The 72,089-nt window shown below is 37.5% G+C and overlaps 1 protein-coding gene across 2 annotated transcripts; it reads right to left on the reverse strand.

The window, feature by feature from the left end:
* Window positions 1-895: 895 nt before the first annotated feature.
* Window positions 896-40,685, reverse strand: TANK (TRAF family member associated NFKB activator). 2 transcript variants are annotated; one of them, XM_050899610.1, is made up of 13 exons: window positions 40,636-40,685; window positions 38,392-38,516; window positions 35,918-36,009; window positions 30,361-30,494; window positions 26,367-26,513; window positions 23,063-23,171; window positions 22,106-22,218; window positions 13,215-13,394; window positions 11,850-11,926; window positions 9,532-9,650; window positions 7,313-7,896; window positions 2,763-2,931; window positions 1,510-1,535 (listed from the first exon to the last, which is right to left on the reverse strand). In XM_050899610.1, the coding sequence occupies exons 5-12, from the start codon at window positions 26,463-26,465 to the stop codon at window positions 2,764-2,766; spliced, it is 1,449 nt and encodes a 482-aa protein (XP_050755567.1). In that variant the 5' UTR covers window positions 26,466-26,513; window positions 30,361-30,494; window positions 35,918-36,009; window positions 38,392-38,516; window positions 40,636-40,685; the 3' UTR covers window positions 1,510-1,535; window position 2,763. The 2 variants fall into 2 exon arrangements, with proteins under 2 accessions (XP_050755566.1, XP_050755567.1); XM_050899609.1 differs by lacking the exons at window positions 35,918-36,009; window positions 38,392-38,516; window positions 40,636-40,685 and adding an exon at window positions 31,146-31,174 and having other exon boundaries at window positions 896-2,931.
* Window positions 40,686-72,089: the final 31,404 nt, after the last annotated feature.

Below are 72,089 nucleotides of genomic sequence, written 5' to 3' on the forward strand. Positions count from 1 at the left end.
TCCTCTAACAAGCCCTGACAGTCTAATTACTGGAGCTACGAGCAGCTGTCGAGTTAGCCGGAGAGACAGAGGAGCTACATGTGTTCTACCCGGCCGCCGGCACTGAGCCCTTGCACCGGGCTGAGGCAGGCGTAGCGCCACAGCATGGCCCTCAGAAACCTCCCAAAAGGAAAGGGGAGCGGTTTGCTTCCTTGCTTTCAAGTCAGAACTAGAGTTCCCGCGAATACTGGCTGTAAGCGTGGGTGTCAGCGCGAGGCGGCGGGACAAGTGAACCCGTACGGGAGCCCTGAAAGCAGCTTCAGCCTCGGGGCTACCCCGTGAGGGACTCGGTAGCACACCTTGGCATGAGTCTGCTGCTCTTTCTTTCCTCTCAAGTTCCACTTCCTTCCCCCAGATTTATTACTATTATTTTTAATGAAATCCTACTTCCCATTTGGATTCAATCTCCTCTGCTGAGTTGAGCTTGTGTGGAAGGGGAAGCAGAGGGGAGGAATACTGAGCCTCCTCTGGTGAGTGTAATAAAGCAGATGTCCCTGCTGGCAGCAGCAGCCTCCTCCAGGAAAGCTGTATGAGTGGGGCCCACTCAGGGACCGCACTCACCTCCCACTTCCAAGTCACTCACAACTGCTTAGCGTGAGATTTATTTATTTCTTTATTATTTCTTTATTTTTAAACCGGACTGGTGCCCCTCGCAGTGGTCTGATCGGTGAGCCTATCTGGACGTCCTCAGGCAGCAATAGTTTTAAGCACGCAGAATTAAACAGCTTCCTAAGACGCCACACTAGGCAGGAGCTCTCATAGTGGGAGATGGATGGGTTCTGCTGGTCGGCGAGGCTTTGGTCAACCGTGTCCCCTCCACTTTCTCTCCTCCCCCCTCCCGCCCTCCCCTGGCTGCAGGGGAGGCCGCAGCTCTGCAGGCGGAGCGGAGGTGCCAGGCTGCCTCCAGCAACAAAGAACCGCGGCCCAGCACGGGGACTCGGGCTCGGCGCAGGGCTCCCTTCTCTGCCAGCAGAAGAGCTCATGGGGCAAACGCGTCCATGCACGGAGTGGGGGAGGAACAGATGACTTTATTTTCTTTAAAGGTGATTTGCAGCTTGTTCAGCTCTTAATAACGTGAGCTCCTGAGCTCGAATTCCACGGTTGAGAGGACAAGTGGGTTTTGTGTTGGGCTGGCTGGAGATGCGCGAATCCCCTTCTCTCCTCCCAGTCCTGGAACTTCTGCCTCTCCCAGGAACCACCCCCAGCCGTGCTCTCTGGGGAGGTACTTCACACGCCGCACGGCGCGCCCAGGGATGAATGTATCCTCCTCAGCGCTGGGTACCGGCGGGGGTTTACAGCTGTTAATAGTAACAAACTCTTTCTCCAGGTCGGGTAGCAGGCATGCACTGTACACTGCTGTTTATTACAGTACACTCTGTTGACAGCCAGTCACAAACATGAGATGTTTAAAATAGAGAAAATAATTGCAGAAAAATCCATTTCTAAAAATTATGCAGGTGTTAATTCTTCCAGAAATTGGTCACCTGCGAACAAATCTTTAAAAAGAGAAACTGTTGTGCTTTGCTGCTATGAAGACATTAATGCTAATTATCAAATACCAGGACTAAAACCTATATTCAGTTCAAATGCAAAAAGCTCCAATTATTATTAATTATCATTAATTTAAATTACTTAGTAAAAGCCCCCCACTTTTTAATTTGATCCCAATAAATCAAAAAAATGTGCAAACTTTATCAGAATGCAATATTTCAACTAAACACAAATTTAAATTGCATTGAGAAAGCCACTAAGCATATTCAGGTTAAAAATGAAGTCACTGAGATTTGGGCGATTAGGTTTTCCCCTTTCCTTTCTGGGCTGTAACAGACTTGGGCAATCCTTCATAGCAGAACAGAAGGAAAGGTAAATAATCTTTGGTATTCTTAGTTTTAGAGAAAGTTTAACCTTTTCTCACTCTACCCTTCATACTAATATAACTTTTTCCATGAAAGTATTTTTACTAATTATTAATGCTAGAAAGGTACATGAACAAAATAATTTTTTTAATAACATGTAACAGATCCATAAAGTTGCTACCATTTCATTTTGGCAAAAGGGTCATTTATGTGCAGTGTTTGATTACTCTCTCTAGTAAACAATTAATGTGGGAAAGTCAACCATTCATTTATGTTACTAGTGAACAATCCTATCCTAATTTTGGCACACCTGGCATTCAGTTACTGTGATGATTTTACAAGAATCTGAATTAAGAGGTTCACTATTTTAAGTTAAATGTGGAAATTTTATAATATAAATGAAAAATGAAAGCCTACTTCTCTTCCTGTTTACTTCAAGGAGAACATAATCACATCCCTGGATATTGAGAAAAAAATCCTAGCATTACACCAATTTCCCCAGCCAGATTGAGGCTTTAATCCTGCAAGTCTACACTCATAAATATAATCATGACTTTGGGCCTATTCAGGCAATGATTGATTGCAAAAAAAAAAAAAAAAGAGAGAGAGAGAGGAAAAAAAAGGTGTTTAACATTACTCTTAAAGGTAATATTGAAGCATAACAAGCAATAATGTGAATTACAGTACTAAGTGACTTACAGTTTCATTTTACCTTGTCAAAGGACAATTAAAAATGTACTTATCTGACAAACAATTTCAGTCATGAGTTCTTGTTACAAGAAGTCTTAATTCTTAAATTCTTAGCATATCTATTGCATAAAAAAAATCAAATGTATGCAAAAACAGTGATCCATTGAATTCTCATACATTAAGACTGTACTTTAAAGTGGGAATTCAGATGCCGAAGAAAATCTTCCTTAGATGTTATAGATGGTGGGAAAACTTCTCGACAGAATTCACATATTCCACACTGATTCAGTTCAGAGTCTGTATAAGCTTGTGCCAGCAAATCATTGTCTTGAGGCTGCCAAACGAGCTAAAAGAAACAGAAAAAGATTATTGCTGTGGTTTACAACGTGGTTTACATTATCCTGTGGTTTATATTTATATTAAAAAATGCCTGCCTCTTTAAACTAGGTGTCCTTTAGACCTGCCTGGCCAGAGACATTAACTAGAGAGTTCTCATTTAAGAAAAGCAAGATAGGACTTTGATTTTTTAAAGTTCTATAAACATACTATCCTTGCAAAGACTTAAAATGCCTTGGTATCTATTAATGCTATATACTGCTATGAGCAAAAGTCTGTAATGCCAGTCTGATACATATCAAGGCTTTTCTTTAACTTTGTATTTCAGTACCTTACTGTAGAAGTCATAGCACATAATAGCCATTTAACAGAAATGAGAAAACACATTTTTACCTTAGAATAAAATGTTTCTTATACAGTTAATATGAATCATATTTTATTTCTATTCTTATTGACACATAACTAGTTTTCAGTTTACTTACAAAATGACTAGAGCAATGCTTAAGTTACTTATTTACTCTGACTGCCTTTTAGTGTAAATGCATCTCAAATAATCTGTTTTGGGATTCCTTCTGCCATGACAGCATCAAATTCAATGGGACCATCTGAATATCCATCCATGCATTCAGGCAATTCTGTAAACTATGCTAAATTTGGCTCAGCAGCTGTACTGCTCTTGGTCCCTGAGCTAGTTAGTTTAAAGCCAGCAAGTCTGTTTAGCTGGCATTGGAGTTCAAGGGACTTCAGCCTGATACATACTTTAAGTCAGAGCGTACGCTAATTATTTAGCATCATACCAACTAGGAATCAAAAAGTCTTCTATCAGTTTTCAAAGTAAAGTTAAAAATTAAGTTTCATTACTTTAGTATTAACAACACAAGATAAAACACATAGTTATGTTATATGGCCAGGACGATTAGGTTTTGAGTAAATTGAAAACTAAATGCATACTGCTGTGACTGCAAAGTAGACAGAACGGCAGCAAGCTGGTATGAGCTCTACGTGGGGATGGAACCTAGAAGAGGAGAGCGCCCTACAGTTTTTTTGGCTCAGTTTTCTTCTCTCTTGCTTCACTCACACATGGAAAGGCAAGCAAGAATACTTTAGAAAGTAGTTTCTTTGGAAGTTTTAAATTTCTTGCTATCGATACTTACCCAAGAGTTTTAATTTTCAGCTCTTATTCAAATTTCATCATGCCAAATAGTTAGAATCTATTGTTTATTCCTCCCATGGTAACTCACTGTACAACTAACCTGGCTTTCATAGTAGTTAACCCTTCTTTTTAAACCAGCTGAACTTCTTGGAGTCAATTTCTTGTCCATTCCCTATTTAAACAGTGTTTAGCTTATCAGATAGCAATAGCAGATTTACTGTTTTTCATTATGGTCAGCAATCCATATAATTAAATTGACTAATTAGTAATTAAGTGCAATCACACCACTTTTTTCAGCTCAAAGAGTCTACTTATTGTATGTTGCTGGTGTAAATTGCATATTAAATCTATCTAGACACTGACACACTTAAACATCCCTACAGAAATGTGTTTAGAATTACTTGTTTCTAATACCTTATGATGTAAAGCACCATTTGAAAAAAGATAAAATAGTATTGTAAAGACGCCACAAACGGCATAGTAAGATTTCTAATCTTGGAAGCACAAGGGGAGGTACTCCTCTAGCAACCCACTGAGGCAGGCACTTAACTTCCATTTCTTTCTTTGAGTGTTAAGCATGTGCTTAATATGCTTTTCAGAACAGGGATATATTTAAGCAGACGTTCCATTTCAAAAACATTCAGATTAAGATCAATAGACTATCAATTTGCTTTTAAAATCATGAACATTCTTAGAAATATTTTTGGTGGAAACAACCCCCTCAAACTGTGAATACCGATAAACACATGCATCTCCATGCAAGTCTCAGTTAAATGTAGTTTGTAAAATACTAGGTCCACTAATATCCATGTTTATTTTAATCTGCTGCTCTTTTCAGTCACATGTTTTTTTAAAAAGTTACATCCTAAGAAAACAGTACTGAGTTTTCACATTTAGTATCCACATAGAAGGAAAGAGCTAAATTTATTACAGCAACTGAGAGCAGTTCCAAGAACTTACTGTTGCCAAATCTATTGCATTTATGGGGTTTTCCATTTTATAAGTTAACATATGTAGTAAATACTTGAAAGTTTTATCTACACTAGGAAAAAAAAATCAGGTATATAATTCCTCCCTATTGGAGCTTTACCAGGGACAGGGATGATGGAAGCCATAAGCAGTGTAACTACCCCTTAGTAAGGTGGTAAAATACTAAGAACAAGTTTATGCATAAATTTTGCTAAGGTTAATACAGTCGAAAGGGCATGTATGTAAGTAACTTTTAAAAAACATTAGTATTTTAATCTACATATATATTATCTGTGAATCAAATCTTTAGCACAATTAACAGACAGAAAAAACTCTAAAGCTGAGTCCAATTCACTGGGAAAAATACTTAAAAACCTCTTTTGAAGGCAGCTGAGTAAAGGTGATGGATGTTTAAATATATTGATATACACAGATGTATATTTAATGGATTCTAAAGCAATATTGGCTTGTTTCATACAAGCTTCTGGATAAGATAAAACATTTTAATCAATGTCCTGTATGTTCTACAGTGCTATTGTAGATATGACTTACAAATACTGAAACAGTTCACCATTAGCTTTCTTTTCTCCCAGTGTTAGCATTATTACATTTTTCTCCACAAAGTAGATAATTTACATTTTAAATGATGGCTCCAAATTAATTTCCTTATTTTGCAGAAATACCAATAATTAAACCAAAGGCTTACTGCTATTCAACTGCAATTCTCTACTTTTTAAGCTGCATACTCCCCTACCAATTTATAATCACATACCAGCTGTTTCACTTGCTGTAATATACAATGCAGGGTGCCATCTATTGAAAAATGAATATACAGACTAACTAGTAAAAGAACAAGCTGGAGAGGGAATACAGAAAAAGAGGATAGCAACAAGCAATGGAGTGAATGCTTCACAGCTCCACAGGAATTCTACCACTGATAAAATAAATGGTTTAATTTGTTTAACTCAGTCACAACTTTAACTGAGGACCCAATGAAAAATAAAGCACAATAAAAACTGTGATTAGCAAGTTGGTATAGAATTGAGATCTCCCACATTACAAATAGATATTTAAAATACATTTTGAAAAATCAGGCTTATGGTTTAAAATACAATGATGAAGAACAGCAAACTTTCCATGCTTTAAACTTTTATCCAAAACTGGTTTGCAATAGAAAATTAAACTAGACTGGGTACATTTTAGGAGAAGAAAACATTAAAGTTATCATGTCCTACGAACGCTTTCCAAATGCTAGTTTTGCATGTCATGCAGCAGCCAAGTTGACAGGTAAAGCTCTTCTCCTGCATGTACCTTATCATTACCAAAGAACACAAACCCACATCAATGTAAATAGTAAAAATATGCCAAATCCACTGTCACAGAATTCCTAAATATTATTATTTGCTTATTTTTGAAAAGCTGTCCTCTCACAAGGTGTGAGAAAAGCCACAGAAACGTAAAAAAAATCAGTCTATAAAGGTCCATAATAATTTTTCCAGCAACTTCAGTTGAGACAGGATGTTACACAAAAGAAGCAAAGTATTCAGAGACGTGATTGTCAGAACCTGCTGAAATGTTTTTCTCCATTACAGCACCTGGGCCTTGCTTTCAGAAGCTCCCATGGATGTTAAGTAGCTATAACTGAAATTCAAGCCCAAAGTACCTACATAAACCTAAACCAAAGTATTTTAGTGAACTTCCCTTCATTTGAAAAAATAAATGTGCTTTCCTCCTTGACTGCTTAAACTATGAAGAAAAAATTTTAAGTTTTCTTAGAGGGGAGGAACAGGGTGCTGTTTATACCTCAGATTGAGATAAAAAGTAGATAATTTTTCCACATTGAAGTATTTATCTGTTCAGCTTTTTAATTAGTCCATTTGTCATATTCTCTGCTGTACATTAAAAACAATTAAAACAATTATGTGCCCTATTCAACTGAGATCAAGGGTAGAAAGAAAGCAATCTAGGGGGCAACTTACGATTAATGACAGCTTTGAAATAGATATAGAAGCAATTAATATCTAAATGAACTGCAATTTGTGCAAGCATATCCAGTGCTACATCTGCTTAAATTCCTGCCCTTTCACTGGAAAAGTGCTTTGTACACATACTTCAGTATCGGGAAGAAGAACTGACAAGAGCTATTGTCTTAAAAAAAGACTGATGAGATACCTCACAGAATATATTAATCCTGTCTCAAAGATCTTTGCAAAGTGGTTGTCTGAATCATTACCATTTTTTGAAATGTGTAGTATTTATAGAAGGATACCTGATGAGGACCTCTGACGGTTGTCCCAGCAGCTTCTAAAGAAGAAAAAATTACTTCAGGTACACCCTGGTTTGTGTGCTTAGGTACAAATGTGAAACCAGTGTTTGTTGTTTTTAAACATGTTTTGTCATGGATATTTTCTATGGGCATGTTTGCATGATTTGGGGGGTTTGTTTTGTCAACAGTAGTTAAGCTTTGTAAAGCTGAGGTCATGAGATCAACTCCATGAGCTTCAAATGAGTTAGGTTCCAATTTACTGAGGTTAACAGCACGGTCTCTGTGCTCCAGGTTAAAATGATGATCTTGAAGCATGTTTTCAGCTATACCAGTACAAGGAACTGCTGGTTTTTCCTGAGTGCTCTGCAAGAAAGCAGAGTCATTGTCTGTAGGTGGAAACTTGACATTAAATTTAGAAAGTGATTCTACAGAGTTGTTGTCCTCATCTTGGCCCACTCCTCTTGGTGTGATAGATGTGATGCATGATGCACCTCTATTTATATCCTTTATAACCCGAGGCTTAAAAAGCTCTTCTGCTTGTTCATCAGTTTTATCAGTACACTGTATCGGCATGGAAAACTGTATTTCTGTGAAGAAAAAATGAAGAAAACATTAAATAGTCCACTGAAGTGTAGTTATTAAAGGTGGTGTTGGTGTATTTTTCCTGAGAGGTTTTTGATCTTCCTTCTTGGCTTTTTAACCTTTATTTTTTCTCTTTGAAATCAATTTGAGGCGTAGTTCTCTTTCACAAACATTAGCTCTGACACAAAGACTATCAGAACAGAAATAAAAGGAAATAATCCTGTTCTAATAATTCTATTTCTCTTTGATTTATGGCTATAAACATTTTCATTTTATTGAAAATTATGTTGTCCCATACTCTTAACACATAGTTGCATATATTTACTGAAGTGTTCTGGCAGAAATAGAAGCTGGAACCAAAACCATTTCACACGGTGCCAAGAACATGCTAGGCATCATGAGCACGATTTTAGAAGGTATTCAGGTACCAAACTCCCATTGGTTTCCAAATTAGGTAAATATTTAAACTGAATAACTATTCAGAAGTGGGACCATATTTTCCCTTTGTTTTGAGAATTTCTGCTTCATTTTTGGCACTTTATTAACAAAAATGGTAATAATATACATGGTTACTCCTAATCAGGTGAGAGAATAACTTCAGTACGCATTTATTGTACAGCAGCCTTCTGACATCACTCATATTGTAGTAAAGTGGGCCACAGAACTAACAGAAATCAAACAGATTAAATCTATATCATGTATAGCTTTTCACACAGTTGAGTTAGGCACTTATTTAAGGAAAACAAGTCCATTCTGAAATAAGTTGCCAAGCACTCATCCCCCAAAATTCCCACCCCCAAATAATAAAGTTTAGTAGCGTACAATCAGAATATAACAATACAGTTCAGACATAGCAATCTGAAGCCACAAGCTACACATTAGCACTTCATGTAACAAAACTTCAGTAATGGTATAACCTAAATTAGAAGCAAGTGCTGAAATCAGTGTCTTTTGCTTCAACCGGCTAAGTTTGGCGGGTGTTTTTTGAAATCACTTAAGAGTCTGATCCTACTATTAAGAAAAGCTAGTAGGGAATACCCGTAGTAGCTTACATTATATTAAATGTAAACATTAAAAGAACCGGACATGCAGAATCTCTTCCAGTTGCAACAAAAATCAAGCCTTTCTTTTGTTTTCAGGAAGTGTTGGATTAAGCTCTTGTCCCATATAACAAAAGAGTATTCAAAAGTCTGCACAAGGAAGTCTAGAAAATAAGTCCTCTGACTCTCCTCAGTCCGGCAGTTCTCCTCTAACAGATCTGGGGCTAGAGACATTCATAACAGACATCTTTTGAACTGACAGCTAAATTAAAAGCAAGCAAGTGCTGTCATTCACACAGTATGATGGGATATCACATGTAGTAAGTGCCTGCCTCTCACTCCAAGGGACAAAACAATTACAAGAGCCATTGATGTGATGACTGTCTTTTATAGCATGTGATTTGGAGCATTCGTCATAGAATGCCAAAACTGGCGGTGCGTTTTCTTGGTGAAATACTGAGCATCATGTGAACAGACTTGAAAAAGGCAGATGGTAAACAGTGGAAGTACTTCTATGTATGTGTAATTTACAGTATTTTCAAATATAAAGCAAAGCTTTCAAACAGTTGAATCACAATAAGAGCTTAAGTATGATATTACCAGTTTCAGGTTCTGGCTTTATCTTAAATTTACTCAGTTGGTCTGTTTGTTCTCTGGCTAGCATACATATTCGATGACACTCTTCTTTCATGTCCTGGAAAATAGTCTCCAGATTCTCCCTGGAAGATCAAAATTGTAAATTAAAGAGACAATGAATTCAGCTTGTTGTGACCTTTAATCTAGTCACACCCACAAAGCAGAGAAAAACAATAGTGTAAGCTACTTTTCTTGGATACCTTGTTCCTCAGCATATGTATACATATTTTTGTTCTCCTCAGTAAAAGCAAGCAGAAAAGGGAAAAGAAAATGTTGTCAAAGAGCTGTTTAGTCATATCATACACACATACATTCAAGCTTAGGGCCTGACTCTGCAAGGACCACCCCCCCCAAATCCAACCTTTACATTTCTTTCAGTTCCCTCAGGTATTTTGTGGAACAGCGTATCTTTCACAAGGGTATTGTTTCCATCTCATTCTAGGGAAAATAAGATGCTGCTGCTGTGAACATTAATTGTTTTCCATTGTTTTCTGTGCATTTCAGACTTTGCAGGAGAAGGAACACACAAGCATTTGTTACGGTTCCTTCCTCCTCTGTCTACCTGATATTTTGGAGAGGGGCTCGTGAACTCATTCCTTCTCTGTTTTATACAATATCACATGACTTTTCCTTTGAAGGATTTTTTTAATTATATCTTTTCCAGAGTATCATATGGACATCTGATATCTAGTTATCTGCACTGAGAATGGTAAAAATAATTCTTCATGCTGGTGTGAGTTTTATTTGCCCAAAGGCACTACATTATCCAGTTATTGATGCATCCATAAAATTCCATTGTGCAATTTTGATAAATTTGCTAAGTAATATATATTTCTAAGCACAATATCATGGATTTTATAAAATGAACTTCAAGGATGAAAAAGTGAAGTTGGTGACAAATTGGATTTGTGTTCTCTTTTGCGTCTTTGGATCAAAAGAGCTCAAAAGGGATTTTTCTTTAATCCAGTGAATTGTTTTCCTTTTTATTGCTTATTCATATAGCAAACAGGAGTGTCACGAGCTGTGTTCCTACTTCTGCTGTGCTTCTCTTTTTGAAGACACAATGTCTATTTGTATCTCATTTGGAAAAAAAATCTACAGACAGAGTTGAAGTTGCTACTGTTAACACATTCTGACCATTTTTTAGGTGTTTTGATAAATAAGAAATTAAAAAAGACTCTTAACACAAGTTTCTAATCAGAGCTTTAAAATATACATATGATTAGATGAATCAATCTTAATTTGCTAGATATTTGTGATACTATAATCTTACTAGTGTAAGATTACCAGTAATCTTACCAGTCACATACCTCTTCCCAAGAAAACAGTAAAGTAAGGGAGCTATTTGAGAGCAGGGAGACAGAAGACAGGTAAAGGTTTTTAATTTTTTAGATATAAATCAGTAAAGACAAAAAAGTCTTTATCACATCACATCACAATCTTATTTTCTCTCTTTCTTATCATAAAGCAGTAGCGAGTCAGACTAAAGATCCACGAAGTTCACCTAGCCTATGTCTGAGAGTGGCCAAAAGCAGATGCCTAGGCAAGAGTATAAAAAGACAGCAAGAATTTATGATACTTTTCCCTAATACTCTCCTAGCCTCACCCTAGAGAATCTTCTACTTGACCTCAGCAAAACTGCCCATCCTGTGAAAAATGCAAACCTAAGACTTTCGTCAATATTTTTCCCAAAACACTGGCAGAAGAGGGAATATTTGCTTAGGAAATACACAGTTTTTGGTCCCTTGGTCATAGGGCTGGCTGGCTGGCTGGCTTCAGCTTACAGATAAACCTGGTTTCAAACTCTCTCATTTAGGATGGATCAGGCCAAGAATTACTTCTTCATGCTGACTATCAGACCTCCTCCTGGCAGCGCAGCAGGCTCCTCTGCTGTGCTGCCATCAGTTAATCCATTATGGTTGTACATTCCTGTTCTGAAGAGAGTTAATGCAAGGGAGTTAATGCGTATCCAAAACCCAGCATTAACATCCACTGCTGTTTCCCACAGAGTTTAACCTCCTGCTGAACCAAGTGGCTATTTTTCTTCCTCCCAACTTATCCCTACATACTTGCAAAGCCCCAGCTATGATTCCACATAGTTGCTGGCTTTATTACCTTCCTACACCGGCTGTTTGACCTCTGCTGCTCCCCGCTCCCCTCTCCCCTGCCGCCCCCATCCATTTTTTAAGGTACTGTGTAGAAAAGAGGGAAATAGCTGGTCTTATTTAATGGCAGAAAAGACAATTAAAAGCAAATTTAAAAAATGCTGCAAAAGTATTTACCTTTCAGGCATAGGTGAAATACCAGAGATCCCTAGAGATAATTCAGGCTTATCTGGAACAACTTTCTTACTTTTCACCTTCAAGTAAAATATGAAAATATTGATCACAGGTTAGCATATTAATTTTGCTCTTCACCCTGATATGAATAAAATGTCACGGGATCCTTCACCTAGTCCTTCTGGAAGCTCTCAAAACATTCACAAAATGACAAAAGCAGTTGTTTACTCTTTGTGTGAAATTCCTATTTTTAGTTTAACTTAGCAACTCAGTGTGGCATTCCTCTGCTCATACTCCCTTGAAAGGAAACTGGTTCTAAGAATATTGCTTGACTGTAATTCTGTTTCAACCATGTATAAGGTAAGATTATATATTGTGTATAAGCTTGTTAGTGAGGTATCCAGCTATTTTAGCTCTTAAAAATCAATTTATTCACTGAAATTTTCAATGAACACATCACAAGCTAGTACGTCAAGAGTTCTAGCAGGCTTTTAAATAAGTTATTAACTTTGACTACCACCTTGTGGTTCACTCTAGTATTACATAGTTTTAAATCTGCCAGGCATTAAGGAAAGTTTTTATAATAACCAGTCATTAAGCTGCAGTTCCACTAGATCTACATTACCAGACGGCCTGGGTAGTTCATATGTGCTCCAAATCAGACACAGAACTTGATCATATGTCTGCCAAATGAGCTGATTTCAATGATACATTGTTTATAATCACAGACCCATAGCAGGCAGGTTTGTCTTACCTTGCACTAAAGCGCAACTGCAGCTCCTGTAGACACATTTGAGCTGCCTTATACCTAGCAACATGGGTTACAAATACTTGCTACAGTAAGTTAAGCAATGCTTGGGAAGTCTAATAGCAACAAGTTATGTGTTGCTGTGCTCCTACCCTTACCTACGTTCACTTTAAATTAGCTAGCTAAAATATGTTTACATGGGTAGATTCACATTGATGACTGCACTCCAGCTATCCCACAAGGACAGAATAGCACTCTGGATGCTATTCTGTAACAAAAATAGGGAGGCATAAAAGTGAAAAAATCAACTCAATCTTGGTGAAAACTTACAACTGAAAATTATATAACAGAAATGCTAATCTGGAGTTTTCACAAATACTAAAATACTAAAATTTTAATGACATAACATAAAATAATTAAAACACAAACCAACCAATATGTATTTAATAGTTCAGTGTTCCCTATGTGCTTTATATACTTTAACGATTTCCTAGTAATTATATAATGCTGAAATTTAAAATCAGTTTCTTAGAATAATTAGTATAAACATATTTGAAAGAAGTAATAATTTACAAATGTTTGGTTTTTTCATTTTATCTCTACTTGGTTTCTTATCTTACCTCCCTTTTATATGTTGGCATCTGCATACCCTTTTGTGCTTCATTTAATTCTTTCAATTTGCTTTTCAGAGTTCTTATTTTATCTTCTTGTTTGGAAACAATAGATAGAAGCTTCCTTTCCTTTTGATTGTTTTTGTCCTCAAGTTGCTTCAATTTCATGCTCTCACTTTCTAACTGTTCCTAAAAAATAATTTTAGAAACACCAGTACAATTAGTAGAATTGAGGCTTGTGGAATATAACTATTCAGCAGTCTGGAATAAGCTAAAAGTTAAGCTTTTGCAACATAAGTAAGGGTCGGTCTTATTTATTACATTATTAATTTTAAACTCATAGTAAAGACCTTCTACCACTACACATAGATGTAACTCATCATAGATGATTACTCAAAACAACTGTATGTTCTGAATTTTTGAAAGTCATATTAGTGTTTATAAAAAATAAAGACACTCTCTTGGCTCACTTACTATATTATTTACATTAACATTTTATGTACAATATATTGTATGTACAACATATAAAATAATATTTCATTAATTTCAATCAATCTTAAACAATTTTGAAGAAGGTGATATTCTGCAGCTACTTTAATTTTTGAGCAGACCCAAGAACAAATCATAGAATATCTCAAGTTGGAAGGGACCCATAAGGATCATTGAGTCCAACTCCCTGCTCCTCGCACGACTACCTAAAACTAAACCATATGACTAAGAGTGTTGTCCAGATGCTCTTTGAACTCTGAGAGGCTTGGTGCTGTGACGACTTCCCTGGGGAGCCTGTTCCAGTGACCAGCTACCCTCTCAGTGAAGAACCTTTTCCTAATGTCCAATATGAACTTCCCCTCATGCAGCTTCATTCCATTTCCTCGTGTCCTATCGCTGGTCACCAGAGAGAGGAGATCAGCACCTCCCCCTCTGCTGCCTGCCTTGAGGAAGTTGTAGACTGCGATGAGGTCACCCCTCAGCCTTCTCTTCCCCAAGCTGAATAAACCAAGTGACCTCAGCAGCTCCTCATAAGTCTTGGCCTCAAGGCCTTTCATCATCTTGGTCGCCCTCCTCTGGACACACTCTAATAGTCTGATGTCCTTCTTATACTGAGGTGCCCAGAACTGCACACAGTACTCAAGGTGCGGCTGCACCAGTGCAGTGCGGAGTGGGACAATCACCTCCCTCGACCGGCTAGCTATGCTGTGCTTGATGCACCCCAGGACACAGTTGGCCCTTTTGACTGCTAGGGCACACTGTTGACTCCTATCGACTTGCCATCAACCCAAACACCCAGATCTCTTTCCGCAGGGCTGTTCTCCAGCCTTTTGTCCCTGAATTTGTATGTATAACCAGGATTACATTACAAATATTGCAATGCTATAAAGATTTGTGAAATAAAAAGCAGTGGCTGGCCCCACTTTAACTAGCTATCTGGTAATTAATGGAATTTTTATGTATGTGGGCTTTTTAGTGGAATGAAGAAGAATATAACAAACAATTTTTTTAATATGCACAAAGATAGTCCTTGGGATAATTTTCAAGAAACAACCTATGATTAAAAACTGTGGCTATGAAAACCTTACAGTTGTCAGTTTATGAAATCTATAGAAACACTGATCTTGAACTGTATGTATCAAGTGTCACAAAAAGTGGCCTGAAGCCCCATGTCTGTCTCTATAAGAGAAGGAAGCCCAAAGGGTTAACTCTGCAAGAAGTAGTGTAAGTAAGCGAAATGCAGTGAAATAGTCCTGTAGACAGGTAGGGCAAGGTGAAAAGGAAAGAAGCAAATAAGTGCTTTTGCAAGAACATTTGTTTTATTTACAAATGAGACCTAAATAGGGTGAGTTTGTGCATTTGGAGATTAGGTAGGTAGGGGCTAGTCTACTAGACAATGACAGCCATGTAGGGATGGGTCCAGAGCCGGTCTACAGAGACACCAGGTGGTTAAGCATGGATGTGTGTATATGCAGCTGACACAACAGTTTAGCCTCAAAAAGTTATACTAGCTGGATAAAAAAACCGCAGAAAAACAGCTTTGAAGGCATTGGTTTTTTCCTTTAGTTTAAATTGTGACTTTGAATAGTAAACCTACAGTAAGAGCTTCAATGCAACTCTGGACTTGGGTGGTATCTCAGGGATCCAGATTAAGCCTCTTCTGCTCAGTCGGTTCAAAACATTGTCTAAAAATGGGATGTTTCTATCCCAGCAAAACTCCTTAATCCTAACCCTTCTTCCATGCTTTATACTTCTGGCAGGTGGTGTGGGGAATATATGTATAGTCCTAGGACAGATCATGAAACACTTTCTATACTCTTCTAGTGTGGACTCTGTATACATCATGGTAGATAAGAATCCAGGGAAGCAGATTAAAAAAAACAAAACCAAACAGCAAAATAGAAAAAAGGAGAAAGATTTTTTGATATAGTTCTGGAAAAAAACAACCAAACAAGAAGACCGAAGATTTGAGGCTAAAGAACCCATACATCATCTTCTGTAACCGATGGTACAGCAGCTAGATTTCATTTTCTCAAATGGCACAACAAGAACACTAGGAAGAATTACAGTACTATGAGGCACAGAAAGTTCAAAGCAAATTAAGGAAGTATCTGATGAATGAGAAAAGACAATCATACCTAGTGATGTGGGAAAAAAATATCAATTTATGTTAAGAGGAGATGGAGACATGCAGGAAAGTGTTCTTAACAGATCTGAAAATACTTTGAAGAAAGTTATAGCAGGGACAGATGCTGAACATAATCTTATAACGATATAGCTTTTCCATGTTCTTTAAAGACTACAAAGTCACAGTAGCTATAGTATGGGGAACTGCTCTTTGCCATTCCAGGAATGGGAAGGCAGTGATATTTTATGGTGTGGGTTCACAGACCCCAAGCTACCACTGAGCCATTATTTGGTCATAGGGTTCCCAAACATTAGAACCACAGAATAGTTTGGGTTGGAAGAGACCTTTAAAGGTCATCTAGTCCAACCCCCCCTGCAATGAGCAGGGACATCTTCAACTAGATCAGGTTGCTCAGAGCCCTGTCCAACCTGACCTTGAATGTTTCCAGGGATGGGGCATCTACCACCTCTCTGGGCAACCTGTTCCAGTGTTTCACCACCCTCATTGTAAAAAATTTCTTCCTTATATCTAGTCTGACCATTCCATGGTCAAATTCCATTTGCCATTTAAAAAGCCAATGGGATGCAGCTTCTCCTGTATTTTCCTTTGAAAATGATTTGCTGGAAATCCAAACACCTAGGAAAAAGCTTATATCAAAGACAACACTTGCCCTTGAAGAGCAACTCCATCTTAAGGACAGTAAAATAGCTCTTTCACTGAGCCTGTGATACAGCATTGGTCTGCACACACATCATTTATCTGTTTGGGACTATTACAGCTCCAAATAACATGTGGCCTTTCAAAAGTTTTCAGATAACTGGGAGCACTGCAGTAATGGCCAGTAGTTCTCTTCCATTTCTCCTACATTCTCCTGCAGGAAGTGGGGACAAGATTTAAGCAAGCAGTGAGAAAAGCCACGTGGTAACCAATGTGAGAAGAGCCATGCAACATGTTGCAATGAGGATGTATCAGTACATACTGACGTAAATCATTGTTCTTGTGCACCGTCAGGGTATCACACGAGGAAAAACACTGGAGAAACAATTACACCTTTTGGGATCTTTCAATAATACAGCCCTTCATAGCTTGATGATCTTACAGTTTCTAATACTGACTGAGTTTGGGTGTTTGCAACAATGTGGTAACATTTATAAACGGGCTGAAGCTTATAAAGCTAATGCCATGACAAGTAAGTATGTCACACAGGTCATTCCTGCTCAGTTAAGTACTTGGCCACACAATGGATCTTTTAAGCATGCTGGTATTAGCAGCCAGCAAAGAGGTTACATCTGTATTATGAACAGATCAGTATCTTTTCTTTTGGAGAAGCTTTACAGGATCAGAGGATAATTCAAGTTGGAAGGGACCTCAAGGGTTCTCTAGCTTCTAATCAAAGCAGGGTCAGTTACGACGTCTGATCAGGTTACTCAGTTTGGTCTTGAATTCTCAAGGATGGAGACTATACAACCTCTCCAGGCAACCTTTTCCAATGCCTGGCTGTCCTCATGGTGAAAAGTTTTCCCTTATGTCCAGTCTGAACCTGTCATGTTTCAACTGTCCATTCTCTCTCATCCTCTTGCCATGCACCACCGTTAAGAGCCTGGCTCCATCTGCCTGATAACCTCAATGTAGGTATTGGAAAGCTATTAGCTTCCCCTGAAGCCATCTCTTCTCCAGGCTGCACAAGTCCAGTTTCTGCAGCTTCTTTTCATGGGGTATGTACTCAAGCCACCAACTATCTCCGTGGGGCCTCTGCTGAACTCACTCTAGTTTATCAATGTCTTTTCTGTACTAGAGGTCCCCAAAGTGGATGTAGTATTCTAGATGAAGTCCAATGAATGCTGAATAGAGGGAGATACTTGCTTCCCTGGGTGTGCTAGCTGTGCGCCTGTTAATACAGCCCAGAAAGCTGTTGCCCTTCTTTTCTGCCAGGACACACTGCTGGCTCATGTTCAGCTTGCTGTCTAACAAGGCCCCAGCTCCTTTCCAGCAGAGCTGCTCCACAGCCAGTCCCCAGACTGTACTGCTACAAAGGCAGGTCCTTTTATTTTTCCCTGAAGTGTGCTATAATAGCCTGTTTCAGTGGCTTCCTAGAACAAACAAACTGTCAGATGGTTTCAAGGAAAAATACTACTCAACTGACGAACTACTGTAAGTGGTCTCAGGGAATATTAACTGTAACTTTTAACAGTTTAACTACAAACTCTTCTTTATTATTGGATAGAGATAGTTTAAACAGATGAAGCAATAAGAAAAAAAGGCTATCAATACCAGAATTTCTTGTATCAGGTAGCAGAGCCTAACTAATCCTACTGCATACATCATACCAGCAGCAAAGAACAGCTAAATGCATAAAATTGTCAGCTAGCATAAAATCATAAAGTACAGCTTTGCATCAAAGATAGGAAACAAAGTGACACTAGAGAAGCTGGTATTGACTGGAACACACAACTCTACAAGACTGCTGCAGTAGCTGCTCTTAGTTACTTAAGTCATTTTAGCACCATAATTTTGAGCACAAAGATGACTACTGTACATCTGCCATTCCTCTGCTTATGTCCTGCACAAAAATAGACCTAAACATTTATTGCAGGATGAACAGTTTTGTATACCATAGGCATCATTCATTCCTGACACAGTTTCCTCCTCTTTTTCACGGCACAAGACATTCTGATCAATAAACTCCACACAGTGTTTAATACTGAGGTTCTTGACCCAGGAAAACATGAACATGTGCATGTTTTGCTGTCACAGGTACTGACTTTAGCTTCATGTTTTATGGAGTTTACAAGGATTCTGATGTCTGACTCTGTACTAAAAATAGCATGCAGAAGAAGCTTTACTTGACCTTGTCTAATCTCGCTTACTAAGGTTTTCTTTGCTGGGCATCTTTGGCTCTGAAACAGTAACTGGATCCACATTCTTCCTAGTTAATAAAGTTTAGCTAAGCTGTACTCAAAAACAGGCAGCAATTTAGGTCCCTTTGGTCTCCCCAAGCAGGGGACTGAAAAAATCTGATAATCTTGTATATAGTTTGGTACTGACCACCAAGCCAATCTGGTCCACTCACCTCTTTCAGTGAAGATGAATGTGAACAAAAAAACAACCCAAAACATTTTATGACAAACTAGCAACAGAATTTGACAACAGCAAGTAAAATACACAAGTATGGCCACCTACTAGAAAACACAGAAAAGCTAACCCCTCCCTCGTTTTAAACCTCTGAAATTTAAGCTTTAACCATGCACCTATTACAATCAATCCAGGATTTCTATTAACTTTACTGGAGGACAGAATATAGTCCACTGAGAAATTCCATTGGACTTGGCAAAAGACAGTTTCAATAGGTATTGATAAACCCAGGCACCTCCAGCCACGGGAGAGACTCTGAGTTTCAAGGAAGGACAGCAAGAAACAGCAACATTTTAACTTGCTAATAAGACCGTAATCATAATTTATTATCTGGAACTGTACATTTTGCAAGCCTGAAATTTTTGGCGGAGAAGTAGAATAAAGCAGTTAATGCAGTAGAGGACAATGGCTGTAGACATAATTTATTTGGTTTAGAACAGAATGTGGATAGAATATGATTAGAAAAATATAGGCTTTCAAATAGAATATTTGAGCTGCCAAATTTCAATAGCTGAAAAAGCCAATACTTTATTGAATACAAGACAACTATACCGGGTCAGTGACAGGATGACGGATTTTTGGTCTAACAGATGTCAAAATATGATGTCTAGGGAAGAGTACAAGAAAACGGGAGGCATTCATGATACATCCTTTAATAAATTCCCAGACCTTCTTAGTAATAGTTTCTATGTATTTATTAACTCTCAACAGATTTCCATGAAGCTGTCCAATTTTCCCTTGAAGCACGAAGTCCCACTGGTTGACTACCTGTCCTGCGAAGAATCAGCTCCTTTTGCCTTTTTTTTTTTTTAACATGGCACATCAATTTTTTTTTTAATATTTTTACTTTTACTTAATTTATTCAGAAAGACAGAGAAGTGGGAACTCTTAGGTTAACTTGATGTGGTCCTGGTGATTAGCTACTGTTCATTTTCCCCAACTTGTTCCATACATTCATTCCATGCAGTTTACCTTTTTATCCATCATACATCAAAAGTTCTACATTTAAAAAGTGCAAAAATTGGCAGCTGCCATAAAAGCATATAAAGCATTTATTACAATACAATTAATTTTCCATCATCTTCAACAGGAAGTTGGGGTTATATGGTTCTCCTTCCCTGATTTATTCAATAAAATGAGGACTTGTGTACAGAGACTTCTGTGTATCTCCACTCCTAGCCAGCCGATGAATGGCATGGCCAAGACACAGCCAGAGCTAACAGAAGTGTGTGTACCTCTGCTGTGCTGTCTGCACATCTTTGTATCACTCTTGCCAGCTTAGCGGAAGTTTACTAGGCACAACACCAAACATTAGGGTCCTCCTTATATCGGAAGTATGGTGCAAAGATATCCAACGTGCCTCTGCAAAAGCCAGCCTTGGTCCAGTCAAACGTGTTTTCCTCAAGCTCCACACTCTCAACACTTAGAGTAAGAGAGCTACTACATTCACAGTAACAGGAACATAGAGTAGGCTGGGTCAACCTGACTTGGCATGGGTTTAGATCTCTACTGATCCCCTCTGAAAAGACCTTATTTGTATAGCACTGTGCCTGGGTTTAAATGCAAACAGACTGTATAGTTGATAGTTGATTCTGCATGGAGTTATATCAGAAATATTTCTGTTCATGGCACAGATGAAGCAAAATCCAGATGAACTACCTATTGCCGAAAGGCAACTGCAATAACTGACTACACAAAAAAATGCAGATAAAGACAAATAACTTACATTCCATTAAGAAAATAGCCCCTGAAACAATGATTCCAGCTTCTCATGCATTCCTTGTAATCTTCTGTATAGATCACATCATTTCTCAGTGTTTCCCCATGAGAAGAGCAGATAACACAGCTTCTTTTCTCCTACTCATTATATGACTAAGTTACTTAAAACTATTGCCCTTGAGCAAGCATTCAGAAACAAGAGTATGAAATATCAGACTTGGTCAGGTCTCCATGTGCAACCATAAAACATAATTTTTATCCAACTCAAGACAGAGAAATGCAAAAATACGCAAAGATGTTCCATCAAAGAATTAACCCTTCAGCTGTGTTGTATTCCAAATAAATGCAAAGATTAGGAAAGAAATGACATCTTGTGATTGCAGATTCTAGTGTAGAAAAATTCTATAAAGACTTTTTTTAAATAAAAAAGGAGTGTATATAAATCTTTGGTAACAGTACATTTAAAATGTTTGCAAAGGCTTAGTCTCAAATGAGATTCCTTCAAGATAATTAAGCAAGCATCAGTAATCCAATGAAATTATTTTTAAATTAACATTTCTGCTAAAAAAATGCATTTCTGTGAATTCAGCATAACTAATTTGTTTATAGCTCAGGTTTAGGAAACAAATCTTTAAATTAATTCTTTTTAAATCCAATGCCTGATTTCATATAAGGGTCTTTTTAGGACCCTTACAGGGTTCCTGCTATGGAGATACATATTTAAAAATAAAAGATTTTATGTTACAAGACAGTTCTCAAAAAACACAGTAGGATGACTTAGGATAAGAACAATGCAACTTTGTGCATCTCTGTCACTGTCTTTTCTCAATAGGCAAAATCCATTTAAGGTATTTCCCATCTATTCTGCACTATTGCTTTACTCTTATTCCTGTTACTCTCAGCAGGCTGTAATGAAAATCTCAGTGTTACTTCAGTGAAAAGGGGCAGAAGAGACATCGTATTAAAACTGGCTATTTAAAGAAACAAACAAATCATCAGTATCTCCAGAGCAATGGATAGTTCACTTTCCACTCCATCGCTTTTTGAGTGCAGATTCTCCATTTCTTGCAAAAATGCACAGACTGGTTGCAATGTGAAAAGCTCTTGTGAGAGAAAGAGAAAGCCCCTTCTTGACCACTGGTTTTGGCAGGTTAAGAAATAAATAAGCAAATAAGTTCCTACTTTATGATCAAAACTATTCTAGGGAGCTCAATGGCAAACAGCGATTGCACTGGGAAGGATCAAAGACATGCTTAGTTCACCTAAGCAGACCACAGTGGCAGAACACTCATGCACTTCAGGTGAGGATCTTATATTAGAAGTAGTGCAGCTCAAAGGCACCAGTAAAAATCTCACTTACCTCTTTAGGTTCTCATAGTATAATCACGGCACAAATGTGATCTTATGTTAAACATACTACAGGTGACCATACCTTTAGGAGTTTTTCTCTTTGCTTTGCTACGTTCAGTTTTTCAGAGAGCTGGCTGAAAGATAAGTTGGAGGTTTCAATGTCTTCATGCATCAGAATGTAGGGATGCACATTACCTTAAAAAAAGAAAGCAGCTGATTGTCACTGCATTTTTGCCCAGCCAGCTTCTAGTACAAGCCAAATTAAAAGAAGCTAGGGTTCTATTAACTTCTTTATTTTCTTTGAGCAAGCCTTCCTATTAAACAAGCAAGAGAAGCCCAATTCTGTGCGTAGAGACAATGCAAGACTAAAAGACCAGCAATAAAGAATGTACATGTACTCTTAAAAATAAAAGCCAACTACTTTGCTAGTATTTATGAAAACCAGGAGCGTTAGGCTAGTGTGAATAAATATTTAATGAGCATGGCAGATTAACACATGGTTACTTTGTCTCTTTTCTCTTATTTGTGTAATACAGTCAAACAGCGGAAAATTATCCATCAATGACTATTTGATTTGAAAGAGAATTACCTGCTTATAAAGCTTTGCTTATCCAGTAAAATTAGCATCACAAGCCTCATCTAACATAAAAGACATATAATCATAGCACTCACATCTAGAACAACCTGAGCTAAACTTACTAACAGATAACTGTAAAATTAATATGTAACAATTTTGTCTTTAATTCTAGTGAATGATTTGAACCCATATTTTCATAACTTTTATTGGCTTCAGTGTAAGCAGGTTGTACCTCTAAAGAAAATCTCACCATTTCTTGAAGAGGATAAAGAGAGACCTCAGAAGTGTTGCATTTTATAAATAGATTTTGAAACTGCACATTTGTGTTAACTCTCACACTCACAGAAAAGTATGATACTGCTTTGAGAGATGTATATTGTAAAAACTGAAGCAACAAAGTCAGAACTATTCATCAATGCAACACAGCATAAAAAGAAATAACGTGCAAACTGGAGTACATACCTCTATTAGCATTCAGAGCAGCTAACTGTGATTTCAGTTTTGCAATAATGCTGTTTTGAAGCTCTATCTTTTCCTGCTGTTCACGTATTTGCTGCATGTAGTTTTCTGTCTGCAAATATAATTTCATTAGCATTAACCTTATTCTGTTTTGACTAGGGGTCTCCTATTTGGCATATAAAAAGCAGCTCTGATTTTTAGATTAATTGTAGTTACGGACCTCTGCGTGAACACCCAACTACAGTCACCTTTGGCAAGTCCATATTTTTGAGACTGCACTGATTAGAAAAGGTATTATAGGAAATAAATCCTGATTTTCAGTAACTGTTTCAACTGTGGCAGTTGTAAAGGATAGGATAACTTTTAAGTTAGGATTCTTCATTCATAGCCATAGAATATATCAGGTTTAAAATTAGAATTTTAGTATTCTTCAGAATGCTGGTCCGTTAGTTTATCTATAGAAAGATGTCATTTTCTTCCCCCATATTTTCTAGCAAATAAATTAGATAAAAATAGGCTTTAAAAAAGATAGATTTTAAATGGAAAACAACAACATTGCTTATTCCATACAGCAGATATTTTGCAAATAACACTAATTGCCTATGAACAGAGTTTTGCCTGTTTCTTTGAATGTAGTAGACTTGTTTTTCTAACCTAGAAAATGGGGGGGAAAGCAAGCAAGCAACCCCATTCTTCATCTAGCTATACTCCATCTCATGCTATAAACAGGCCATACAGAGCCTAATAAGACTGCTCACATTTCACCAAAGTGTATAAATATTGTTAGACAGCCAGTTAATTGAACAAATGGTCAGGTGGCAGGAAGATGCTAATATTCAAAAATTATTATTTCATTAGCACATGCCTAATGTTGCAGTTACAGTAGTGGTAAAAACAAGCAAGAAAACTTGTGAAGTCCCAGCAAGGAAACTTACAGGAATGCACTGAATTTTTCTGAAATTAAGAATATGTCTATTACTAACAGGTCATGACCTGGGACAAGACTAGGCATTGTTTTCACGTCTATTCATAGTTTATCCATACTGCTATCTGATTCTCAAATCTCAGTCACATTTAAATTCCACACCCCCCTACTGCCCAATGTGTTTGTCTGTAAAGCAGGCAGGAAAAAATCTACAAGCAAAATTTATTTTAAAAGGCCAGGTAGTAGTTGTACTATGAGAGTTTATTTAAAAAAAAAAAAAAAAAAAAAAGTGATCAAAGAGCAGTACTCTCCAGCAGCTATGAGACCTCATGAAGCAGAAAAATCACTGAGAACCAAATTGAAAATGTACAACAGCAATGTCTTGTCAACACTTCTGTACAGAGCACAGACATGACAGCTAAAACAGACAGAAGAGAAGATGCTTTTGACAGCCAGTGTGCACAAATTATTCCTTAAGTCAGATGGCAGCAACAAGTTACCAACTAGAAGATCTGCATGACAACCAACCATCCATCTGTATCAAACACCATCTGGCCGAGATGACTCTGGCTTCTGTGTGCTTGACATGGCTCCCAGCTCTAGAGACTGGCAAAACAAGTGGCCTATCGGTAACTTAAGTAGTAAACTGTTAACAACAGAATGGTGGACAATCCAACAATGTGTGAAGGCCACACAATGAACAGAGGCAGTTACTAGAGTAAAGCACTGTACAAAGGTCATTCAAAAATGAGGAGTTTGGTTAAAAAACAAAAAAGCCCAACTAATTACAGTATCAAGTCTTCTTGAAAAAATACTTTTGTTCTCTTTTGAAGTCATGAAATCCAACTACTGAAAGTTTGATTAGGACAAAGATTTGAACTGGTAGTAATCCTTTACAAAAGGCTTTCGTTTTTAATTCCTGAACCAGAGAAAATGCAGAGAGAAATCTTGCAAGCATTTAGTTCACTTAACACTGATGATCTCACACACTTCTCTGGTTTTCTTCCATAGACTTTAGAAGGGCTATCTGACCTTGTACTTGATGTCTTGTTTCTTGGGCAGAAGATTCTTTCATGTACTGTTAGATGACCCAGGAGTATTAACTTAACTGGTTTTCCTTCAAATAATTAATTGTTCATCATAAGAGACAGAATTTGAAAGATTCCCAAACATTCTAAAATGTGTTGCCTTTTGTTAAGTTAGTTGCAATTTCAGCACAAAATGTATTGACACGCTACTTGTACTTGTTAAGTACAGAAAACCCTACAGATCTGCACCAGCACTGCTGCAACAGACTATGAACGGAGATAGACTGCACAGTGGATGATTGCGCACATGACTGACTTGATACCTGTTCTGCAGTGCCTTGGATAGTTAATTTTGCCATGCAAGGGGATGGCAAGATTGTGCCCAGATGTTAGAATATTCTCTGGTAGACCATTCCCTGCTCCCAATTCTACTACTGCTTCCGTAACTTGACACTGAGTATGGTTCATCTGCCCCTGAGCAAAGTCCCAGCCTACCAGTTCTATGGAAGTATCAGAAAGTCCTGTAGCATCAAAAACATTCAAGCCTTCCTATAACAGAGGTTCCATTGCCGGGCAGAATACACATGATAAAATTAGTATGACAAAGCCCAAAACTGATAGCTTTGCAATATGCTGGCATATATGATGAGAAGTCCTAGAAGAGTTCTGGCTGAAGTAATGTGTTCTACAACAGACTAAGTTAAAATTCAAAGGTGCTCCTTACTGATCAGAATGCCTCCAGAATCTTTCTGTTACTTCATAATTAAAGAATAATTGTACAGATTATTATTTTTTAAAAATCAGTACTTATTCTAGTAATTTTAAGGTAAGTTTGCTGTAAATGTTTCAACATACAAACTCTGTTGTCCTAATAGCTTGCACAGTGCTTAACATATTAGAGTCTTTGACCTTTACACCAAGTAAACTAGTAATTCATATGGCATATCTTCCTATTAACACAAGAATGATTTAAGCTATTTACATTACTAATTTAAAAAGTAATTTTTTAATAAAGCAAATTAAATTTCAAGAAGTACTTCATTAAAGCTAGGTAAATTTTATATACATCTTTGCTGTTTACATTAAAAGACTTCATTAATCCTCCAAAACAGACACCACTTTTCTCACCTTTAAAACTACAAAAAAATTAAAGGTCGAAAACCCGAAACCCACCTACTATTCACAGCCTAATGAGTTACTCTGCAGTGTACTGGCCTGGTTTCGTAACTGCAATTTCCAGCTTTAACAGATGCACTAAAGTGTGCAGAGCTAAAGTGAAACTGAAACCTACATGTACCACAATCCTCCATGGGAAGGATGGCTTTAAAGATACAATTCAGAACCCAACACGTACTTTTTGCTGTAGTTCTTTCACAGCATGGTCCCTATCCATGCATGCTTGTCGATAGGCTTCATAAGCTTTGTTAAGCTGCTCTCCAATGTTTTTGTCCATAATTCCCAAAGTTGTTTCATCACTGAAAAGATGGTCAAGTTAACAGACCTGAAAAGTAACCAGAAGGAAAAAGAGAGAATGCTAAGAAACAGAAGTATGTAACTAAAACCGTATATAACATGACTTGTATTAATATCAAATTCAAGTAATATGTGCAGTATGTTTGAGCATTAACTCACATAACAGTTTGAACTATAGCTCTACTCACCTCAACATTTACTTTTATGTCCAGGGATAGGTTTAAATAAAAGCCAAATAAAAGCAGGTTAACTCTGAATCAAGTTCTGGATGTACAGAATGTGTAAATCTATGTGTAGTTACAGTGTTTGAGGACTGAGACTTAAAATTGGTGCAGATCACCAGCTACCTGACTTTATGACATTTCCAACAGTTTAATTTTTACTCAATTGTGAAATAACAGATAGCATTAAAAAACAAAACAAAACAAAGCTCAGCTTTTGGCATTGAACAATAAAAAGATAAAAGCTCAATAACATTAGGTCACATGGACCTAGCCTATTCTATGCCATATTTGAAAATGGCAACACAAGCAACACTACAGGGTGAATTAAAACATCTTTTATCAAAAAATCAGTAATACCAATCCGTAAGAATTAGCAAGACTCAGACCTTTTCACACAATATTATCAACTTTTCATACTTTGTGAACAATTTCAGTAACAATTCCTGAAAGTACAGCTCATGAACTTTGACACATAAGACTACAACAGTATTAAATGTCACAGACTTCAATTTCAAGACAGAGTTAACTTTGCAAACACAAATCCTTTGCTTCTATAGTAATATATGACATGAATTTTAAGATCAAAATTCATCATAATGTAAGTACAGTAGAGGACAGGTTAGTGAAGTCTCAAAAAAACCCACCCCCAAAGTACCAGCATTAAGAAAAAAAAAAAAAATCAGTAATTCACAGCTCCTCTCCTGATACTTAAAGCATGGTTATCTCACAGTACACAGTATGGACAGCCACTATCATCTCTCACTATCTTCTGGGATTATGCATAAACCACAGATACTACTAAGGAAAGTGGTGCAGTCAGAAGAGGATAAGCCAAGCAAGAAGGGTATGAGGATAACTTGTCTTGGACCCCAGTCAAAATTCTAAGGATTGCAGCTTGAAGCTTTTGTTCATGTTTTCTTGCTGTTGAATATCTTCCATATCATAGAGCCTGAATACAGAAATGTGGTTTGACTTTCCTAGAAGGTGCAACAGACTACTGTATGGATGTTGCACCTTTTTGTCCTGCAAACTTTATTTTAATGATGTGCGGGTATTGCAAAAGCAATTGTATCTCAACTCCGGCATGGCTGTACTTTAATAGTGGCAAAGTGAATTCTTTAACAGCTTGGAATCATTTAGGGATCGTTTGACATAACAAGTATTACTGAAATCCAAGTTTATAAGTTTTGTGTAAAATGCCTACATTGTTTCGTATGAAAGGTTGGTTTTTGGTTTTTTTTCTCCCTAAACACTAGTTCAGTAGTTTATAATCTCAGGTCCACGCATACTGTCTCAAAGCATTGTTAGTAACACTGGCTACTTCATCCACCCCCTTCCTCCCCCACAGAGTATCCCTCCACTAACTGGAATATTCATTCTAATACCTAGGGCCCATCTTTAAATAAATGGGTAGGCTTTTTTTCAGTGTCAAGTGAAGGACTGTTTTATGTAGTTCAACGAATAAAATCAGATATTACAGCTGACTGCAGGGGCAGGTACTAAACAGCAGACAGGTATTGTTATGGCTGAAAGTGATTGAAAGTGTGCTCTCACATTCTTTAAGAACTTGCAGAGTTTGCACCGATGTTGATTTTGTACTCTGGAATTCTCCAGAGACACTTGTATCAATTTACCTAGTAAATGGCAATGTCCTGTACATATAAAAGGTAACTTCAAAAAATGAGTGCAATGGGATTTAAAAGACTATGTTCAGCTTCTAATAGAGGAAATGGGGTTCAGCTCCATATGACTCACAGTCCATAGAAAATGAAGGCATTGATTTCATTCATGCAAATTCAAATCTCAATTTGAAAAACAGTATTTAAAATTTATACCTAACTTTCAGCCTTTTACTTACTGATTGATTGAGACTGGGAGTATTAACAAAGAGTTCTGCTCTTATCTGGACTGCTGGTACCAAAAGTAATTGACCCAACAGGCAGAATCGTAGCACTGCACCTGATTTTCTACTTGGTAGGGAAAAATAAGAATGGTAGCTAACTTACTGCTAGCTCCCTAAAATCCAGACTCTGTGCAGTAAGAAAGGGGCAATAAAAGTCATTACTAGTGACACTTTAAGACGGAACTGTAACTAGAAGAATTGGTCCTATATTCCCCCATACCATAGACACTTATTTCTGCTTCCACCTCACCCTTCCCTTCCTTCCAGCACAAGCAGCCTTACTGTAAACCGTATCAGCAAACCAATCCAGTTTAAAAATGCTAAAGGTATTTTTGATGTGTTAGTTTTAATGCAGATCAGCTCCACAGACCACTTCAAATGGCATGATAACAAAAGGAAGCCAGCACAGGAGTAGAAAACATCAGCAAAAGGCAGACAGAACTCCTGTGTTCAATGGCAGTATTGGCTTCGAAATTGTAACATGAAGTCACGGTTATGTAACAATGATGTAAGTCTGCACTGCCACAGAAAAGGATACTCCTGCCTTCCCCCATCTCTGGCCATGTGTTTTTGCCACTTACTTGTACCGGTATTAGCATTTCTATGCTACACAGTTCAGTATGCCAAGGTAGCTGCCTACTTCCTCAAAAAAGCAACAACAAACCCCCTAAAAAAACAACCCCAAAATTAAAACTGGAGCTAGCTCACTGCGAGGCTGCTGGAGCACTACTACCAACACAAGGAGGCAGTGGGAACATGAGACTAGCTGTGGGCAGGACTGCAGCAGTCTACATTTAGATTGGATTAAACTACTCTGTAGTCACACCCCGAATTGCCTGCTGCTGGAATAAATAACCGCTTCTTATGTTATTTATCTCATATCCAGAACTCCTTGCAGTTAGAAAAACTGGCTCCTTTTCCTGCTTCTCCTCCATAGGCATCAATATTTATCAGGGAATTGCTAACAGTTCCTTGTCATTTACTCTTCTCCCTACATCCAGTTAGGAGGAAAAAAAAACCCCAACCACCCTAAAATAAAAAAACCCCCCAACCTCCAGAACAAATATCCCCACTATTTTAATCAGGCTTAGTTATGCTGTATCTATACAGCAACCGGAACGTATTCAGCCCAAAGCTGACAACCCTGATCTTTAGCAACTGACATTCTAGACATTCATTAGATCCTGAAGACTTTTGCAATTATTAACAGCAATATGTAGTCAGAACAGATGCAACAATACAAAATGCTGCATTTATTCTAACAGGGACAGAATTAGAGAAAGAGATTAGCTCCAGAGTTTGTCTGATGAGGGGGTCCTGCAAATGTGAGTACCTGTGAGTGTTGTGTTGCCGGAGCTATGGCAACGAGAACTAGAATTTCATCTTTGAGTAAAGACTTGAACATTGGAAAACAATTGGGTATAGCAAATGTTGTAAGACAAACTTTTAAGTAAACAAACCCAATGAAACCTGCAGATACTCTTAAAATACTTGCTTCAAATGAGAAACATTTTGCTGATATAGGCAAAAAAAAAAAAGCTGTAATATGAATTTTCTATGAGTCAAATGCCAAAAAAGCCCCAACACAAAGATTAGCAACATACATCCTGAAATCCCAGCTCCACAGATCACTAAAGAGGCACATTTTAAGTTTTCGTAGTGCCTCAGAAAACACCTTAAATTCTGAAAAAATAAGGTTTTAGGTAATCATGTGTATATACACATTCATTCATACTACACATGCCTACCTCTCATAGGTTCATATGAGAACATAGATGCCATCCAGAAGCAAGTACTTCTCTACGTATTTCTGCTTTCAAAACAGCTTCTTCAATGGAAATATTTTGTAAGTTACACTGCCATCATCTTGGGAACTGGAAACCTGTTGAGGTAATAATTTGTGAGAGACTGAGAGCTCACTGCACTTTCGTTTTGGGTTTGGGTTTTTTTTTGTTTGTCTTGTCTAATGGACAAAATTCCTGCTTTGCCCGACTGCGGGAAGAGGCGGAAACCCAGCAGGAGTCCCTAACGCCACACCAGCGTTACGACTCGGGGCGCAGACAGCCCCTCTGCGCTCACGGAAAGAGACGCTGATTATCGGAGAGCTGAGGTTTTACACCCACTCCCCCGCGCTGTCACTGTCCGTGGAGACAGTACACCTCTTTCTGCTTCTCCGCTCGCCGCCGCCGCCGCCGCGGGCGATCGCCACCCGCGAGCGAGCCCGCTGCTCTCGCGGCCCTCCCGGAGCAGCGGGGGCGGTGGCACCCGCCCCGGCCCTTCCGCACGCACCGAGAGCGCTTCCGCGCGCGCAAGCTACGCGCCCCCTGCCCTGCGCCCGAAGCCGCGCAAAGCGGCGCCGGAGGGGAACCGGCGTCCCTAGGAGCGGACGGCGGAAGTGCGGAGGGGCCGAAGGCAGGGGCGGCCGGGGAGCCCGCCGCCAGGCGCCACGGCCCGCACCCCAGCCCCCTGGGCCGAGCGCCCGCCGCTCCCCGCGGAAGGGTGAGGAGCAGTTTTAAAAGCGACTCAGACTTACGAGCGCCTCACGGAGCCCACGGCCGCTCTCGGCACAGGGCGCTCGCTCCTGCCTGAGCAGCTTAACCCAGGAACCAGAACTGACTTCCTGTTGTGCCTCTCCCCGCCCTGTGACGGGGCGCCGTGGCGCTGCCCGCTCCGCCGGTCGGGTCGGGGCAGCGGCCGCCGGAGCCGCCGGGCGCCGCTACCAGGCGAGGGCAGCGCCGGGCTGGCCGCCCAGGCACGGCGCCTTCCCCGCCGCCGCTCGCCGCCAAGGCAGCACAAGTCTGGGCTCTCCGGCCCCGCGCGAGGGTGAGCGTCTTTCGGCTCTCCTCCATCTGGCTTGCAATGCCTTTTCCGCCTGGCTGCAGCCAGGCACTCCCCTCAAGCAGGATCTGTGCTGCTCCTGACTTCCACAGGTCCCTTCCTATTTCAGTCTTTCCATGATTCAGCGTGATTTGTAAATAACAGTACTTATATTTGTAACATAATTATACTTTTCATGCCCAGATTACTTTCTGTCTAAAGGGTCTTTTTTAGGTTACTAAGGTGGCATTTTTTCCCTGCATTTAATTTATGCAGGCAATGAATTTTATAGATAAGACTATAACGGAAACACACGGTTTTAATTTTTCTACTGCTACAAGCCCTTCTCTATTTGGGTCACGTGTGTGAGTACAACTTTTTTCCTGAAGGTGTGTAGGAGGGTGGGAGTGATGGGAGAAAATAAGGCGTTTCTTACATCTTGCACAGGGTACAGTCACAGAGCTAGCAGCAGAGAAGCGTTACAGATTTTGAATTAGCCTTGGCCGTCTCTGAACCCCACTGAACATATCCACGCAGCCAGGCTGTGGTGTTTCTTCTGCTAGACTAGAACTTTTCCCTTTGCCCACTCACAGATCAGAACCTGCATTTCAACTGTGGCAACCTTACCTACCCCAGGTGTGTGTGCACTTGGAAGCCCGAGGACTGAGCTCAAACGTAGCCACAGGAAGAGTAGCCAGGCGTTGTTCTCTGTACTCTTTTGAAGCTTATTTCTATTATAATCTACCTTTCCTGCTAAGTCTTTAACAACTCTTTTGGTCTGTTTTGGCCTGTACTAAGACTAAAGAGACTTACAGGCAGATAGTTTGTCGTGGTTTAACCCCAGCCGGCAGCTAAGCACCACGCAGCCGCTTGCTCACTGCCCCCCCACCCCTGGGATGGGGGAGAGAATCAGGAAAAAAAAACTCGTGAATTGAGATAAAGACAGTTTAATAGGACAGAAAGGAATGAAAAACAATGATAAGGATAATAATAATAATATGACAATAGCAATACTAAAAGAATTAAACTATACAAAGTAAGTGGTGCACAATGCAATTGCTCACCACTCGTTGACCAATGCCCAGTTAGTTCCCGAGCCGCGATCCCCCCTCCCAGTTAACTCCCCCCAGTTTATATACTGGGCATGATGTCATATGGTATGGAATAGCTCTTTGGCCAGTTTGGGTCAGCTGTCCTGATGGTGTCCCCTCCCAGCTTCTTGTGCCCCTCCAGCCTTCTTGCTGGCTGGGCACGAGAAGCTGAAAAATCCTTGACTTAGTATAAACACTACTTAGCAACAACTAAAAACATCGGTGTGTTATCAACATTCTTTTCCTACTAAATCCAAAACACAGCACTATACCAGCTACTAGGAAGAAAATTAACTCTGTCCTAGCCGAAACCAGGACATAGTTTAATGAGCCAATAAATATACCTCCTGGTTAGCCACTTTTAAGAACTTCAGGTGAGGTTCTAATGAACTATTAAGGTTCAGAGAGGGTTTGCTCTGTTAGCCTGTTTCCAAGAAAGGGGGATTCAATTTCCTCTTTCAGAGACAGAGTGTTTGAGACATCCAAGTTAAGGTTTCATTCAACCAGGTCTTTTTTTAAAAAAAAAAAAGGGCAAAAAGAGGTTATTGTTTCTTTCTTAATTTCTATATTTTTTATTTTTATTCCGTCTTGCCAAGTAGTTCTGCACTTAAAATGGTAATGGATATCTCAGTTAGTAACTGAAATAAAACCTGCAGTTCTTAAATTCAGATCAATGTATGTAAATATAATTTAACTGATGCTATATTTAAAAAGTGATGCAGAAAAGTACGAGTAGGTGTTATCTGATGATAAACATCTATCAACTAAGATTATGGCTACCTGAATTTGAATAGAGCCATAACATATGTACCATCTCTGAAACACTATCATTGCACGTTAGTTGTTATAGGAAACAAAAGTTTGTTTATTAAATTCTAGAAATGTACTTAAATTTGCTGTGAAGGTCTGAAACCCGACAAAGCAAAACTGACAACTGTCTACAAACATGACTTTTCAAATCACATGCATTATTCTCTTAGTACTTTATCAGTAATATTCTTTCATAATAAAGCACAAGAGAAGCTGGTCTTCCCTCTATCTTCATTATTTAGTGCTTTTTTCTTTACTACATTTCCTCCCCAAATACAATAAGATGTATGTTACAAGCTTCACAGTAACCCATCTTGACATTCTTAGAGACTTCCAACCCTTTGAATAAATTGTTAAATAGAAGAAAAGAAAAATACCTGTGAAAATAATATAAAACCTATATTGTATAGGTACCTTGATCTCTAACTTTGATCTTTTAGCATGGTTACTGCTTTACAGTAAATTATTTTTTGTCCTTTTCTTCCTCATCTTGCTTTCTTTTTCTCTTTCTGTTTGTCTGCTTCCTCCTCTTCAGTCTCTGTATTTCCTTCCCTACAGCTATTCCAGTAACGACTTTCTGTATTTCCGCCCCACATCAATATTTCACATTTTTATGTCATTGTTAAGGCAGAATTGCTTTCCTATATGTAGTCTTTACAAGATAACTGGGAAGAACAAGCGTATATCAGTATAGTTAAAAATGATTTAAGATTTTAGGAATCTACTAATCTTAAAAACAGTTGCAAACCACTTATCTAGAGTTTGGGAGTGGTGGTGAAGAGGTTCATGTCTGTATTATTTTATTTCACTTTGTCTTCAGACTCAGAGAGAGTCTTATTTTGACTAATTATACTTAGAAACATTTTTTTTTGGAAGGGAATTAGCAAGTTGATACTTTTTCAGAGTGAAAATTCGAAAGTTTGCTCTGAGTGGGTCAAGGAGTCTATTTAAATACCTCACATAATCTGTATACAGTTTACTGTTTGACATTACTTCCGAAATGGTATTTTAACAGGAATTTTACTTAGTCTTTACTGATGTGTTAACAGTGTGTTCATTGGTTAAACTGCACTGAAGTCTCGAGAGGAACTGAGTGCTCTGAAGGTAGGCTTGTGGTGCAGCAGTTGCCAAAAGGCTGTATTTCAGTAAAGGTTTAAATCTGATTCCTTTATACAATTTTAAGCTCATAAATACAAATTGGCTTCTACCAGCTGTCAGAAAGAGGTTAAAATGTTTCTTGCAACTTCTTAATGTAGCCATTCGTTCAGACGCTAGGTGGCTCACGTCAGATGTTTAAACCTTTTCCAGAACTTTTAGACTGTGGTCCCAAAGGAATCTGTGATGCGGTGCTGGGTGCTGAAAGAGTCTGTGCTACTCAGTGGTGTTTCTCCATTCGTTCAATAGCTTGTTGTTGTTGTTTTAACAAAATAAAAACCGTATTTTGCTCTTGAAACGCCTTTCCTGGTCAGAAAAGGAGAATTGTGGATAAATTTAGACCGAATGTTGTCATTTCATAGTACAAAGAAAGGTGAGGCTGAATCTTTTTATTTTTTTTTCCAACAGCAAGAGTAGTTAGTTGATGAGCCTCTGGAAACAGCATATGCAATGCCAATAAGGTATGTATTTTGCCTATAGGTTCTAACAGACAAAACCTGGGTTCCAGAAGCTAACTAAACAATATTTAATCAAAGTGCAGACATGCAGACTTGGTGCACTATAAGCAACATAAAAGTAGTGTTAGTACAATTATAAAGTTTGTAACTCATCTTGTGCTTTTTCTATACACCTGAATGCTGAAGTTGATAAGTATAATTTACTCATTGTCTTTACCAAGTGTAGAAACCAAAGGTTTGGATTTTCTTTTCTCATCTCTTTAGTAACAGTATAGGCAATTTTTATGTTGCCTAGGAGGAGTGTCAACAGGATTATGAAATGCGGTTCTGTACTTCAGTACTGCTTATGACTAATATTAGCTGGGAACTTCCACTGAGAAATACCCAACTGAAGAACTTCCTTAAATGCAACTGCAAGCAGACAGTCATTTGCTGAAGCAGAGACTTTAGCAGAAACAGCCTGCAAACTGGCTTTGGACCCAGTGCAACATTCCTTATTTCCATGAGTGATGTCAATGATTTCTGGAGGCTTACTGCCCTGGGAAAAGGTTACCCTGCATGAAAAGGGAGCAGCACATGAACAGGCAACCCTGCATGCTTGGGAACAGTTAACATACATAGCAACTATGGTACCAAATATAGTACATACTTTTTAACGTGTTGTGAAGAAAAAGCCAGTGATGATAATGACACCAGTAGAAAGTAGCAACAGCTTTGTAAAACTAATGCTATTCATCTATATAGAATGTAACCTGTGTTACATATAGAGAGAGTGCAGTAAGATAGAGGGTGAAATACTTCTTAGAGAAGAATAGCCAATCCACTGATTCTTAGTTAAGCTCCAAAGGAACTTAATTATGCAGACCCTTGAGCTCTGTTTAAGTTTTATCCTTATTGTGTCTTTCCCCCTTCCCCCTTAAACCACTGTATAGTGAAACTGAGTTTCTGTAGAACAACGTAGGGAAAACACTTACCTTTGAAAACATGTTTTCTCTAGCATCAAAGCCTTTTTGCCGTAGAGACAAGTGTTCAGGAGAGTTTATACATAAGCATTAATTCCTTAGACCTGTCAATGTGAAGAAGTGAGATATTTTGATATCAACTACATTACATAGGCCGCCTCCCTCTGTTCCTTGTGAAAATTCAGTAAGTCTTGGTAGCTGATTTAGATAGAGCTACATTATATTCAATATCTAATTTAAAAAATATGATGATATAAGGAGCCTTTGCACTATTTGTTCAATGTTGTTTGATCCCAAGCCTTTATTCAGGCTGTCAGTGTGGAGTAAGAGTGGAAGAAGTCAAAGAAGAGATGTATTTGAAATAACACATTTAATTTCTGGGATCTTATGACCTCTTTTCCTCTTCTGCAAAAAGGGAAGCTATGTAGTGCAGCAAGATCACAGATTCCATGGTATTATTTTTGTTTCTGTAGTCTCATAAAATTCCAAATTTTGGGGAAAAGGAAGAGACAGGTGTTGATGCAAAGTCATTAAGTTAATGGATCTGTGTTAGTATACCTATGGAACTTCTTGTCAAAACTGTTCAGGATGTGAAAATTTTGGATGTGTTCAAGGGGAGATTGGACGAGTAAATACTTGAAAGATTCACTGAGGGAAACTAAAGAGACAGGCAGCATCAGTCTCAGGAAGTTCTGTGACCTGAAAATAGCTGGCAGCTGGGAGAAGACTGAGGAAGTATTACATACGCTTGCCCTGTTCTTATTCTTCCCGGGGCATTGATTTCTAGCCACTGCTGAAGAGAAGATGGGTCTGAACCAATGTGGCATATGTTCTTAGGTTAATGACTTCATGCTGATGCAAATGTGTAGGAATTTCTCTACATTAAACAATCTCCTGTAAAAGACAGGATATTGTAGAAGGATAGGGAACATTACTATTGCAGAAGCTCCAAAAGATCTTGGAACATCCCTTCAGAATGATTTCTTATTATTTTAGAATATCCATTTGAAAGATAAAACTTTTGAGTAGGTTTATTAATCAGTGAATTTTGTCTGGTTTCTGAAAAGATGCTGTGTATAGTTGACTCTGTTTACATTTAAATTGTGATGACCAACAGATCAGCTGCATAATATCATGACTTTCATTGTTAATAATCATTGTAACTGCACACAAAGCTTAACAGAAGGCATGTCTATGTAAATACATAGCAAGGGAACCTTCTTCATTGGTGGATTGTAAACAGATCTTGAGAAAAAGGCCTCACAAAGAGTAGTGGTTAGAGATTTTTTCCATTCTTTAGCTGGTGACAACATCTAACCATTTAATGCAGTTTACTTAGTGCAGGAGTTTTGAACTGGGTCTCCATATACACCAGTTAATGTTGTCCTAATTAAAAACTGTACAATGGAATAAACTTCCCAGGCTTCCTCCTAAAGTAAAATTTATAGGGACAGCTAGTAAAATGCTTTGATTCTGTTTCATTTTTTAAGGAAAACACAAATCCCCTTTAATTATTTTTACAAGATGATAGAGCAACTGAAAATATATCTATAACTTCCCTGACACATGGAGTTGGTATACTTCCTTTCAACATTATTTGATTGTATGTTATAGTGGAATTTGAAAATAAATAGTTCTGTTTCTCTGCACAGTGAAAAAATATTTTGGAATGATTCATCTCTGCAGTCTTTTTCTTGTTGATATAGTTGTTCCAGCTCCTCATGTTAATTTTTAAATTGTTTTATAAATGAAAAGATGGCTTTGTGACTTCAACAGAGTGTTTTTCTTGATTCTTACTCATAGTCATCCTATGAGAGTTTGGTGGGTCTAAGCTTGACTAATTAGAGTGTGTAAGACAAAATAAGATGCTCAGATGAGTGTTTCTGTAAATCTTACAATGTACCATTGCAGTGAAGTTCAATAACCAAGTAAAACAAAAAGATTTGAGCAGTCTTTAAGCAGTCAGGCTGCTCAAGTTTTAACTAAAATTTCTTGATATCTACATGCACCAAAGATAAATCAGCAGCTGTGCCTACTGAATTTCATGGTAAATCTTTCCCAACTTAAAGCAAAGAAAGCTTGAAGCTATGTGCTGTGTAGTGGCTTACAGCGTGTTGACTTACTGTGCTTGGTTGAATACAGCCTCATTGTCTGTGAAGCTAAGAGGACTAAATGCTAAACAAAAATGCAGACCAGCTTCTTGCAAATGATATTTGTTCTTACCATGCTGTAAACAAGAATATGTGTACAAAAAGATAAAGGAAGAAAAAGGGTAATTTATTGTGTGTTCTCAGTTGTCATACAGAAAATACATCACTGGTAGTAACTCTGACTTTCTGAAAGAGTTGTCATGCTTTAAGATTTATTCCTGGTGAAGTAGGGAGAGAAACACATGATCAATGGGTTTGGGCCTTTGTGCATAATTAGTGGCAAAATGCATGCGCTCACACACACACACACACACACACACACACACACTCACTTACTTCGTCTGGCACAGCTTCAGTCTTCTTATTCACCAGCTGCTAAGTCATTTTCATATCCGTAGCTGCTTCCTCTGAGTGAAAACACACCTGCTCTTCTAGCATTGTATCCATTTATTGTTGGCTTCCTGGAAGAAAAAGATGTAAGAGAATTTTGGCTTGTATCAGAGATCTGAATAAGCATGGGATAACTCAAAACTGCCACACTCTTGTAAAGCTATTATACGTTAATTTGTCTGTATTAATTACCAATTCCCTTCAGTAGATACACATTGAAGGCCTAGAATTAAATGTTCGAAGTGGCATTTTGCTCACATTATTTTCTGTCTATACCATTTGGAAATACACTTATTTGACTAGGTTTTGACCATTGCTATGGTGTTGCCCCATACCTGCCAGCGCTCTTACATTGCACTGAAATCAGTTTATTGTGTATTAAATCAAATGGGAGAATTCTACACAGAACTGAAAAATCATTCCCTGCAACAGTGAGTAACAACGGCATTTTAGATCACAAAAGGGAGATCAGGCAAAAAGAACATTAAAGAAAGGCAACTCTTAATATGGGGAATAAAACCAGGCAAGATAAAGTGATAGATGTCGGGTTAGTTGGGAATAAGAAAATGAAGTACCAGAGGCCCTCCTTCCCTGCTGCTTGGCTTTACCTTTCCATCCATACTCTGAAGTACAGCCAAATTGATAGCTGTCTCTAAAGCCCTCCTTTAGAAGATTTGATCTACACTATGGCCTGGACCTTATAGAAGTGATCTTAAGTTTCTTCTCCAAATTCTTCAGAGGCGATATATTCCTACTTTGTTGACAGATAGTAGAGTAGCTAAAGACAAGAATCACAAAAGAAATTTAGGGTTATGGTACCAGAGGCTTCATGGAGGCTGCTACAGCCTCCGGTACTTAACTTCTTTCCTACACAGAGTATGGGGCTTGCTGAAAAGCAATGCTTTAAGTAGAGCTGCTGTCTCTGTGTAATACTCTGTAGTCCTGAATCCTTTCTAGTTATGTCTCTCAGACATGAAAATTCAATTTTGCATGGACTAATTAGGGCAGATCACAGAGATTATAATTCTCCAGTCTCATGGCTACAACGATCTTTGGGTTCCAGCCTCCATTCTAACAATGTTTGCATGTTTTATGGCACAGTAGGCAGTAGGTCATTTCCACTTCGCTGCTTTTAACAATCGGCTTTACTGACTGATTTTCTATTTTACTGGTGCCTAGAACCAGCCCTCTGAAGATACCATCCTTGCCAAAGGCAGCATCAGCTTTACCTAAACCATTTCTAACATATGTTTGCCTGTTTTGAAGATCTATATTGGTGATAAAGATTTCACAGCCTCCCAAAGGACCTTCTGTTCTTTCTTACAGATTTTTTTTCTAAATCTCTAATTATTCTTCAGTTGAACCACACTTTCCACAAGGTACAATGAACAAACTGGACAATATGCTCCAGCTGAGACTTTCCACCATAGTTTTCAACAAATACATGCTGACTGTTTTATATGCTTAAAACAGGACAAAAACTTAAGCTTTTAAACGAACTTGTTCAATTATTTGCTCCAGTATTTTTCTGAGAATGAAAGTAAAGCAGAACAGTATGTAATTCCCTGGTTTCTTCTGTTCTCTCCTCTTACAGATAAACATGATGTCTGTCCTTTTTCATTCTTTTAGAAGCTCATCTGTTCTCCACAAGTTCTCAAAGATAATTGCTAATGGCTCTGAAATGTCTTTATTCTGTTCTCTAAGTATTCTGAGAGGAATTTCTTCAAGCTCAGTTGGTTTGAAAATATTTAACTTAGAGCAGAGAAAGTAAAAACTTTATTGAGCTTAAGGTATTTAAAAAAAATTCTCACTATTATTTAGCATGTTGGGATGTTTTAAAGCACATTTCTTAATTTGTCCCTAGCATTGGGGTGGTTTGTGTTATCTCGTCTTTTTCTAAAGGAGATGGAAAATCTCTTAAACTCCTTGATTTATTTTTTTCAAGGATCATAATGATGTCTGCATACTGGATTTATGCACTTAAAATGTCTGCATAGATCTAGTCCTAACCTATTTGCCAGAAGTCACACTGGACATTTATGTTAGAGATGGGTCTGAAGCACAGAAATGTCTTGCTCACATCAGTGGCTTCTGATTCCTGCTTAATTTTTGATCTGATTAAAGCAGGATTATTTGGTTACTATCTGATTTGTGTAGGTTTATTTTATGCTAGCAAATTGCCTTACTTACCAGTCCTTCTTTGCATGCCCTTCATTGTCCTTGTTTATTTCTACATTGTCTTGGGGAAAAAAAAAAAAAGAAAGAAAGAAAGAAAGAAAAAAAGTTTCAGTATGTATTTTTCCCATCTGGCTAGTCCAGCACTCTTCTTAATTAGTAAAATGCCATCCTGTCAGATTCTCTCCTGCCAGGAAGTCATTCAGCTACCAAATCACTTCTTCACCTCCATCATATATTTTAACATTTGAAAACAGCAAAACTGTAAGATATCATGTTCTTCCTTACAACAGAAAAAGCAAAATCGACTACAGCAATGCTAATTAAGTGTAGTTTAGGATTCATTTGAATTTAAACCAGGCCTCATGGGATTTCAGAGCATGTACCCAGAGTGTCATAAAATATGTAACAGCTCTTCTTCTCAATTAACATTCATTTATTTGGGAACAATAAAAAACAGCACAAATAGGCACAACCTGTTCCTTACTCTTTCCCCAGTAGTTTACGCTCTGCCCAGACTGCTTTACCTACTCATTATTCTAAAGGCCAGCTCCCTCCTATATCTGGGCAATACCAGACTGGATCAAGTATTACTGTATTCCCTTTCTTGAGTCTTAAACGTCTTTTTCCATTATAAAGCCACTTAAAGACAATGTATTGGCTATTAAATCATAAGCCTTATATTTGAATACATCAATTGTGTTGCAAAAACATAATTACTGTGTTTCTTTTCCATTGTGCCAAATGGAGTACCAGCCATTTTAAGATTACTGTATAGTTTAATTAATTTGTTTTTAAAATTCTTGTCATATAAATACAAATATTTAAATCAGTCAATACCATCATACTGATTATAAATAACAAGGTTAATAAATGCTAAAATTAAGTGTTCTTTCAAAAAAAAAAAGGACAGTCTCAAGGAGAAACCTAAACTACATCTGTATTTGGAATATATAAACATATTTGAATAGTTTGTAAGCAATTAGGAAACATCATAGGAGAAAAATAAGTGTTGTGGTTTAACCCCAGCTGGCAACTAAGCACCACGCAGCCGCTCGCTCACTTCCCCCCCACCCAGTGGGATGGGGGAGAGAATCAGGAAAAAAACCTCGTGAGTTGAGATAAAGACAGTTTAATAGGACAGAAAGGGAGGAAAAACAATGATAATGGTAATAATAATATGACAATAGTAATACTAAAAGAATTAAACTATACAAAGCAAGTGGTGCACAATGCAATTGCTCACCACTCGTTGATCGATGCCCAGTTCATTCCCGAGCCGCGATCCGCCCCTCCCAGCCAACTCCCCCAGTTTATATAGTGGGCATGACATCATATGGTATGGAATAGCTCTTTGGCCAGTTTGGGTCAGCTGTGCTGGTGGTATCCCCTCCCAGCTTCTTATGCCCCTCCAGCCTTCTTGCTGGCTGGGCATGAGAAGCTGAAAAAATCCTTGACTTAGTATAAACACTACTTAGCAACAACTAAAAACATCGGTGTGTTATCAACATTCTTTTCCTACTAAATCCAAAACACAGCACTATACCAGCTACTAGGAAGAAAATTAACTCTGTCCTAGCTGAAACCAGGACAATAAGAAGTTACAAACCTTCATGGACAATTTTTGTAGAATTTGCTGAAGAGGAATTCAATAGGAGAGAATTCTGTATATTCGTATCGTTTAATAGAGATTATAGGATTTTTCTACCTTTGTTAATTTTTTTGTAAATGCTATAGAATATATAACAAAAATCTGTTTCTCTTAAATTCTGTAGGAATTTTTGCTTTTACATGGAAGTAATTTGAAAATAAATATTATCTATAATTACACTGACTGGGTATTTCTCCCAAAATATTTCTGCTGTATCCTGACTCCTCTGTGGTGTGGGTTTTCTATGTTTTCTGGCCACCTGACAGGTGTGTTGAGGTGAGCTTTAAATAAAATAGAGCAGAAGTAGGAAGGGTGAAATAAGCTACTCAGAGAATCTTCTGCACATAGGACTCGCTTCCCTAGGCATCCACTTCTAGTTGCTGCTGGGGTCTCTGAATCGGTAAGGGCATTGTTATGCAGGAACTTCTACTTACATGGAAGTAAGCAAGGAAAGACTAGGTGATTGTGGCTTAGCACTGGGTACCATTGGTTCTGTAGATGTGACTGTTCCAAGGTGTGAGAAAGCTGGGTAAGCTCATTGGATAGACATATCAGGTTTTAGGTTTTACCACTAGTAGCCCAGCGGAGTATGAAAGCAATTATGGTTTTTCTTCCATAGTGCAGCTTGTGAAAAGTGTTTTGTGCTAATTGAATGATATGAATTCTCTTTGAGTAAAGGCCATGTCCATAGTGTGCAGCCAGGCTGAAATGTTATGCAAATGTAATGCAAAACGTAATGCTAGTTCACCATAATTCTTATTTATGCTCCAACCCCAACTAAAGAAACTGAAGATGCCCAGGCATCACTTTAGTAACTGAGCAAATCTTTCTGCTTGCTTCCAGAAGCATAGCCATATAAGGTGTCAGCATTTCAGCCAGTAGGCAGAGACCCTGTGAATATTCCTCGGTTCCCTGAAGCTCTCCCTAGCATACTTACACTGTTCTCTCAGACTGGATTCACTCCAACAAATAAGTATAGCAAAGCCAGTATTTTAGAACATGGAAACAACCTCCCCCCAACTGGTCTTTATTAATCACTGTCTCTTTGGACAGCATTTTGCTTCCCTAAGTGTTTGTCACATTTGTGCCCCAGCCATGCATACTTGAGAAATACAGTTTTATTTGGGTATTGAATAACATAATACATCTCATTAGTAATAAGATGCTTTTTCTGACAGAACATAAGACTTATTAAACATGACTGTTGGGTTCATTCAATGTCTAAACAGGACCTTGGTGCAAATCCCAATCTACCTGAGCAGACATACAGTAAAATACCATGGGTAATACCTCATTATATCATTAGGAATGATGATAATAAACAGCGATAATAAATCTCTTGGCCTCTTTTATAGTAAAAGAAATGAGAGCGTAATGTCTCAGACTACAGGAAAAAACCAGTAGTTGACAAGAGGTTAAGATGGGTATACAGTATAACGAAAAATGTTAATTATGGAGAGATGTCAGACACCAATTATCTCATTTATAATAGTAGTGTTCTGTTACATTATAAATACAGCTTTCACTCCTATTCCTACCTTTGGCGGCCAACTAATATGCAAAGCATCTTAGGAATGGTCCTGTATATTGGGAATTTTTTGCCAACAAAACTGACACATGCTAGGTAAAGCTTCCTTTCTTTCAGCCAGATATTGCCTGTCTTTCAGCATGCATTGGTCTTTCTTTGTTCTTTCTCCCCCAGAATAATTTCCATTCCTTCTAGATCCTCCTGTCTTCATTCTCTGCTGCTTCTGTGTGGCTTGTAAGAGTTTCTCAGTTTTTGCTCTGCTTTGCCCAGACTCCACCAACTCTCTCTAACTCAGCTACTCCTTCCTATTCTGGTTCTTATACCTCAGAAACCTCCCAGCCTTTGAATTCTATGGCCACCATGACTTTTCCCAGTTAGATACTTCTTTACAATGGCTTGCATATGTTTCTAGCATATGTATTCTGGCATGACAAACACCAGCCCCATAGACTGGCAGCATAAAGAAGCTTCCCTGGTGCTTGAGATAAGGAAACAAGAAGATTCTCTTCTTTTGCTGCCTTAATACTTCAGTAGAAAAATACATGAAGTGGAAAAGTAGTGGAAAAAGTAGCACGGAAAGCAGGAATTCACCGGCCTTTAAAGAGATGACCAAAGAGGAAGAAAAATGATGAGATGAAGAAAACATTGCTGTAACAAGGGATTCATAGGTACAGACAGATATATGTGGCGAGATCATCTGTACCTAGATGATGAATCTGATTTTTCAACTAGCAACCTGGAAGGAGCCATGACTGTTGTCAGCTTTGAGTTATTTCTAAAGAGCGGCTGCAGTTGTAAAAAGAAAAATCCTGTTTGCCAAGATGCAGGCTTGCTCATGACTGTAAGAATAACAAAGGACACTGGATTATGGAAAATTAAAAGAGAAGAGTCTTGAAGCAAATTCTAGCAGCAATAGAAGGTAAAAGAGGGGACTACTTGGGTTCTAGCCTGCACAGTGCTAGCTACCTCTCTGGCCATCCTTACCTTTTCCTTGTCACGCAAATTTTTCACTGTCCGATCTCACCCCCTCCACAACATTCAGGGTAATGTTCAGACTGAATCTTTAAATCCACTCAGCATTCAGAGTGTATTATACTGGGTTTTTAACCAAATTGTTGTTCTTATTGTTTAAACCTTTAAGTTTTCAAAACAAATTGACTTGAAAGCAAACATCTATCTACATTCCTTGAATGTCTGAAAGCCCTACAAATGTCAGCCTGGCAGCAAGGGTAATGAATATACAATTATTATATTACCAGATTTATTTATTTTATCAGATTTATTTCTCTTCCTTATCTCCACCTCTATTTCATTTTGACATCTGAATGTGTTTGGCATTAGGGTAATATTAAAAAAAAACAACAACAAACAGCTTGGCTAAGATTGATTGAACTGCTTCTGAGAAAACAAGAACTGACTTGAACTTTTTTGTTTTTAATTAAAAAATATGGCATTTACCTGAAGTTTATCCAGCTCTTTTGGGATTTTTTCCATCTGTGCTGCAGGTACCATTTCCCTATTATTTTTAACTTTTCTCTTGCTAACACTTGAAGATGAGCATGCATACATTGCTAGTAAGCATGTCTCAGCTAGCAGCTACATAAATAATACAAAGAATAAAAATAGGTTACTGGAAAATACAAAAGCACTAAAAGATTTGAAATGCTGTCAAATGCAAAAGGTGTTTTGGGAAATTATTAAAAATGCTGTCCTGTTATGACCTTCATTTTCATATTTTTTATACGTGTGTATAATAAACCAGCATGATTCATTAAATACATAGTTTGGCATTTGGATTCACCGTATGTTTTTGAATATCAAAACGATAGAGATTCCACCTCAACAGTTTTTTCTTATTACGTACTTTGAACGGAACATTACAGATGGTGCTCCTTGATTGCTCACAAAATTTTAGGTTTGTAGTCTTCTGAATAATTCTCTTAAGTTATCTAATGGATTTCAAGACTTTGTGTCAGGTGACTGAGGCAACGGTGAACTTGCAGGTGAAACCCAGAGTTATTTAATGGTAAGGAATAACATAGAGCCCTGTAAGTTTTATCTGTGGAAGATATTCTCAGATTAATCAGATTTTGCATCAATACGGTCTTGTAACTTGGATTGTCTCTTGTCCATTCATAATTTCACAGATCATCCCTACCCATTCACAATCCCATAATTTCCTTTTGGCAACTCAAGCACAAAAAGAAAGTGTATAGGAGGTGTGAGCATGGACAGGCTATCAAGGAGGAATATTGAAGCATTACTTGGGCATGCAAGGATGGAATTAGGAAGACCAGAGCTGAGCTAGAGCTGAAACTGAAGGGTATGTGAACAGCAAAAAAAATGCCAAACAAACTTGTGTGGGTACACTGGCAGCAGAAGGAAGACCTGGGAAAACATTGTCCCTTGATGAAGGGGGCAAGCAATCTAATAATGAGGATGAAGGCTGACACCAATGCTGTCTTTCTTCTGTCTTTATTGGCAAGGTCTGATCTCAGGCCTCGCAGGTCTCTGTTCCTAGCAGCAGAGTTCAGGGGAGGAAGTTGCTGTCCACAACAGACAATTGAATCAGAATCAGCTTGAGTAAACTGGGAATATGTAAGTGCATGTTCAGATAGGATTTATCTGGTGGTGCTAAAGGAGTTGGTTGTTGTCGGTGTAAGGCCTCTCTAAAAATCTTTTGAAAAGTTGTGATGATTAGGGAAAGTTCCTGATGACTAGCAAAAAGACAAATATTATGCCCATCTTCTGAAAAGGCAAGGAGGAGGATCTGGTGAAGTACAGACCCGTATTCCTACCCAAAGTATAGGAATAAGGTATTTATAAACATGTCATTTCTAAAGAGATAGGATGATTTGTTCTAAACCATAGATTTTCATAGGTCTTTATTATTGCATTGGAGTAAATAGGTTTGGGCTCTTGATTTTCTTTCTATCATACTTCTTCCTTTCATACTTCTTCCTGCAAAAATTCCTTTGAAAGTGTCTCCACACAACAGCTGACTTCCACACTGAGTCTTTTCCACAGAATATTGATGGCCAGGGACTACAAACTGAGGACTATTAGGTGGGCACCAGCTTGGATATAACTTGCCCTTGGAACTAGGGATTCAACTCCTGGCATTGTTCAGTAAACAATTTGCCTGGTCTAGAAGAAAGTTATGCAATTTAATTTTGGAATTTGGCTTAATATTTACAAAGCAGAGCTAGCAAGGAGAGAGAGGAGGTTCTATTTTGGTTTAAAAAGAGTTATATTTTTCCTTCTACTTAAGAGGTGATAGACCCTGGTTTACTTTGTCTCCTTTTCTACATTCCACTTTTTCACCAACCACAGATGGGTAGAGCAGCATCTGCAACCTCAGTTTAGCTTCCCTTTCTTTCAGCAACAGTCTGTGTGCTTTTTCTTCAGAGCTAAGACAGCCTTGGGCTTGCTAAGGTGCTGTCGTGGTTTAACCCCAGCTGACAACTAAGCACCACGCAGCCGCTTGCTCACTCCCCCCACCCAGTGGGATGGGGGAGAGAATTGGAAAAAAAATCCTTGTGGGTTGAGATAAAGACAGTTTAATAGGACAGAAAGGGAGGGAAAATAATGATAATGATAATAATAATAATATGACAACAATTATACTAAAAGAAGTAGACTATACAAAACAAGTGATGCACAATGCAATTGCTCACCACTCACCAACTGATGCCCAGTTAGGTCCCGAGCAGCGATCTGCCCCTCCCAGCCAGCTCCCCCCAGTTTATATAGTGGGCATGACGTCATATGGTATGGAATATCCCTTTGGCCAGTTTGGGTCAGCTGTCCTGGCTGTGTCCCCTCCCAGCTTCTTGTGCCCCTCCAGCCTTCTTGCTGGCTGGGTATGAGAAACTGAAAAATCCTTGACTTAGTATAAACAGTACTTAGCAACAACTAAAAACATCAGTGTGTTATCAACCTACTAAATCCAAAACACAACACTATACCAGCTACTAGGAAGAAAATTAACTCTATCCTAGCAGAAACCAGGACAGGTGCTTTATGGTGAGCTTCATATTATTGAGCTTGATGATATATTAAATTAATGTTTTCTTTTAAATTCTTTGAACTGGTATTCTAGACTTCTCAAAACTAGGTAGTTCTTACCAAAAGGCTTTACTATTGTTCCCTGGCCCAAGGAGTGAGCAAGCATTTGAGACCTTGTTTGAATGGTTGTTATATGAATGAGTTAATTAATTGTTGAAAATGTTTTGGGGATCTTTGTTTTGTTTTCTGGTCAGGTAATACAAAGTCTTTTTTTCAGTGAATACTTCATGAATAAACAACAATAGAAAGTTCTTTGCTAACAATTTCTGTGTCTGACTTCTCACTTGCTCCTGCTTCCCAAAGTAGCTGCCTTGACTCCCTTCTAAGGTCTAGCACATGACTGTCCCGTGCTTTGCTGGCCCTTTTTTTGCTCTTTTTAAAATTTGCAGCCATGCCAGAGAGGAACCTTGGCTTATAGTATCACTGTTCATCAGATCTGTGTACAATCTAGTGCCATTTGTTTCTATGATAGTTTCTAGCTGTCTCATTAAAATGCTTCTTCCAATTAGGATAACCAAGAATTACCTGACTCTAATTAGGTTTCTGTTTGCTTGCAGATCAAACACAGGCTTGATGGCTTTATGATTTCCAGTATAAATATATCCTAAACATTTCTAGGACACAGAAGTGTGCATAGATTCCACTTACCCACAACTAACACAAGTTCTCTATTCCTCTTTGCTTTTTCTGTTTTTTTTCTACTCTTGTAATTTAATATGCAACAGTAGATGGGTATAATCCCTGCTTTGTACCATACTCTGTCTTGATGCTTGCTATATTCTCTGCTTTCTTTGCCTATGCCCAGTGTACCAATATTGGTGATGATAACTACTTCTCCTGGGCACACTGTGAAAGAAAGATCTGTGGTTTATTCACAAGGAAATAAAAACATTCTGAACATTCTGTTCACTATTTGTCATTGACTTTTTGGCCCTCTCAAAAATAGATAGTTTTTACCAAGTTCCCCCATCATCAATATCATCTGACCTGCACCTTTGGTACTAGCACGGAAACCTTCAGGCAGATGGCTTTCTGATTTGCTCAGGTCTTTTCCCCTCGTACCAGTGAAGCCTACTCAAAAGACTCCTCATCAAATAGTGCTGTAAATAAGTGTCCAAGCTAGAATGATTGACTTCACAAGATAGGTGATAATGGTGTTATAAATTTATTGTACGATAAGTTTGCCTGCTACGTGCAATCTCTTGCTGACTAATTAAGGTGCTTTTGAAAACATTTCCTTTACACTCATCAAGCCTCAGATTCATCCGTTAAATATGAACTATCCTGTAGAGAGAATTGTACATGTCAACTTATAATTTCTTCTCAATAGAGCAATTCATCATATCATTTTATATTTTGACATTTAGAGAACTTTTTTGTTATTTGCAAATACCTTTCTATGCACATTATAATACCGGCTCTTACTGATTATTCATGACATACCCTTGGATACTGCTATTGTTTCCGCTACCTACTCTTGAAGCCAAATCAGTTATTTAGAAGCCACGGGGACTGTGACATTACTTAAAATATTAAACAGTCTAGTTCTATCAAAGTGCTTGATCCTGTGATCTTTCCCAGGTGAGTCATTCTTATTTATATGGTTAAGCTAAATGTAAAGAAAGGATACTACATTTACAAAGCTGTGAGCAATACACACATGTATATTTCTTTTAAAAGAGAAGAACACATGGAACACAAAACATATGGTATTCTTTCCTTATCTGTCATTCACTAGATTGTGCTTGTAATGTTAAAACTTTATGTACCAGTTTTTCTTCAGCTTCAATGAACTAGAGATTTTTAGGGCCCTCTGTATTAGAATAGTCACGAAGGATGTTTTACAACTACATTTGTGTGTTCTAACTCAGGGAACTCTGACATATATCAGTAGTTCAGAGACTGAACATCTCCTTTCTTATTTGAAGTTATACTGCTTCCATGAATCTTACTTTGCTGAAGCTTCTATCCAGCTGTAGCAATATCCATTTTTCAGGTGAAAAAGTATTAGAAAAGTACCGTCGAGATTTGAGTTGTCTTTCTATATTATTTTATAACTGGAAATAGGAAGAACCATTCACTGTACACTGCATTATGATAAACTCTGAATGAAACAGTTGATAGGTAATTTATTGGATTGGTCACAAATCTGAAAATTTGTTGGGAAGGATAAGGAGAGTTTTCAGATTTGAATTTAGTAAATATGGCCAATAAAGTTTAGGTGTTGAAAATTCCTAACTGATACAATACAGAAATACCTAAGCTGTCTTTTAACAGGTTGGGTTTTTTTTTCCTTAGCCTAACACTGTGGTTTAGGGGCAGTGAGTATTTGAAAGAATGTCACTAGCATTGCATAAGTACCTTTTTTCAGCACAAGTAACACAGAGGGTGGGTGACTACAGTGGGAAGTCAGATGTGTGGGTATATGCTGAAAGGAACTTCTGCAGGAAGAGGTGCGATAGAAAGAAAACCTATAATCCAAACATGTTTGCACAAAGGCAATAATTAATAGAGAAATGTTCTATTATAAACCATGGATTTTCATAAGAAGCTGTCCTATTTCTTCAGAAATGGCATGTCTCTAAGTATCTTTGTTTCTATACTTCGAATGGGAAAAAAAAGCTAACATCTTGAATACAAAAAAATAAAAAAAACCAAACAGAAAGAGCAAAAAGAACTGAGGTCCTGTAAGATACAAGAAAGAAAAGGTTCCATGTCTGACAAAAGGAGTGAAGAGAAAAAAATGATATGTATGTGGTTTGGTGATGGCCAAGTTTCTTATTGTCAGCGTCCCTTTTTTCCAAGTGATGTGTTCAGGTCAGGCCAAAATAGCTACGTTTCTTGGCATTTCACTTGATATAATAAAATGCTGCAGGATCTCCCCCCATTTCTCCCATAGCACAGCTACTAGATTAGACTAAACTCCTCTACTCAGATCTGGTAGATCTGGCAGATCTGGCATATGGGCTACCAGCTGCCTATAAAACACTGGTTATCTTCATTTTACAGCAGAAAGCAAGCCTTTTTAGTTAAGCATTATATATTTTTTTTTTCTGTCAGCATGCCTACTTTTATTTGAGTTTCTCTCTTATCTCTCAACATATTTAGATTTTAGATCATGAGTTTTGAATTGTTGTGAACTAAACAAACAGAAATGTCTTTGCAGCAGTATGCTGCAGCTTAAGATGTCATGTTCTGACCTATCAGAGAGAGAGGAGGAGAACGTCATACCTATCCCAGAGCATTTATCTGAGGCAACTAACTAAGGGATGTTTCTCAAACACTGAGTGAGGACAGGGTAAGTTCAGGAAAAGCTGGCTGACCAGAAGTATTGGCAGAAGCTGAGGAATACTGATTATTACTACTATTTGCACAATGCTTTAAAGCCAGGTAGCCATGAGAGATTTAAAATTCCAGCATGTTTTTTGCTATTTTTTGCTAATGTGGCTCTTCTCTGACTTGTTCAGTGATGACCATCCATAGAGTTACTTAGAAGCCTGTTACCATTTCTAGAACATATCTAACAGAATGAATAATACTAATACATTTTCATTCTTCCAGGACTGCAGAAATCCACGTACAGCTTACTACAGATAAAAAACTGTAAAGCTTTGTGTTCTTTGGTACTGTGATGCTATCATTTGTGCTATCGGATGTAAAATTTTTAGTTACATTTCCTCTTCAGATACCGTTTAAAGTTTCAGAATGGCAGATGGGTGCTTTTTTAGCCTTACAATGAGAAGTAATAAGCAGCAGTACAACACTTACTAACAGGTTTCTGTGTTTTTTTACTGAAATAACAACTATTGAAATATCAGTATCTATTCATTGGATTTGTTCATCTGCATCTCTACAGGCCATAGATGTCCTTGGCCTCTTTATTTTTTTTACCAGATGGCAGTCACAACTGGTTTTTTGTCCACTTGTTCTGTATTTATATATTTCAAACAGATTTTTAAATGGATCTGTATTGGGTCTGGCTGAGATGGAGTTAATTTTCCCCATAGCAGCCCTCATAGTGCTGTGCTCTGTATTGGTAGCTAGAAAGGAGTTGATAACACACCAGTGCTGAGCAGTGCTCGCACAGCATCAAGGCTGTCTCTCCAACATTCCCCCCCTCACTAGTAGGTTGGGGGTGGGCAAGATCTTGGGAAGGGACATAGCCAGGACAGCTGACCCGAACTGACCAAAGGGATATTCCATACCATGTGATGTCTGCTCAGCAATAAAAGCTAGGAAGGAGAAGGAAGGGGGGGCATTCGTTATTTACATTTGTCTTCTGGAGCAACTGCTATGCGTACTGAAGCCCTGCTTCCCGGGAAGTGGCCGGACATCCCCTGCTGACGGGAACTAGAGAACAAAATCTTTTGTTTTCCTTTGCTTCCGTGCGTGACCTTTGCTTTTGCTTTATTAAACTGTCCTTATCTCGACCCACAAGCCGTTTGTTATATTTTCTCTCCGCTGTCCAGTTGAGGAGGGGGAGTGATAGTGCGGCTTTGGTGGGCACCTGGCATCCAGTCAGGGTCAACCCACCACAGGATCTCATGGCCTAGTGTGATCATTTAAAACATTTATATCAAAAACATTTCCCCCCCATATTTTAAACAAATAGAAATAAAACATTCTTCCTTAGCTAACACATTCTTATACTTTTTTCTCTGTAATTTTATGGGATAGATTTTGCAGGAAATTATCCTCTGGATATCAGATCTTTAGAGATACATGGCCTGGAAATTAAGAACAGAACTGATCAAGTCAACTCTCAGGTTCATATTTTCTCCTCCAGGGGTGGGAATATTAACCAAGCAGACCTAGCCAAAAAGACGAGATATGATGAAGAAAACGGATGCACCTCTGTAGCAATATACGTAGAATCACAGAGTAATTTAGGTTGGAAGAGACCTCTGAAGATCATTTAGTCTAACCTCATGCTCAAAGCTGGATCAACTTCAAAGTTAGATCCGGTTCCTGAGGAACTTATCCAGTTGAGTTTGAAAAATCTCAAAAAAAAGGCAATTCCACAACTTCTCTTAGCAGCCTGTTCCAGTGCTAAATCACTTCTCTAAACCTCCTAGCTATGCCCTTGCTAATACAGCCTTCATCACCACAAATGCACAACTGTTGACTCACGTTCAACTTGCTCACCAGGACCCCAGGTCCTTTTCTGCATAGAAGCTGTCTAGCCAGTTGGTCTCCTGTTCTTTCTCCCCTCCACTCCCAACTTCTCCCTTCCTTTCCCCATAACATTTCACTCAGTTGTTTTTTGGGGTTTTTTTTGGTAAGGGACTGTCTGCTGGTTCTGTAAATACAAACTTATCATGTATGTCCTCTCTCTGCTATAAAAATTCCTGTTAAGCCCATGGGGTTGAGAAGGACTGCAAGGCCTATGCATTTTGTTTTTCCTTGGTGGATCCTCCAAAAGCTGCTGATCTGAAGGAGCTCAACCACCTCCCTGAAGATGAAATGGGAGCCTTCATGTCCTCATGAAGAAATACATAAAAGTTCTGCAGGTGTAAAATTTATTTTTATTTTGCTATGTAAGAACTATTTCATTAGATTCTGGAAATGGTCCTTGGTTTCTTCTCTCACAATTCACCTTGTATGTATTTTGTATATGTAGCTTCTAAAAGTGTTTGGGAGATTCATCTTAGAAACTACATAGGAAATATAATCAGCATACCACTAAAACCTTCAAAATAGATTTACTTATGGATAGTAAAATGGGGACAGTGAAAACATTATAGGAATAAGAGAGTTCCATGTTGCAGTGGTAGAACAGGAGCAGAAAGGCTATTGAACTAATTGTATAATAAGTTATTAAAAGAACTGCTATGGTGACAGATGGAAATAAACACTGCTGCATGAATAATAATCATGTTTTTCCCTACCCAAAGATCAACTCTAGACATTCTGCCTGAATTAATTTTCCTTTAAATTAAGAGAAAAAAAACTAAACAGAAAACAAAAGAACTAATGAAATCCCTGCATATGTCTCCTCTGTAATATGGGGTATTAACTTTCCCTCAAAGTGGAGGCTATCCTTATGTACAAAACATTTAGAAATGTACATGTATATGACATAAAAAGCAGAGAAAAATAACATACCTCATTACATTAGTAAGAATTCAAAGAATAATTGCAGCTAAAAAAAACTCCTACAAAAAAGCCAAACAAAAAACCTCCCCAAAACCTGTCAAAAAATGGATTCTTCACAAGAAATTAATTACGAGAAACAGAAGTACATTCTGCGTAGAAATTATAGTCATATGAAAATAGAAGCCACATACTGATACCTTTATGTATACTAGTACTCCCCCTCTGTCTGTATAAATAAATGACCCTTGCTTTCTTATTGTCTTCCTCTCTTCACAGTTTCTTCAAATCAAATTAAGATTTTGAGGACAGCCAGTATTGTTTTCTGTGTATTTGTACAGCATGGGAACTCTCAAAGTCTGAGACCTCTAGTGTGCTGTCATAACAGAAATAAGAACTGAAGTAGTAATCATGCTAACAAAGTAGGGGGGTTATTCTGTAATTTTTACATAAGAGAAATTCACATTGATGCTGAAGTAAGTTCTGCCAAAAAGTGATGAATACAGGATTAGGCGGGTGGTACTTCAAATCTTCTCTGTGTCAGCTCTTTTGTTTTCCAGCTGCCAAAGTTTATGTGTTGCTTATTTCAAAGTAGGAACTTTTTTATTTTCCATTTTGTAAAGCACTAAGCATATTCTTTGGTCTAAATAAATAATGAGTTCTAAAACAGAAATGTCCCTCAGACTTTGGCTATCAGAGGCATGCACTGATCTTGTTTGTATTGCTAGATGGTTCAACTCTGATTTGTTGTATTGTTATGTCTTTAAGTGTGTGAGGTTAAACACCTGAAACTATTTTAGTTTCTGAATTGAGCAAAGCTAGTCCTATTGCAAGACGCAGGTATTTCAGGTACCCAGAGGTCTGAAACAATTCTATGTCTTTGCTAAGTAATTAGCATGATTTTTCCTAAGTGTAGCATATGGCAGGCATACTTGTAAACATACCCTAAGATGCCCTTTTTATTGCTGAGTTCTGAACTGAGCTGCAATTTCATATACATATATTATTTTTATATGATAGCCATTACAATGACATTCATATTTTAATATTACCTATGACAATACTGATGATTTGAGTTTGCTCTGAAAATTATGTCACAAGTATTCAGTTATACCTTGCGTTCAGGTGTAGGTGTGTACTCAGACAAGTTCAAGTTGGGCAAAACAGTTTTCTGAAAGCACAACCAATGCAAAGTCTTCCCCGATCAGTCTGTCACGGGGTAAAGATTCACATGGGCTCCACTTTCAGTGTCAGTATAGCAAGTGAGTGAGGGTCTTTTCAGAGATATGGCTGAAGAACGGCCATGTATTAGAAATCAAGGTGAGAATACCTCTGGGGACAGACTAAATGAGAACTGAATCCAATATGTGTAACTGACCCTCAGGAGAAATTTAGTACTGTGCTGAATGCCAGCTGCGACCTGGACACTGAACTGTGAGAATTAGGTATTGAATAGATATAATCTGCTTATTCATCTTGCACAAGTCTTCCTCTCTAATGCAAGTTTCATTCAGAAAGCAGCATGGAAGTCTCACACTGCTTTTGTGCATTGCAAGGTTCAAATGTCGAGTTTTTTGCTCAGGAGCTCTTACTTCACTGAGCTTTTTGGAAGAAAAAAACAAGCTGCCTTCAACAAGATTCAGTTAGGTAGTCCAACAGAGTTTTGTGGGTAATTTTTATAGATAGTTAGACATGCTAGAGATGTAATTTTGAGAAACCAGGAGCTTAAATAGTCATACTGTCACCACAGGCTATAAATAATCTCTTTTTTCAAATAGGAAAAGTCTTCATTGCTATCTAGCACCAAGATTAACTTTCCATGTGACCCTATAAAAATTCTTTTTTCCTCCTCATCTTCCTCTTCTTCTGCTTTTCCTTTGGCCGATGTTTCATGCTTAAGCTCTCAATTTAATTTAGATAGATAATTCTTCAGTACCAAAGAATTCACTCTGTACCGCAATGTTCTTTACACATTTGCAGCACATACAAATAATGAATAATACCATCATCTCGGAGTGAACAGCAGACTTCTAGTTTGTATACACAGTACAATTTATCTAGATTTTATCTTAAAATCAAAGGGGAAAAATAGACTTTTAAATAGCTACTATTATAATAATAATAATATTTCATTATTATTATTGTTAGTATTATATTTTTCTTTAGTTATTAAACTGTTCTTAACTCAACCCACGAGTTCTACCTTCTTTCCCGATTCTCCTCCCATCCCACTGGGAGCGGGGGCCGGGGGAGCGGGGAGTGAGGGAGCGGCTGCATGGTGCTTGGCTCCTGACTGGAGTTAAACCACGACAAAAGTAAAGAGAGAAACCTCCTGCACCTGCAATAACTCTAGAACATAAGATGTTCTGGCTTGGTTCCAACTACTGTGAGCAAATCCTTGACTATAGCTTTGAATGGTGGGAGATCAGTATACTGCAGAAGAATTGATTTACCTTTTCCTCCACTTTGGAAAATCCAAAATGACAATCTCCCTTCAAAACGTAATTTAAGAAACACATATATTTCAGAGGTAGTTCAGGTGAGCTTCAGACACAGAGAAGCTCAAGAGAAGGTTGAACTGTAAGTAAGTAGTCAATTTGTTGGGGTTATTTTGCTTGTTTTATTTTATGTGTCTGTGAGAGGAAACTCCAGGGAGGAAAAAACCGAGCAGATCAGATGAGCTTGGTGACCACCGTGATCTCTGTTAAAAAATTATAATCCCTTGACATCATGCAGACACCCTCGACACCCACCCATTTTAGGATTACCCCACATTTAGCAACACTGCTAGTTTCTGCAGTACGTTAAGCCTCCCATTGCTGTTTTCTGCACAATATAAAATTGCATATCTGTAAAGGCACCATGACTTGAATGATCCATTCGTAGTTATAGTCGAACTATAATGCATTTTCTCCACCTCCCACATACTTATTTTTACCACTTTCCTTGTTCTGACTCAGAGATGTGAAAGGAAGTGCTGAGGTCTTGCCTAACATACAGTGTCCCCCAAAACCGCTGCCCTGCCACTCAGTTTGCCTCTGCACAGGAAGCACTGTGCGAGCAAACTACTGCCATCATGTGCTACATACCAGGATCCAGCTCCTAATAGCAATATTGAGTCCTCAGGACTCAATGTCTTACTACTAATTCAGATGTTTCTGCTAATGTATCATATCTACTAGCTAGCTCAATTCTCAGAGAGTTCTAAGAACTGGAAGTTGGGCGAAAATGTTTTTACTGTACACAGATCCCACAATAGCAATCACAATAGCTGGGACACTCTACATTTGGAAAGTAAAATAATGAAGAAGGGGACAGCACATGTACATAAGTAAAAGTGCCAAAGGAGAAAGGTTGTCTAAAAATCTGTGTGTCTTTACATTTTAGGTGTTTCCCTCCCGCACCATGTTAGAAGCTTAGATACTCAAAGTTCCTAAATTCCAAAGTTCCGAAAGGAACCTTCCTGTCTCCCACTCCTTACCCTTCTTCGAGAACTTATGCTCTATTTCTGTGTTTTACTCTGTGCAAACACTGGAAAAAGAAGCAGTCCTGCAGATTAGGGACCTGAGTGCAGGTCTCCCTTCTCCCAGAGGAGTGCTCTTATCACTAGTCTCAAGTCAGGTTCTGGCTTTTAAGTTCCTTTACTGGCTCCTAGAAATTTGTAGTCAGCAGGAATCATACAGTAGCTCAAGACTCTGTGCTCAAACCTCACAGCTTCAGTGGAAATGAAATTGGTCTAAAGAAATACTCCTGGAGGGGAAGACCCATCTTGGTCCATTTCTGATTTCTCTTCAGCCCTGATCCTGGAATCCAAGCACTGACCTTCTCATCTTTTAGCCTTGATTCCTACTGGAGTCATCCTGCCTAGATCTATTCCATTTCTGCCTGCTTCTCACCTTGGACTCTTATGGTTGACTTGACTGACTTCTGCATATCTTTTTGCTTTTTCCGTTTGGATCAATGAATGTGGACTCTCTAGCACCCAAACTGGGCCTTATATTTGTCCTTGACCATTCTTTGCTTTGAACTGCTACTTCCCTTGTTCTCTCCAGTTCTTGGCTTTGATTCACCCTGACTATTGTGCGTGGTTTGTGTCTGCATATCAAATCCAGCCCAGGCCCAACCATGGATATATTCTGAGAGTCCACAGCCCATAACAGCTAACTAGATAGGCTATATAGTGCTGAAGTCATTCTGTAGACCTGGGCAAAGAGTCTTTTGTATTCACATACTAAGACAGCAAAAGAATATATTCAGGTATATCTTTTTATAAAATTCTCACTGAGTCTGACAAACGGATAAGTCACTCTTATCAAGCTAATATATAATCACATTACAGCCATTTCAGGCAACTCGAAAAGCATACGAAAAAATATTAGTCACTTCAAGCTAATAACACTTTTGAAGACCAACTTCGTAGAAATGGGGTGAACTATATTCCAAAATATGATGTAAATTGAACCATGAAATAAAAATTGCCATTTCATTAATTTAACAATTAACTCACTTTTCTTTCTAACTATGATATATCATTAATTCTAATTTAAGTATTTCTTCTCATTAACTGATGTCCATATGTATTATATGACTATTCACAGGATTTTGGACAAGAGTATTTAACTGGTTTTCAGATATAGTGCAGAAGACCATAGTGTTGCATGCGTTCTGAATGTAATAAATGCAAAATACAAAATACAAATAACTAAGAATGCCCTGTATTAGAAGATGTTTTTGATCAGATAAAATAAATTTATAATGTGGAAATTTTCTATAAAAATAGTTGAAATTGAATTGTATTTGCTAATATGTTGCATAAATACTGAACTTCAATGGATTTTTTTTTTTTAGCTCTTCTTAATTTTACAATGAAATCTCTTTGATGGAATGTCCAGCTTCTGTACTTACAGAGCATAAAATGTACCAAGTATGCAATGTTTTTATCTCACTAAATGACAAATATTATCACCTGCATTAAGGTGGAAATCTATTCTGCTACTTGACAAAGTAAACCAGGATCACTGTGTCCTAATAGTTTCCTCTGAAGACTGGGAAAGTCCAGTTTTTTGAAAGTGAAGCTGGGGAACTATGCGTGCACTTTTTGGAAGAGGGGAAAAATATCCGTAATATAGTTGGTGCAGTAGAGGGCTGTGTCAAGTTATCATAGCAGATTTTGAAATATAGGGCTCTGGTGTTTGGCCCTGCTCATTAAAGAAATTGAAGTAACCTTAAAAATACAGAAAGGTTTAAAAGCCAGTTTATGTTGTCACAGGGATTTCCATAGGAAGTGTTGTCATGTTTGCCCATTAAAATCTCAAGTCTTTTTTTTTCCCCTTATGTCCAAGACCTCCTATATTGCAGTCATGATTCAAGGCTGGGTATAGGAGTTGTGCCTGAGCAAGTCACCAAGGGGAAAAAAAGCTCTAATACTAAGCTGCTGCGGTGGGATGTACCTTCTAGTATGACTTCATTGAGCACAGGGTCCTGCTAAGTAGCACAAACTCTTTTGTAGTTAGTGAAGTACCACAGCTTCTCTAGAGAGATTAGAAATTAAAGGATCATAGACGAGGTGGGTCACTTACATCTGGTACATTTAGTCGCAGAGCAGGGGAGTTCTGCAAATGAGTGCTACACAAGGCTAGATGGAGTGGGATGTGACCAGCTCTCTGAATCTCTCTCTCCTTGGCAAATCTGTAGCTCTCATTAAGTTCTTTATTTTGTGAAGCCTCTACACTGGAGAGATCAAAATAATTATTTGCTTCAAATATATGGGGCTGACAGTACTGGCCCAATAATAACTTTCCACAAAACCTTCCTGTGTATGATCTATTTCTAGTTGCTTATAATTTTTCGTAATCTTAACTGTTAGTGATTTAAATGTTAGTCACTTAACTGCTAAGCATGTTCCTCATCCTAGATTTTCAAAACTGTTTAGAAAAAAATTCCAAACAGCAATCAGTTCTTAGAATAAATCAAGGGGAAAAACACATCGTTTTCTCCTTCTAAACTGAATGGAATAACCTTTATTTGAGATGCTGAAATGAACCATGAATTAAGGAAGGGACTGAGAATTTGACTGAAACTATGCTTTTTGACGTAGATATGCTTTTGTCCTCCCTCTGAAAATCCTCCTGATTCTGGTTTAGTTGTAAGCCTTTGAAGCATTCTGGCAGGTTTAAATATTTGCATATATCTTAATCTAGCAATCAATTTGTTTTATCTAGAAATCAACTAAATCTGTGCTGATTCTGGCATCATGTCTCTTTGTGATGACCAGACTACCATCCACACAAATGACTATTTATGTTGCAAGCCAGTACACTCTGGACTGAGATGAGCACACTTTCTTTGTACTGACTGCAGCCAGCTTCCTTTTATGATGTTTTTGGTTCAGATGTAACACCTACTATCCTCGTGAAAAATAGGGGAGAAAATACTGGATGAAAAATTGAATGAAAAAGGAAGCAACAGCTGGAGTAAGTGAGAGAATTGTGGACTGGAAAAGGAAATGTAATGAGATTAGAAGAAAAGGAAAGCTGAGAGTAGGAGATGGGGTGGGAAGTGGTCCACAGAAAAGTTGTACATATAACTCTGTGTTTCTTACTTAATGGATATTATGTTCTGTTAAAATTTTTAATGACTAATCACATGATTTTGTTCTTTGCATTTATTTGAGGGGTGAAAGTAACACTGCTTCCTCTTTCTTGTTATGCTGTACGTGGGTATTAGTCAAATTCTGTATGAAGAGTTGAAGAGAAGCTCAGAACTTACTGATATTAAATGCAGGTTGCTGTCTTGTTATGGTTATTAGTATCATTTGTTCCTTGAAATTTTTGAGATTGGTGAGGCTTGAGTAAAGACTTTGCTTCTCTGGCTGTCGTGGTTCAGCCAGCAACTCAGCACCACGCAGCTGCTTCCCCCTCCCCCCTCCCAGTGGGGTGGGGAGGAGAGGGAAAAAAAAGGTAAAACTCGTGGGTTGAGATAAGAACAGTTTAATAACTAAAGTAAAATAAAATACACTACTAACTAAGAATAATAATGATAATATAATAATAATAATAATTGTAATGAAAAGGAATATAACAAAAAAAAAAAGAAAAGAAATAAAACCCAAGAAAAGACAAGTGATGCACAATGCAATTGCTCACCACCCGCTGACCGATGCTCGAGCAGCGATCCGCCCCTCCCAGCCAGCTCCCCCCAGTTTATATACTGGGCATGACGTTCTATGGTATGGAATATCCCTTTGGCTAGTTTGGGTGAGCTGTCCTGGCCATGCTCCCTCCCAGCTTCTTGCACACCTGCTTGCTGGCAGAGCATGGGAAACTGAAAAATCCTTGACTTAGGATAAGCGCTACTTAGCAACAACTAAAACATCAGTGTGTTATCAACAGTATTCTCACGCTAAATCCAAAACACAGCACTGCACCAGCTAGTAAGAAGAAAATTAACTCTATCCCAGCCAAAACCAGGACACTGGCATATCAAAGAAGTTGGACTGAAATGCTGTTCCAACATACAGGATTTAAATCCTAATTATTAGTGGACATGTAATTTGTATGTATTACAATGTACACTTCAAAAGTTAAATATTTAAAATAATGTCATTTGCTTATATCTGCCAGGACTTTGTCCCCCATGTGCTTCCCCCCAGAATAAATGATTCAAGAGCTTTACATACGGTAAGCTGCAAAGGAAAATGTAATCAAGCTTGCGTGTTATTACCGCCCTTTAGAGCCTAAAAACCTGAAAGTCTGTTTTATATTAAGAATGTCAGTCTTATCTTCCCCCAAGGACTTGTTAGGAATTGGAGAACTGGCACAATGTTGATATCACAGGAGAGTGACATTGGAACAATTAAATGAAGGAATTTTTAGTTGCAATGTGTACTTTTTGACCAGAGGGAGAGGATGTCACTTGAATAGTGTAGAGAGTAAGCAAATTTTGTAAGAAGTCCTCCAGCAAAATCAAAGATCAGGAGGTAGAAACACAAGGATCTTTTTTTCTCAACTTTTTGTCTTTGACACACAACAAAAGAAAAACAGAAGAAGAGCAATTTAAAATGCAGATTATAGTTAAAGAATACAGCTTTCTGTTCTTGTTTTGTATATTAACAGCCTTCTAAGCTTTGGCAAGAGTAATCCTGAGCTTTGAAGTCAGGTTTTAGCAGAAAAATAAATAAATCCAAAACATCCCCAAGCACCTAATGTTTCAAAGCAATATGAGGGATATAGCTGTAATGTTTCAATATTTCAAAATTCCTTCCATCTGAGGTGGTTCAAATCCATGACTTTCAAGTGGACACAGGAAACTACAAGGTGCCTCTCTCTTAATTCCCTTCAATTTTGAGGTCTAGTTGCCCAGCTTTATCAATGTAAAACCCAAAATGCAAAGAGAATTTGCTACATATACTGAAAAAACCTATCAGCACAGAGCCCATCTCTTCGTTTGCCAACAGATTGACCTGAATTTTGCAGAGCTGTTCTATGTGCCTCTGGAATTCAACAAAAATAACTGCAATTAATATTTCTTCTGCCATATGCCATCTTACAGTAGAAGAATATTTTATTATTACCTTGTTTAAAATTAGGTTTCTAAATTGATGATCTTTTAGAAAATAAAAACATTTTTCATGGCTGGCAGGACGTGCATAAACAAATGTATGAAGACCAGTTGCATTCAATTTTAAGACTTGGTAACTCAGATAATTATGCAGAACTAATTAATTCAAAATCTGTTTATCAACAGTAACCTGTAGCTCCAGCATTTCATCCCAGAGGCATTAAAAAAGGCTTATCACCTGCTTTCTTGTTGTGTTGTATCTCAAAGGCAAATCTATAGGCAGAGTATGGAAAAAATGCCATTCCCACAACAAACAGTTTACAGAACTTGCAAGAACTTTTAATATCTGTTACCAATTAGTTTTCCTGGCTTAAACTAAAATAAATTCTAAAGGGAATTGGGATGTGTTAAAACATCAGCATTTCTACTTCTAATACATAGTGAAGCTATGTGAAAAGGAAATTTGAAATACAAAGAAATATTTAAAGAATTTAAATAATTGTTTAGGTATTAGGCTATTATTCTTGGCAAAATATTCACTGTGCAGTACTTGTACAATGTTGTGGATGGATTAAATCTACCTGTTGAAGAACTGTGCTGATGCTATTGTTTTTATTACTCTGTCATTTCTGCTTCATATTCTGTTCTTTTATATTTTTTTTCTTATGTTGTGCTTTGAGGCCCAGGTTTTCATTCACTATTACTTGTACCACAGTAGAAATGTTAACTAACAAAAGTAGAGGTATACAAAGTGCTTCCCATGGGTGTTTTTTCATGTTTTTCTCCAAGTTTGTAGTATATTCTAATATGGGAATAGCTTGATGTCTGCTGGAGTGTTCAGTGTTGAGGTCTCAAGCATTCATCTAACAAAATGTAGTTCTGCACCTGAGAGGTTTGTATTTCTGTTCATCAATATACCTAAAGCATTATTATATGAAAAAATAGATAAATCCATCTTTTTATAGATCTAAGCTGCAGAATACCGAAGTAAGCTGACTTCAAGATGTGCTTGTGGAGTCTCTTCACCGAACCCAGTTCCCAGTGTCTTTCTAAATACTAAATTCTGAATAAACCAGTAGCTATGGCTACATGAGTACAATAGTTTCTTATAGAATCCATAGATGAAATCCTGTTCCCAATGAAATCAGTTACATAAAGTGATTCCAGCATGACTCAGATACCTACAAAAGGTGACTGCCATGATCCTGCAGATATTCATAGGCTGTGTTTACATACGTGTAAAATTAGTAAAATTAGCCATATACATAAATGTTGACAAGGTTTGCGCCACTGTCACAAGGCTATTGTTGTGCTAATGATTTTTTTTTTACCAAATCTTTCACTACTTTTTACACCTGTTAGTAACTGCTTGTTAATAACTCATTGCCTTTTTTAGAATATACTTCCACTCTAGAGACATCCGTGCTTATGCATGTTTATTAACAAAATTGTGTGCTGAGGTACATTTCTATTAATATTGCCAAATCACATTTAAACAAAGTTTTGGAATAAAATGTATTTGTTTCATCAGTGTATTTTAGTTATAGTAGCAGAGAAGAAAGTCCAGTTCAAGGAGACAGAAATACAGACTAGCTGGATTTTATTGCAGGTATGAAGCACATTCCCTTTTTCAGATAAACTGTATTTACTTATATATTAGTCATACCTTCAAAATTTATGGAACAAAGCACAGGAATATTTATGCACTGTGCTCAGTGTAGTAAAACATACAATAAATTCAGCAACAGAGAAATTAGATAGTTCCAAAAGTACACGTTGTATTGCCTGCTCACAAGAAGCTATAGGTAAAGAGAAGTGACAGTCAAGGGTTAAATTATGAAATTTTGCAATTTATTTCTTATCATTTATGAGATTGTTAAATGTCAGAAAGTGGATTTTTTTTTACTATCAGTATAAAACTGAACATACTGTGAGACATAAGGTAGCAGGTGTCTTGGCTCTAAACTATCAAGTCTGTGGGCATTCTGTTATAACAGGTGCTCCAAAAATTTGAACAGATTTTAACAAGAGCTGTATGGGCTTTTTAATTAGCCTGGTTACTCAGCATGTGGAGAAAGCACTAGGTATGTGCTTAAAACATCATTGTATCTTGCAAACAAATGTTGCACATACCCATAGTCATTCTTTTCGTTGTTATCTTAAAATTCCTTTCTATCTGATGCTAGGATTTGATCCTTGTATTCATTCCTCTTACAATATATCCTACCTGAAAAGAATCATCTTACTAAAAAAGAATGTTGAATAACATATATTCTCTTTCTTTAGAAACTTGGATTTACCTGATACTGAGCTATGATGTTACTTGGCATTATAGAACTATTAGAAGGCACACAGCAAAGAAATTCTCTGCTCTGAATCTCTCGGTTTTAACTTCAAAGTGTCTTCATTTCCAGTTATGCTTTTTCCATTATTGTTAAGCACATCACAAGATTTTTTAGAAGAGACAATGCAAAAAACTGTAAAAACAAAACAAAGTAATTAAAAATGTTTTGATTTTACGATCGGTATGATTGATTGGATATGATTTGATAGATATGGTATGATTTTAGAAATTCATATAAATGCGTGACTATAGCATGTAACATGAAAATAATTCCATATAAATTAATTTGTGTTATAATGTTGGTTTAAAAAGAATAAGCCAAAGAATAAGTCACATTATAGGGGGGAGTAAAAAGGAACAAAGCGATGGCTTACATAAGATTTTTGTACAAACTGTCCTATGGTGAAAACTAAGATTTTAATTTAAAAATAGTTTTATTTTCACATAAAAATGATTTTACTAGTTGTGTCTGTAATACTGACGCAAGTATCTGCTGCTGGTATTCATCTAGAGATCTTTGCATCTATAATGATTTTGTTGCTATAAAGTTTAATATTGCACATCTTAAATTACAGAAATCAGTTTTTTTAACTCAGTAGAGATTGTTGAGATATTATGTGGAGGATTTCACACTTGAAACATTCCTGTCAAAATATCTTTAATCATTTGGTCTGAGATTAAAAATACCAAGACACATTTTGATCCATATAAAATGCACACTTTATAAAGTGTGTTTAATTTAAAAAATGCTTATATCTGCATTTTTTTAAAGGAACTTCTCTCTTACATAAATTCATGTAAGAAATGTACATTTTGTGATTTCACTGTGAATTCTCTTTCCTTATGCTATTATTTATTTGTTGCAAACCAAGATATGCTCAGCAGTAAGAAACACAAGAATAGTCAATGATCATTTATTGTCTGAAGTAATAATTATTACCACTCTTACTGTATTTTTAAAATTTAGAAATCCCAACCAATTTATGAGCTTGATGGAAAACAAAGATGGGGACATACTTATGCAGTGAAATGAAGGTAGTACTTGTTACCATAGATGATAGTTTGCAGAGGTAACAATAGTGGTGAAAACACAGCAGAACAAGTGTTAGTATGTGTTAGCCACCCAGGATCCCCCTAGATTTTGTAAACTGTTTTCTGCTGGAGGATAGGACCCTTGCCATTGCATTTCTGTTGTTAGGTAACATGGATAACAGAAGCAGATTACAGTAGTGCATATTACCATCGCAGCTGAGACTGTGACTTGAGTATTGGTCGCCTTGGGCACCAACACTAGCTCAATTTCTGACCCCACCAATTCCCATCACTTGCTCCTGCTTCTGCTCCTGTACTACATACCAATCTCTCAGTTATGCCAATGCAGTTGATTGTGGATTATGTCATAAGGCAAATTTGCCTCTTTCAGAAAGTGGATGTGTTAAGCCAATAATGCTGCTGAATATAATATATTATCGAACTATGGTCTCACTTTGCTGTGAAAATATAACCTACATACAAATTAAGACTGCTGGGAATCAGTAGCAAATCTGAAAACAGTTAAATGAACTCTGAAATGACAGATACAGAGGAGATGACTCTGTCAGGGAGACTTTGAAGTGGTAATAACTTTGAAAATGTAGTCTTCCTCTTTATTACCATAATTTTTCCTGCAAGTAAGCGCCTTCATTTCGGTTTTCCAAGGGCTAGAGAACAGTGACCACTTTAGCATAGTCTTCTAGATTCATCATCATGCTACATTATCTGCATAATCATGAAAATTGAAATTAGAAGTATCAGCCCTGCCAGAGGATGATTTGCATTACTGAAGTGCCACGTAGGAAAGTCTGTAATGAGATTCAGGTCGTAATGGATGAAAAATACAGCAAATGAAACTGTAGGAGGATGGCAATCTAAAGTTAGAAATCATTACAGTAATAGTAAGTAATGGGGGTTATGAGATGAAACCATATGGAGTTGCAGCAACCTATTTCTAAATTTGATAGAACTAGTCAGTTAATGATCAGAACTAGAACAAGCCATTCTTTTTAGATCTGGAGTTATAATCAAGAAGCCTATTTGTCAAAACTGAGCTATGTCTTAATGCATGTTTTTCATGCAAATGTGGAAGCTCTAATTGGGTTGATTGGATGTTATATTAAGATAGATGCTAAGTACAAGTGATAAAGTAAAATGTTGTTGGAAGGTGATAAGTATATTTTTTTAACATTTCTAATTGATGTCTTATGTTAAGATTGATTTTGTATGATACAGATATTTGTACTAGATATAAATACATAGATTAAAGTAAATATAGGGAAATGGTCATGCAGAATAAAGCCAGCACTAAGGATTTCATCTGTAAGGCAAGATTTGAAAAAGGTTTCAGCTTTTATAAGTTTGTCCATGGAATAGCCATAGCAGATACAGTTTTGTAATAAAAAACGTGAAGCTGTGCACCCCATCTAGATAGCTAGAAATCTAGCTAATCCATTTGCCAGTATAAATTCTGTATATGGCAGTTCCATTAATTAATATTAAAAATATTACAGCTGTAAAACTTGTAAAGATTTAGGACCCAATCATGAAAATAATTACAATCCTTAGTGATATTAATAGTTCCATTAGCTTATGTAAGCACAGGAGAGCAATATGGAATTAAATTAAGGCATTCATTTAAATATTTGCAGGATTACAGTCTTTGAAGCAGCTCTTGAAAATATCGCTAAAAAGTATCTAATTGGTTAAGAAGATGTCGTTTTCAAAGAAAAGTTAGTAATTCCATAGATCACTGGAAGAGATATTAAATTATGTGCTCCACAGTCATCATTGTTTGTTTCCCACTGAATTTCACCATCCCACTGACTGCTCATTTTCAGGGACACATAATATAGACTTGCTAAAATGTGCCCAATTTTGGAAAGTTGCAGCCCGAAAACAACTCTTAAGGAAAAAGTTGTGATTATGAAGGGCAGAAAAAATTAAATGAAAAATTAAGAGTTAAGACACTAATTACAGTTTATTTTTTATTTTTTTAACATTTAGTTTGGCAGTTCTCACTATCTTTTATTGTACAGTGTCTGAGGTCAATTAGGATTCAGCTGATCTTGGAGTCAGTTGACAATGCTGTTTATAATTAGGTAAAGGAAAGGGAAAAGGTTGATGTTTTCTCTCTCTTCCTCATTAGGGCTGGCTGACTGAGCCAATTTTATTGCTATCTTAAAGGCAGTTAAAAAGGTCATGTGACTGTTTCCTAAATGAATTGTTTTGCAAAATGCTGTTGTCTTTTTAAGGATACTCCATCATTAGGATGGATAAACAGTTCTTATTAAATTTTTAAGCATGCAATTCATCACTTTGATGGACAAAGAGAAGCATGTGAATTATTTTACCTTTCACACTCTAACCTAGGAATTGGAAGGATTAAATTTTATACAACTGTGTTGAGTTTTGCAAAACCTGAACTAAAGGGGTCAAAAAATCAAAACCAAATTTAGTCTTGAATTTTTGTCTTTAACAGCTACTAAACAGTACTTTCTACAAAGTAATGCGATTGATATGAGTAGTGCCAGACCTTTAAAATCTTTGCCTGAAACTGTGCTGCTTGATGGTTGTTTAATAAATGTTCATGATAGCACTAACAGAAATGTATTGAATTACTGTATAACATTCTAAGGAAAAGCAGTCAGCAGGTAGAACTGATGTGTATTTTAACAGCCTTGAAACCAATTTTAAAAATTTGCTGTGCATACTGCAGTAATATAATAGAAATCATCTTAATTCATTAATATCTTTGTAATTTCAGACATAGTTCTTCTGTTAACATTGAAGTATTTGTTTCATGATTAGTGCAGCACTGACTCCACTAATATTAAATTAAAGGTGAAATGGATATTACTTTTCAGAACATTTAGTACAATGATTTAATCATGTGTTTAGTTTGATAACTGTATTTGGATAATAAACAATGCTTATACATTTATATGATGTGTATTATATCATACATTATAATAATACTAGTAGAAGATAAAAGAAAGCAACCCTCCAGTAATTTGAAATGATTATAAACCGACATTTGAGAGCTCATGAGAGAAAAAAGAAAAAAAACAACAAAAGAGAAAAGAAAGGAGAAACTGTAAATGAAACACAAGAGGGAAAGTCCCAACAGTTCTAATTAAAGATATTTCATTGTTAGAACTACAGCATCCACCCACATGTCATTCTTACATGACATGTAACAGAAGGTCATCAGTTCTGTCTTCCTTGTACAAAATAATTTTTCCTATAATTGTTTATCAATAACAGCAAAAGTGCGAGTTTTTGCATAATCATATTCATAAACAGTACAGAAAAGCAGTAATTATAGTAAATCTGCCTGTAACCAAAAAGTGATTGTTAAAGTAACTTTCAAGAAACTCTGCCAGCCAGGTATTATCCAGTATTTTACTGTTTACGCTGGTTTCCTTCATCAAGTAGGAGATAATGGAGCAGCCTGGAGAAGGTGACTAGCTCATCGCATATGTAAAAAAAGTAAAATGTGTGTTTATTTCATTCAAAGAGGACAGAAGTGAGAACAAAAAGCCAAGCATATTCATGACAGTGGCAGATGGAGCCAACCTTGCACTGCTATTTTCTTTGATTATTGGCTACTTATTATACTTTTAAAAATGAGAGACAAAGCCAGAAAGCTGTGGTTCTAGAAGAAGATAATGAAGTCACACTGACATAGGTTATTGTCCTGAATACCACATACAGATTTGTTTTGGGTTTCTATAGAATTTTTCTCGATTTCTCCTTCCACTTTGTATTTTCTCTAGGAAACCGCCTAAAATGAATACAAATCTTGTAATGTTCACACCAATATCAGGCAGAGTTTGAGATTAGGTGGAATAAATTTGCCTGTGCCATTTTAGAACACATTTAATTATTACAGTCTTTAAGAACTGCCTTTTTCTTTTCAAAGAATAAGATTGACTCACAGTAGTCAGTATCTTATTTGTTTAGCCACTGTCAAAGAGTGAGTATGGATTTTGAATTTTGAATATCCAGTTCTGAGAACTACATTTACTGTGCTGAATCATATGGAACTTAGCACAGCTTTGAAAAAAATCAATTCTGGATTCAGAATGGAGGCATTTTTCAAAGTGTCTACGTAAACATCAGGAGGTTTTTAAGTACTTTTATTTTTTTCTTTCCTGCTCAGGAGATCCTATTGCATAGTATGGTCACAGTTAGATGCATGTTTAAAGAAAATAAAAACTACAGCCAAGTTAGAATGAAAGAGAAAGTCTACCAAGGCCTCATTTATGATTATTGATTCTAACATTCTTTCAAGCAAAAAAAGGCCAGTAGAGAAAGCAACATCTTTTTCACAGAGTGAATGAGTCACATCATTGCCTTCACAAAGAAAGGATCTAGAGAATAATAGGAGAGTTTGGGGACCAAACTCTGAGTCCAAATGAGGTTTTTGCTACCCAGGAATGTGACCAGTCAGGCTCCTCTTAAAGAGTAAATTTCTTTTGCCAGCAGCAGAAGAAAATTCAGGCAAACATGAAGTGGATGCTGAGCTCAGAGAGCCTTCACCAATAGAGAAAAAAGTATCACTGTCGTTTTCAGAGCAAAGGGGACATTATAAACAAATTAGGTAAGTCTAATAACGAGGTCTGAAGAGATTTTTGTTGCTATGTATAGCCACTTGGATTTGTAATTCTTGTGTCTGCAGCAGTGCTTTAATACTAACCACATTATAAACCTGTATCCTCATGCTGGTGTGACTGTTACAAAGGAGACTATTTGCCAAGAGAAACATCAGGTCACTGAAACCTATGATCCTTTAATATTTATTTCAAATAATTACTTCAAAATTGGAAAGCTCTGTGAGTTGTTCATGTTTTAGTCTTAACCAGTTGCCATTTTAGATCACACATCGTCAGGAGAATGAAACAGGGTCTTGGAAGTGATATGGCTTCTCGATAAATGATAAGCTTATCCCATGCCATGCATCTTCTTCTAAAAAATAGCTCTATTGTCATCATTCCAGTTTAAATAATCCCGATTTCCCCTTTGCTATAAGAAATAACAGCAATGAGCTTTTAACATATAACAGAGAACCTTGTGCTACTCCCTTTCCTCAAAGTTTCTTTGAACTACCTCTAATAGATCCTCAACGTACAAATGGTTTCTAGCAAAAAAATGTAATCAGGGATTCAGTTTCATATTCTGGGGCTGGGGCTGTGCTGTGCTCTAATTTACTGTTGTGTCCCTCTTTCCTCAGCTGTTATCACTCTTAGTTATGAGAAGTACCACCTTCTTAAAGTAGGAGCATATAGAGGATATTTTGTTCAACTTGCCCTTGCTATTCTAGTACTGCAGCATTGTCTTTAGGTGCTTGGTAGTCTTTGATGGCACAGCAGAGAGAGTAGGTATGGATGCTCTTTACAGTCTTAGATATAATAAAGCAACACATGGCCCAACATGCAGTAGTTCTGATTCCTGGAGAATCAGAAAAGGTTAGTAGTACCTGTTCATTATTTTTTATATATATATATATATATATATATTTTGTTTAATATTATCACCATAGTGTATTTTATGCAATGCTGTTGAATGTGAATACATTAATTTTGAAAATGATTATCCTCCCCTAAACCAATAGATGTACACATGCAAAGATACAGTATGGCAGAATTATCAGAAAACCTTGACAACACATCTGCCAGTCTTCTCATCCCAAAACTATACATGTACTTGACTGAGATGGATAAGGCCAGATACGTGACAGCGCAGACATGCAGAAACACAAGTATCTGTTTTAAAAGTAAGCACACATGTAAGACTTAACACTATCAGGAACCTGGTGCATTTTTCTGCAGTTTCTCAAAATCAGTCATTTTATGCCTGCTTGTTTTTGTTTGTTTGTGCTATAAATTTCTTGATTCTGTCTTTTGGTATGTGATTGTACAAAGGCCAGCAAACTGAGAGGAAGAATGCTTTTAAAGCATTTTTTATATAGAGAGTTGAATCTGGATTATAACACATTCTTCCTGAGCAAAATTATCAAATAGCTGTCCTTCAGCTATTAAATTTAAAAGCAATGCAATATTCACAGAACTACTTAAAATTGAAAATTTAAAATATCAGCAGGAAATAGCAATAATTACATTTTACTGAAGAATTCCAGAGAATACAATCTGGAATACAAGGAATCACTTGTGAGTTCTGCTGATGAAAAA

This window comes from Gymnogyps californianus, chromosome 7 (genome assembly GCF_018139145.2).
Source record: "Gymnogyps californianus isolate 813 chromosome 7, ASM1813914v2, whole genome shotgun sequence".
In the NCBI taxonomy this organism is placed as follows: Eukaryota; Metazoa; Chordata; class Aves; order Accipitriformes; family Cathartidae; genus Gymnogyps; species Gymnogyps californianus.

What these genes read in the sequence shown, in the direction of transcription:
- TANK (XM_050899609.1), bottom strand. Translation starts at nt 26,465, where the DNA reads ATGGACAAAAACATTGGAGAGCAGCTTAACAAAGCTTATGAAGCCTAT. An exon ending in AAAGAGAAAAACTCCTAAAG is followed by an intron (nt 13,395 to 22,105) that starts GTATGGTCACCT and finishes ATTATTTTTTAG; the next exon opens with GAACAGTTAGAAAGTGAGAG. An exon ending in CCGTCAGAGGTCCTCATCAG is followed by an intron (nt 2,932 to 7,312) that starts GTATCCTTCTAT and finishes TGTTTCTTTTAG; the next exon opens with CTCGTTTGGCAGCCTCAAGA.